The sequence below is a fragment of the Xenopus laevis genome, chromosome 1L (genome assembly GCF_017654675.1).
Source record: "Xenopus laevis strain J_2021 chromosome 1L, Xenopus_laevis_v10.1, whole genome shotgun sequence".
Taxonomy (NCBI): Eukaryota; Metazoa; Chordata; class Amphibia; order Anura; family Pipidae; genus Xenopus; species Xenopus laevis.
The window spans coordinates 638535-708595 of NC_054371.1; the positions used below are offsets into that span (position 1 = coordinate 638535).

A 70061-nucleotide genomic window follows, 5' to 3' on the forward strand; every position below is an offset into this window, starting at 1 on the left:
GAGTATGAGGCAGTGGAATGGGAACAATATTATAATGAGTAAAATATAAACTCACCACATACAGTATAGGAAGTGGCCCAGGTGCACCGCCGTGAACCCTCAGCTTGGGGAGCGGACAACCGTGAATAAATCTGATGGCAGGAACTCAAATAAATGAAATCTTCCAACGAATTGTAGAAATCAAGTAGAAAAGATTTATTGTGTCCTCCGCCTTACGCGTTTTGTGTTACAAAATGATTAAGTGTTTGTAACATGAAACGCGTAAGGCGGAGGACACAATAAATCTTTTCTACTTGATTTCTACAATTCGTTGGAAGATTGCCTTTATTTGAGTTCCTGCCATCAGATTTATTCGCAGTGGAATGGGAAGCTTGTCTAGACCTGGGGTGGTTGGTCTATAGAGTCGGACAAGGAGCACAGGGGTGTGACATTGGTGTTTTTATGCAGGTCAGTGGAAACAGTGCTGTGACGACCTGATGAAGATTGAAACTCCCATCCCCAAGCGCACCCCACTTGCACTCACAAAGCAGCGCTCTCTCTACCATGAGATGGGTGAGTGTTACATTGCAGAAGAAACATTGTCTTCTTACAATAATCAAAGGCTTTGAGAGACTGGATCTAGAATATTCCAGCTCACACAACTACAATATTCCAAGGCAAAGTGGTAGAACATGGCAGTTGGCAGAGAGATAACTCATTGGGTAATGCAGTTAAACCAGAACACGAGCAATAGGGCGCCAAGTAGTATTTGTAACAAAGTAGGGTGGGGCACAAGAATGGAACAGCAGTGGAAGCTGGAATGCAGTGCAGTTGATGAGCTAGAACATATCAGAGTTGAAAGCAAGAATAAAATAGGATGTACTAGAACAGATCATGACTAGAATGCAGTTGCAGCTAGAACATGTCACAGTTGGAGGCCGGGATATAATAGGAGAGCTAGAACATGTCACAGTTGGATGCCGGGATGTAATAGGAGAGCTAGAACATGTCACAGTTGGAGGCCGGGATATAATAGGAGAGCTAGAACATGTCACAGTTGGATGCCGGGATGTAATAGGAGAGCTAGAACATGTCACAGTTGGAGGCCGGGATATAATAGGAGAGCTAGAACATGTCACAGTTGGAGGCCGGGATATAATAGGAGAGCTAGAACATGTCAGGTTTGAAAGATTGGATAGAGACGGGTGCCTATACCAGTCCATAACTCGGGGTTCTTTTCCTGGTGCAGCTATTGAAGGCCTTGGTCCAATCCCTGATCTTCTGTCCCAAAGAATGAAAGAGTTTGAGCTGCAGAGGGGCCTGGACCCCCCACCCTGGACGTCCCTGTTCCCCAGCCCAAGTTGTGCCCTTCCCTCCAGCTCCTCATCCTCAGATTGTGACAGCCCCCCAAGCAGACCCCCCAGGACTCGCCCCCGGACACACTCTCTGGATGCCAAACTGACTTCTCTGAAGGGCCGGCCATTGAGGAGCTGTGAGGAGCAGAAGACCCCAGTCAGGAGTTCAGAGGCCCCCACAGCAGTCAGTCCAGGGCCACGGGGCTCTAACAGCAGTGGCAGCAGCACCCCAGAATCTGAGTGGGGGGCCCAGAGCCGCAAGAGTGCCAGGAATCTAAAAAGCAGGCTGGACCCTCGCAACTGGCTACAGAGTCAAGTGTAACTGTTCCTCTGGGGCGGAGACTCATTCAGACTCCTCCCATTAGCCTGTCTGACTTGCCATGGATTAATGTTACATAACCCAACTTGCTGTGCGGGGCCACAAGCTTCTACTAATACGTTTAATATGTCTTTATATGAGCACAAACCCCTCCCACTGCAGGGTGACAAAGATCAAAGTGGGAAGTCCCAAGTTTGGACCCTCCCATTGCAGGGTGTGGGGAACAAGTTAATTGGCTGACTGTTGAACTGCAAATATGGGACTAAGAGCCAGCCCCTCCCACTGGAGGGTGACACAAAGGGGAACTATAGAACATGGGGTCTGCCCCTCCCACTGCAGGGTGACAGACAAAACTAGAGGCACCCCCCCCGTAACAGAAATGAGAGGCCCATGCCCCTCCTTCTTTATGTTGTTTCCCTCCCACTAATTACCATTTCTGCCCATGTGACCTGATATTAATCCTCTCCTTGTCCTTTGCCAAAGCCAAGTTGGGACAAAGCAATGAATGAGCCTGTACCAAAAATCTACTAATGACTCTAATTGCAATAAAATATCTCTGTGTCTATCTCATTCCTTCTCTCTGTCTGACCCCTCCCCCCTCAACTGGGAGCACAAGAGATGCTGGGAGCTATGGGGATGATGGGATCTAGTGGAACAGAGAGGTTGCTGGGAGCTGAGGGGATGATGGGATCTAGTGGAACAGAGAGGTTGCTGGGAGCTGAGGGGATGATGGGATCTAGTGGAACAGAGAGGTTGCTGGGAGCTGAGGGGATGATGGGATCTAGTGGAACAGAGAGGTTGCTGGGAGCTGAGGGGATGATGGGATCCAGTGGAACAGAGAGGTTGCTGGGAGCCGATGGGATGATGGGATCTAGTGGAATAGAGACGTTGCTGGGAACTGAGAGGATGATGGGATCTAGTGGAACAGAGAGGTTGCTGGGAGCTGAGGGGATGATGGGATCTAGTGGAACAGAGAGGTTGCTGGGAGCTGAGGGGATGATGGGATCTAATGGAACAGAGAGGTTGCTGGGAGCTGAGGGGATGATGGTATCTAGTGGAACAGAGAGGTTGGTGGGAGCTGAGGGGATGATGGGATCTAGTGGAACAGAGAGGTTGGTGGGAGCTGAGGGGATGATGGGATCTAGTGGAACAGAGAGGTTGCTGGGAGCTGAGGGGATGATGGGATCCAGTGGAACAGAGAGGTTGCTGGGAGCCGATGGGATGATGAGATCTAGAGGAATAGAGACGTTGCTGGGAGCTGAGAGGATGATGGGATCTAGTGGAACAGAGAGGTTGGTGGGAGCTGAGGGGATGATGGGATCTAGTGGAACAGAGAGGTTGCTGGGAGCTGAGGGGATGATGGGATCTAGTGGAACAGAGAGGTTGGTGGGAGCTGAGAGGATGATGGGATCTAGTGGAACAGAGAGGTTGCTGGGAGCTGAGGGGATGATGGGATCTAGTGGAACAGAGAGGTTGCTGGGAGCTGAGGGGATGATGGGATCTAGTGGAACAGAGAGGTTGGTGGGAGCTGAGGGGATGATGGGATCTAGTGGAACAGAGAGGTTGCTGGGAGCTGAGGGGATGATAAGATCTAGTGGAACAGAGAGGTTGCTGGGAGCTGAGGGGATGATGAGATCTAGTGGAACAGAGAGGTTGCTGGGAGCTGAGGGGATGATGGGATCTAGTGGAACAGAGAGGTTGCTGGGAGCTGAGGGGATGATGGGATTTAGTGGAACAGAGAGGTTGCTGGGAGCTGAGGGGATGATAAGATCTAGTGGAACAGAGAGGTTGCTGGGAGCTGAGGGGATGATGGGATCTAATGGAACAGAGAGGTTGGTGAGAGCTAAGGGGATGATGGGATCTAGTGGAACAGAGAGGTTGCTGGGAGCTGAGGAGACAAGAGATGTCATATACACAAATGGAACACAGGAACCCCTGGGACTGAGATTGGGGTACAGAGGAACTGCCAGTTTCACCCCAAGCCAAGCAGAGAAGTGTGAGCTGTGGCATCTCCAGGTAATGGAGGACTTGTCCGTCTATATTTTCCCCTTGTACGTAGGAGGCCAGGAGCTCATCCACTGCATGTTCCTCTAATGAGGGGAGAGCACAGTGTTAGATTTGTACTGAAATGTACCGTGGGGCAGATATTGCTCAATGTTGGACACTTTGTTATTGTATAAACCACATTGCTGGATGAGCCGTGTATATAGTGTTCCTCTATTGTGCCACAAATTGTGTTGTGTCTGAGGAGAAGATGTGTGGCCATGTCTTACATCTCTTTCTTCCATTGTTTGTTGGCCCTGAAAGTGAACTTCTTATAATGAGAATGCTTAGGTTTGGGGGTTGTCTAAATGGCAGAAGAGGGGGATCAGGAAATATAGTCTTGTGTCTTTTTGTAATGTGTCTTGTAACTCTCTGGCTCTCTAGGGTCTTTAGTGTGGGTTGTGAGTTGTTACAACATCTGTTTCTCTTTTTTCTATTTCACAAGCAATGGGAGCCCCCCATGTGGAAGAAAGAGATGTAAGACATGGCCACACATCTTCTCCTCAGACACAACACAATTTGTGGCACAATAGAGGAACACTATATACACTGCTCATCCAGCAATGTGGTTTATACAATAACAAAGTGTCCAACAAGAGGCATTTCCATTGGAGAAACTGGACAAAGCCTCAGAAAAAGGACCAATCACCATCGGTTCACAATAAACAATAAATAAGAAAACATTGGACCCACCAGTAGGGAAACATTTTAATAGTCCCAACCACAGTCTGGGTGACTTTCAAATTTGTGTTATCAAAGGCAATTTCTAAACAGAAAATGAACACAAAGTGTGGGAATACAAACGTATAGAAACCTTTAGGAGTCTGGAGACAGGACTAAATTTAGGCCATGGATTTATGACTAATTACCAAGACTAGAAACAGATCCATTTTTTCTTTGGAGACAACAAACTACTACAGGAATCTGTTCTGTGCTTGACACCTTGGGGCAAATTCACTAAGATTCGTAGTTGCGCCAGGCGTAACTTCACCGCACTTCGCCAGGCGTAGTTTCGCCAGCGCTTCGCAAATTCACTAAAATCCGAAGTTGTGCTCAGGGGTAGCGTAAGGTTGCGAAGTTGCGCTAGCATTGATTCGCTATGTAAAGCGAAGTTACGCTAGCGAAGGCTATTTTGCATACGGCGCCAAATTCAAATTTCAATGGAGGAATACATATCAGCACTACAAATGCCTAGAAAACCTTCAAATCATCAAATAAAAATGTTTATTTTGCCCTACACATGTGCCCACTGTCTAGGTAAGTTGCCATGAGTCAGGAAATGTAGGGGGGAGGAAGGGGAGCCCCAAAAAAATGTTCGATCTTTTTCAGCCTATCACCCATAATGTAGAAAACACGCCAGCGTTTTTTGGGACTTAGAAAAAATGTTGACTTTTTTTGAAGCAATCCCTATCTACTCTATTGCGCTTCGCCAGGTCTGAGGTGGCGAAGGAAGTCTAGCGTAAAAGGTAGCGTTCAGTACACTGCGCAAGTTAGTGAATTTGTGTAGTTACGTCCATAGCGAAAATTCGCCTGGCGTAAGGGTGCGAAGTAACACTAGCGAATCTATGCCAGCGTTCGTTAGTGAATTTGCGCAGTAACGAAAATGCCAAACGCTAGCGAAGTAACGCCCCCTTGGGTCTAATTTGTGGCTGGTCTGGACTACTTTATATAACCCACCTCTCTAGAAGTCTGTCCCTGCTTGTAACACAAATTGTGCTTTTGTCTTGTTTCTCCCTTTGTCCCTCACAGTTTTGTGTACACAATGTGTATTCAGGGTTATTATCCAGTAAGCCTCACTAGGAAAGCATTGAAGTCAATGGCCGACAAATGGTTTTTTGATGCACAATAATTTTCTTCATCCATTGGAGTCTATGGGCGTCATTTTTGCAGGACAAATATTTTGCTCATCACTAATTCTGGCGACTACATTAGAAGAACAATGTGTTTATTCTGCTCGGGTGAATGTGCTGCAGTTTGACTATAACACAAATAGTAGAAGCCTTTAATTAACCTCCCTAAACAACTACATTTTGTCTAAAACGTAGAAATTCACTTAATTGAACGCTCATTTTTATATGTCGAGGATGACAGTTGTTGGTTCTCTAAATAGTATTAGCAGCCGTTGGTTTAATCTTTATTTTGCTTTCAATCTTGTCTGTGGATGTTGTGCCCATAAGTGTGGTGTCCAAAAATGGAGTATTGCCAAATTTCTGGTTAAATACTCCAATCTATTTCAGTATGGAGTACAGCTCTGTATATCATGATATTTGTAAAATAATACAAAAAGATCTTCCAATTCTTTTTAATGATTCTATACTTAAAGACATTCTATCTAATAATCCTTAGAGATTTATATCAAGAAGATCTTCTACATTGGGTCCAATATTGTCCCCAGTTTGGTATCCAGTCCCCTTCACACAATTGTTTATGTAGTAAATACGGCCGGTAAATGTGGGAAACATCTCTGGAAGACTTGTAAAGGGATCCCAGTTAGTTCAGATGGAATATTACAGGTAAAACATATAAATATCACATGTATAATAAATGTTGCAGCAGTTGTGTCGTCTATTTGCTGGAATGTAATTTATGCCTCAAACAATATGTTGGACGGAGTGTCCCATTAAAGAGAGAATTAGGGAGCGTTTAAATGCTGTAGAGAAATGTGATATTGGCAGACAATTCAGTACAAGTAGTAATCGGGGTTCCTTAGATCTAGGGGTTAAAGTCAATGAAAGGGTAAGTAGTCCTTTGAGAGGGGGGATATGTTACATACATGAAACACTCATGAGACTTACTGGATCCTAACCCAGAATACACGTAATCCTCAAGGCTTCAATACTACATTTGATATCTCTTATTTTGTATAAATTGACATATTTGCTGAACATGTTTCTGGCAGTTCTCTTTTTCTTCCTTTTTTATGATTGTTTTTGGATTCTATAATGTTTATAGGTTTTCACAAATAACCTTTTTAACATACACCGACTCTTGTGGGTAACGGCATCTATTTCATTTCTGTCTTTAATTAGAACTTGTCGATATATAACGTTACGTTCCCAATGTTCCTCTATGCTTAGGATTAAGGGCGTCTGAGCCCGAAATGCGTCAAGCAATACTATGCAGCGTCTCCTTTTAAACATGGACGAATAAACATTTTGGATTTTAAAATAATTCGGTGTGTGGAACTCCGTCTTCTGTTCTCCATTTTGTGCGGTGTGGGACGTAGAAGGAATCCAGCACCCGGTCTCATACTCATAAGCTGCCCGGCCTTTATATCGGCACATGAGTCGGAGCGGTTATGATTATCTATTAAATGTGTAAGGCCATAGACCAAGGCGCAGTGTATAGATTAACACAGAGTGAAGTACAGGCTGAGTAGCACCTCATGCCCCCCCCATGTCTTGTGTATGAGATCTCATGGTATCTCACACCTTTGTCAGATTTTGTGTTTAAAGTAGATGATGGGACAGTCCATGCCCACAAGCCCTTACTGGTCACAAACTGTAACTGGATGGTTGCTCTTTTCTGTTCTTCCTTCAGGGAGAGCTTTGCTCAGGAGGTAAATTCCAATTATTTGGCAAATTTCTATGTGTTATCTGTAGACCAACATGATGTTTTCTTTATGATAATCTCTTACCACCCTCTGCCCACTATCTTCTTCTTTCTCCTATTATCTCCAATGGACCTCTACCCACTATCTGCTCCTCCAGTCCATCATCTCTTCCCTCATCCTATTATCTCCAATGGACCTCTACCCACTATCTGCTCCTCCAGTCCATCATCTCTTCCCTCATCCTATTATCTCCAATGGACCTCTACCCACTATCTGCTCCTCCAGTCCATCATCTCTTCCCTCATCCTATTATCTCCAATGGACCTCTACCCACTATCTGCTCCATCTGTCCACAATATTCTTCCTCTTACTGTTATCTCCAAATAATCTCTGTTCCTTCTGCCTGCTATCTCCTCTTATCTTCCCATTATCTCCAGTCCACATCTGCCCTCATCTTCACTTTCTGGCCATTATCTCAGACACATATCTGACCACTATGTGCTTCGTCTGTCTGCTACCTTTTCCATCTGTCCATGATCTTCTATGGCTTTTAACCTCAGCACAGGGAAAATCCTCTGCCTGCCTCTTTCCACTGTCTCCTCCATTCGTCAGTCTTCTCCTACTCTATTTATTATCTCATTGCATTGTTCATTATCGCATACTTCTGTCCACTATGTGCTCCATCCAACATCTGCTCTGTTAATTATCTTCTTCCTTTGCTCTCTATATTGTCCATTTGTCCACCTTCTGCCAAAAACCAGACAAACAGGGCAGGATGGTGATGTCTGTGTAAAGTGGGCAAGGCTGTGACTTCAGAGATGGCCTTTGGGTGGGTTATAGTTAAGGTTTCTGAATCCCAGAAGGACAATGTTGTAACTGGGCTGTTTGTTTCAGGGTTGGTGACTTCTGCAGTATTTGGGAGCTGGCCTGTCTTCCCTGTGGTAGGGCACAATCCTGACTGGCTCCTTACAAAGTGACAGTGGGAACTTAGCACTTACATGTATAGGGCAAAGAGGGCTCTGTACAAATAGTGGTAGTAGTGCCAGTGCAAGGCTTAGAGACTGGCCAGCTACAACCACTGAACCCACATACTTCTTTAGCTGTGGCCCTAATCAGCTGGAGGGGCCACACATATTCATTGTCTACATGTCTCATCCAGGTCTCCCTTCCTGGCACCTCATGTATCTGCCTTCATACCATCCTGTACTTGTACCTTGAGTACTTGTACCCTGACAATTTCTGCCTGGCACCTGCTTTGGATTCTGTGGAGCTTCTGGTACTTTCCAACCGTCTGTGCCTCCCCCACCTGCAAGCCCTGACTGGTAAGGAATAATCCACATATTTGTATGCCCACCACTGCACCCACCTGCTAAGGAACTAGCAATGCCCATTGGCGTTACCCTTACTCCTACCTCCAGGCCCGTTGCAGGTGCTGTATGACCTACCCACAGCAGTTAGGGAGTAGGGCTACTCAGTGGCAGCCATGCATGGACCTCCTTTCCTCCAGCCTTACTGTGCAACATTGAGATGGACAGTCCCTGCCATATATCATATACCTGTTCTAATAGCCCATTGATATAAGCCCCACAGTGGAAGAATATCTGCCCCTGTACATTACAGTACAAATCTAACACTGTGCTCTCCCCTCATTAGAGGAACATGCGGTGGATGAGCTCCTGGCCTCCTATGTACAAGGAGAGGATATAGACGGACAAGTCCTCCATTACCTGGAGATGCCACAGGTCACACTTCTCTGCTTGGCTTGGGGTGAAACTGGAAGTACCTCTGTACCCCAATCTCAGTCCCAGGGGTTCCTGTGTTTCCTTTGTGTATATAACATCTCCTGCAGTGACGGACACTTCTCTTGTCTCCTCAGCTCCACAAGCAGCTGGCAGACTGGTGCCTTCACAACATCTGCACCAACTACAACTCAGGAGATGAAGTACATGAGCCCAGGTAACAGTCTGTGCCAGGGAACAGCTGCCATTTTGCCTGTGGGTGGGAGTTAAGAGTATGCCCTCCTCCTTGTGTCCCAGTTCTCTATCACTTCCAGTGCCAGATCTGCCCCCATATTCCCGCAAGTGACATGTTGTCCATAGCAGTGTCTGACCCATCGGCTCATTTCTGTTTGCAGAGAACAAGAGTCGCTTTGAGTGGCACCGCTGCCCCCCCCCCCCGTTTGGTACCTTAAGGAGGAAGACTACTATCTGCGATGTAAGCGAGAACACGAGAAAGAAGAGGAACTTTTTAGTAAGCAAAACTGCAAATGGTGCTTCTGGGTCTCCTCTGCCTCCTCTTCATCAGTGCCCTGAACCTACACTTTTGTGCCTTCAGATAGGGGCAAGAGGACCAGTACTTACCTCGAGTCCAACCATCTACCCCATGGAGGGGTTCGTTTATGTCAGCTTCAACTTTAAAGGAGAACTGAACTCTAACAATAAATGTGCCTAAAAATGTCCTATTTTCTATAGTGAACTTATTGCACGAGGCTAAAGTTTGAGCTTGTCAAAAGCAGCAATGATCCAGGGGGTCACCATCTTGGAAAGTGTCTGTGAGTGGGGCAGGGTGATGATAGAGAATGTAGGTGAGTGGGACAGGGTGATGATAGAGAATGCAGGTGAGTGGGACAGGGTGATGATAATGTAGGTGAGTGGGACAGGGTGATGATAGAGAATGTAGGCGAGTGGGACAGGGTGATGATAGAGAATGTAGGCGAGTGGGACAGGGGTGATGATAGAGAATGTAGGCGAGTGGGCAGGGTGATGATAGAGAATGTAGGCGAGTGGGACAGGGTGATGATAGAGAATGTAGGCGGTGGGACAGGGTGATGATAGAGAATGTAGGCGAGTGGGGACAGGGTGATGATAGAGAATGTAGGCGAGTGGGACAGGGTGATGATAGAGAATGTAGGCGAGTGGGACAGGGTGATGATAGAGAATGTAGGCGAGTGGGACAGGGTGATGACAGAGAATGTAGGCGAGTGGGACAGGGTGATGATAGAGAATGTAGGCGAGTGGGACAGGGTGATGATAGAGAATGTAGGCGAGTGGGACAGGGTGATGATAAAGAATGTAGGCGAGTGGGACAGGGTGATGATAGAGAATGTAGGCGAGTGGGACAGGGTGATGATAATGCAGGTGAGTGGGACAGGGTGATGATAGAGAATGTAGGCGAGTGGGACAGGGTGAATGATTATGCCAGGTGAGTGGGACAGGGTGATGATAGAGAATGCAGGTGAGTGGGACAGGGTGATGATTAGAGAATGCAGGTGAGTGGGACAGGGTGATGATAGAGAATGTAGGCGAGTGGGACAGGGGTGATGATAGAGAATGTAGGCGAGTGGGACAGGGTGATGATAGAGAATGTAGGCGAGTGGGACAGGGTGATGATAGAGAATGTAGGCGAGTGGGACAGGGTGATGATAGAGAATGTAGGTGAGTGGGACAGGGTGATGATAGAGAATGTAGGCGAGTGGGACAGGGTGATGATAGAGAATGTAGGTGAGTGGGACAGGGTGATGATAGAGAATGTAGGCGAGTGGGACAGGGTGATGATAGAGAATGTAGGCGAGTGGGACAGGGTGATGATAGAGAATGTAGGCGAGTGGGACAGGGTGATGATAATGCAGGTGAGTGGGACAGGGTGATGATAGAGAATGTAGGCGAGTGGGACAGGGTGATGATAGAGAATGCAGGTGAGTGGGACAGGGTGATGATAGAGAATGCAGGTGAGTGGGACAGGGTGATGATAGAGAATGTAGGCGAGTGGGACAGGGTGATGATAGAGAATGTAGGCGAGTGGGACAGGGTGATGATAGAGAATGTAGGCGAGTGGGACAGGGTGATGATAGAGAATGTAGGCGAGTGGACAGGGTGATGATAGAGAATGTAGGTGAGTGGGACAGGGTGATGATAGAGAATGTAGGCGAGTGGGACAGGGTGATGATAGAGAATGTAGGCGAGTGGGACAGGGTGATGATAGAGAATGTAGGCGAGTGGGACAGGGTGATGATAGAGAATGTAGGCGAGTGGGACAGGGTGATGATAGAGAATGCAGGTGAGTGGGACAGGGTGATGATAGAGAATGCAGGTGAGTGGGACAGGGTGATGATAGAGAATGTAGGCGAGTGGGACAGGGTGATGATAGAGAATGTAGGCGAGTGGGACAGGGTGATGATAGAGAAATGTAGGCGAGTGGGACAGGGTGATGATAGAGAATGTAGGCGAGTGGGACAGGGTGATGATAGAGAATGTAGGCGAGTGGGACAGGGTGATGATAGAGAATGTAGGCGAGTGGGACAGGGTGATGATAGAGAATGTAGGCGAGTGGGACAGGGTGATGATAGAGAATGTAGGCGAGTGGGACAGGGTGATGATAGAGAATGTAGGCGAGTGGGACAGGGGTGATGTAGAGAATGTAGGCGAGTGGGACAGGGTGATAGAGAATGTAGGCTGAGTGGCGACAGGGTGATGATAATGCTAGGTGGTGGGACAGGGTGATGATAGAGAATGTAGGCTGAGTGGGACAGGGTGATGATTAGAGAATGCAGGTGAGTGGGACAGGGTGATGATAGAGAATGCAGGTGAGTGGACAGGGTGATGATAGAGAATGTAGGCGAGTGGGACAGGGTGATGATAGAGAATGTAGGCGAGTGGGACAGGGTGATGATAGAGAATGTAGGCGAGTGGGACAGGGTGATGATAGAGAATGTAGGTGAGTGGGACAGGGTGATGATAGAGAATGTAGGCGAGTGGGACAGGGTGATGATAGAGAATGTAAGCGAGTGGGACAGGGTGATGATAGAGAATGTAGGCGAGTGGGACAGGGTGATGATAGAGAATGTAGGTGAGTGGGACAGGGTGATGATAGAGAATGTAAGCGAGTGGGACAGGGTGATGATAGAGAATGTAGGCGAGTGGGACAGGGTGATGATTGAGAATGCAGGTGAGTGGGACAGGATGATGATGATTAGAGAGACTATTGGTGGGGTGAGAGTTGCACGGGATGACATTGTAGGTTTGGTGACAGAATTGGACGGTTCTATCTGCACCACTTTCCCCATACTGGGCTTTTTACCGTAATGTTTACAGGAGTGAAAGTGACTGACATTATAAAGCGAGGGACACTTACCTTACCTACTCCCATAGTGAAACACACTCAGGGATAATTGGCCCCTCTAGAGATGGACTTGTTTTGTCCGCAAGATACAGAGCTGGGCCATGATGAGCGGTACCCTGCAGATTTCTAGGCCATGATGAGCGGTACCACCAAGTGAAGGTTTGTCCGTATGATACAGAGCTGGGCCATGATGAGCGGTACCCTGCAGATTTCTAGGCCATGATGAGCGGTACCACCAAGTGAAGGTTTGTCCGTATGATACAGAGCTGGGCCATGATGAGCGGTACCATGCAGATTTCTAGGCCATGATGAGCGGTACCACCAAGTGAAGGTTTGTCCGTATGATACAGAGCTGGGCCATGATGAGCGGTACCCTGCAGATTTCTAGGCCATGATGAGCGGTACCACCAAGTGAAGGTTTGTCCGTATGATACAGAGCTGGGCCATGATGAGCGGTACCATGCAGATTTCTAGGCCATGATGAGCGGTACCACCAAGTGAAGGTTTGTCCGTATGATACAGAGCTGGGCCATGATGAGCGGTACCATGCAGTGACGCTTGCTCCATATGATACAGATGTTGGCCAGTGCACGGGCAGATGAGGAAGTGGAGTCTCCGTTCCGCTTCACTTCCTGCTCTTTGGATTGGGGTCAGGGGAGCTTCGCCAATGAGGCAAGTTGAGGCTGTCGCCTCAGGCGGCAGCGCCCCACTAGGTACCAGGGGCAGCAAAAATGCTACTCCTTGTACTTTAAGAGTGAATTTCCGGGGGAGGGGGGGCAGCAGCCAGGCGGCGGAGGGGCCAGGATCGCCCCTGATTGGGGTATGTGTTGCCCCTCACACATCCTCTGTGGGCTGAGTAGGAGCTAGAGTAGCACATTCCTAGCAGTATTTCCAGCTTTATCATTATCTATGTAGGGAAGCATCATACTCATCAGTACTATATACTCACAGTACTACAGTATATATCAAGCAGTATTATAGGGAGAATCCTGGCTCGGGTATATACATAAAAGCAGCAGAAGTGTTCTATATGGCAGGATGTTCATTACAGACTGGGCAAGTTCTATCTCACTGAGGATGATGGGAGGGAAAAGGTCAAATATTGGTAGCTCTAACCATAAGCATGTAGACTATTCCTTTCCTACTGCGCTGCCTGTGTACATTAGTCTAATGGCCTCCCTAGTGCCACCTATAGGAACCTTAAGACTTCCCGTACATGACTTCTGGGCCCCCAACTCAGGTTCTGTCTTGTACCCACATTTAGTGATGCAATCAGTCCCTAGGAGCTGCCTTTGCTCATGATATTGTTGAGTCAACTCTTCTCCCTGGAGATGACATTGACATGTGACACAACAGAGCATCACACAACAGCCAAGCTTGTCTTTGGATTCAGCACCAGAACACAAGAACTCATAGCTTATGTACCAGTGTAGTCCCCATTAATACATTTCCTGAAAAGACTTTCAAATATAAACAATACTATTATGGACTGGAAGACTCCAAGCTGGTGTATTGGTGGAGTCAACATTTTGCTGAAATAACCTCCACATCTCCAATCAGTTCTTGTACAGACTAGGGAACTGTACAGATTGAGTCTCCGCCAGCTAATGCATTTCTTCAAATGGACCTCCATGCACACCCATTTCCATTATATACCAGAGAAGTCATGTTTGTTTACTTGTTGAGTTGCTATTGAACGATTTCATGAAATGGACATCTATGCAGAGAATGTCATGACACTTGAGTGAGAACTCGGTTTGGTTAGTGGTGGAGTGGTGAATATAAATAAAAGAAAAACTGCAGAAAATTGGTGTGTGCGGATCCATAATTGAAACTGCTGCTAGTGGTGGAGTCACCACTAAGACATGTACTGGAGTGGACCTCCATACACATTCAAAGCCAGTATGGACCAGAGAACTCATGTCTTGTGTACTGGAGGAATCACCACTAAGACATGTACTGGAGTGGACCTCCATGCACATTCAAAGCCAGTATGGACCAGAGAACTCATGGCTTGTGTACTGGAGGAATCACCACTAAGACATGTACTGGAGTGGACCTCCATACACATTCAAAGCCAGTATGGACCAGAGAACTCATGTCTTGTGTACTGGAGGAATCACCACTAAGACATGTACTGGAGTGGACCTCCATGCACATTCAAAGCCAGTATGGACCAGAGAACTCATGGCTTGTGTACTGGAGGAATCACCACTAAGACATGTACTGGAGTGGACCTCCATACACATTCAAAGCCAGTATGGACCAGAGAACTCATGTCTTGTGTACTGGAGGAATCACCACTAAGACATGTACTGGAGTGGACCTCCATGCACATTCAAAGCCAGTATGGACCAGAGAACTCATGGCTTGTGTACTGGAGGAATCACCACTAAGACATGTACTGGAGAAGACCTTCATGCACATTCAAAGCCAGTATGGACTAGAGAACTCGTGGCTTGTGTACTGGAGGAATCACCACTAAGACTTTTCCTGAGAAGAGCCCCATGCACATTCAAAGCCAGTATGGACCAGAGAACTCATGGCTTGTGTACTGGAGGAATCACCACTAAGACATGTACTGGAGTGGACCTCCATGCACATTCAAAGCCAGTATGGACTAGAGAACTCGTGGCTTGTGTACTGGAGGAATCACCACTAAGACTTTTCCTGGAGAAGACCTCCATGCACATTCAAAGCCAGTATGGACCAGAGAACTCGTGTCTTGTGTACTGGAGGAGTCACCACTAAGACATGTACTGGAGAAGACCTTCATGCACATTCAAAGCCAGTATGGACCAGAGAACTCGTGGCTTGTGTACTGGAGGAATCACCACTAAGACTTTTCCTGGAGAAGACCCCCATGCACATTCAAAGCCAGTATGGACCAGAGAACTCATGTCTTGTGTACTGGAGGAGTCACCACTAAGACATGTACTGGAGAAGACCTCCATGCACATTCAAAGCCAGTATGGACCAGAGAACTCATGGCTTGTGTACTGGAGGAATCACCACTAAGACATGTACTGGAGAAGACCTTCATGCACATTCAAAGCCAGTATGGACCAGAGAACTCGTGGCTTGTGTACTGGAGGAATCACCACTAAGACTTTTCCTGGAGAAGACCTTCATGCACATTCAAAGCCAGTATGGACCAGAGAACTCATGGCTCGTGTACTGGAGGATTGACCACTAAGACGTACTGGAGAAGACCTCCATGCACATTCAAAGCCAGTATGGACTAGAGAACTCGTGGCTTGTGTACTGGAGGAATCACCACTAAGACTTTTCCTGAGAAGAGCCCCATGCACATTCAAAGCCAGTATAGACCAGAGAACTCATGTCTTGTGCACTGGAGGAGTCACCACTAAGACTTTTCCTGACCCACCTACCTCTGCATGCCCCTCTATAAAGGAGATTGCTATAAGGAAGGTTTTCCAGTTACAGAACCTTCATATAACCTATCACCATTTTCTAGGATGGGTGAGAATATGTGTTCAAAGGCTGTGTATGTGGAGCAGGATTGCAGTGTGGGGGGTTACATTGCCCTGGGATTGCATTGTGGGGGGTTACATCACCCTGGGATTGCATTGTGGGGGGTTACATCACCCTGGGATTGCATTGTGGGGGGGTTACATCACCCTGGGATTGCATTGTGGGGGGTTACATCGCCCTGGGATTGCAGTGTGGGGGGTTACATCACCCTGGGATTGCATTGTGGGGGGTTACATCGCGCTGGGATTGCAGTGTGGGGGTTACATCACCCTGGATTTGCATTGTGGGGGGTTACATCGCCCTGGGATTGCATTGTGGGGGGTTACATCACCCTGGGATTGCATTGTGGGGGGTTACATCGCTCTGGGATTGCAGTGTGGGGGTTACATCACCCTGGGATTGCATTGTGGGGGGTTACATCGCCCTGGGATTGCATTGTGGGGGGTTACATCACCCTGGGATTACATTGTGGGGGGTTAAATCGCCCTGGGATTGCAGTGTGGGGGGTTACATCGGCCTGGGATTGCATGGTGGGGGGTTACATCGCCCTGGGATTGCAGTGTGGGAGGTTACATCGGCCTGGGATTGCATGGTGGGGGGTTACATCGCCCTGGGATTGCAGTGTGGGGGGCTATACTCATAGTACTGCAGTGAGTTGGTGACTTTCCCTATAGTGTTGCAGTGTGGAGGGTAGATTATACACTTTGGGGTACATACAGTGTCCCTTCTAGACAGCGAAGGAAGTGGGGTTGAGTGGAAGCAGTGGAGCAATATGTAGTGAAGGAAGCACTATGGTGGGTAGTTCTCTTCCCTCTGGTCTCGCACGTCAGTCTCCATGTGCAGTAAGTGTTCCCTTTGGGGGGGGCAAGATATTTTTTACACACAGGGGCTGTTTCTATGTATTATGCAATAATGCAACATGTCAATAAGACGGATAATGTCCCGACATGTCCATGTACCACTGCTTTCATTAAATGTTTTGCAAGAAGCGCGAGTGTGTGGCCCCTGCTTGGCCCTTTTTTATTTGGGGCTATAGTGTTAGTACATACATAATAACCAAGTTAAATAAAACCCACACACAGTCATCAAGTGCAACCTCCAGGTCCTATTACTGGCACATGTTGGGGTTCTACATGTTTCTGTAGAGAGGTAGGTATGAATGGGTGGCCACCTACAGGGTTTCATCCCACTTCTTCCACACAGGTAAGTGGCTAATGGTGCAAATAATAATGGTGCAAATAAGGAGCAGTTGTTGTGATGAGGATGGGTTTATTCAGGGTACTAGATACACATGGAAGTCTCATCTCCAGCAAGACAACCTGCTGTAAGAAATATGTTCTTCTTGTCCATCCTCATTGGCTAAGCTTGGCCACCTACATCATCTGGTTTCTTTGGGGCAGAGAAAGTGAGGGATACAAGGTGGCCAGGCAGATGTAGAGTGGGTGGGGCACCAGGAGGCCAATAAGTGATGTTCTAAAGGCAGAAGCTAAGTAGCAACATCTCTGCAGGTTTCTGAGGGAACGTATTTAGTATCTCACATCAGAGACTTGATCCAGTTAACCACAAGGGAACTCTGGGACATGGACTTAGTCACACTCATTGTGGGGTGACACAGGGGCCCAATGGGAGATACAGTATCTACAGGACACACTATGGGAGGGGATTGATAACGTTGCTAAACCCTAAATACGGGGTCACAAGTTCCACAGAATTTGTTCAAAAATAAAAGTTGAAATGTAATAACTAAAAACTCTCCTGTTCCAATGTCTTTGTTTCTGCCCCCCCCCCCAAATCTTGAAGGAAACATGGGAGCCACAGTGCAGAACTCACTAGTCGAGTTGTACGAGGGTAGAACGGCGCCATGTTCTCTGCTCCGGCATCAGCAAGGCGGAGTTACATCTGTACATATCTAATGATCTCACCAAGGTCGTAGCCAGTCACAGCAAAGCTCCCCCCCTGGGGGTCACAGAATCGGGCCCCGCAGATCTGTGTGTCGGTCACACACTCGGAATGACAGTGCTCCACCTACAGGAGACACATGTAATTACACTCGGGTCAATCCATATCCACTGCTGTGTAAGAGAAACCATGTTCCCCAAGCAGACTGAACTCCCACCCTTGGGGCTGTTGGACAGATCTGATCAAACCCCATGAGTAGAACCCCTTAGTTCCTCTGCTCTATCACTCACAATGCATAGAATTTCTTGGACAACACCCCAAATATTGCTGTGAGCAGCATGGGCTTCTTTAGTATTCAGCAGAGCAGATAGACATTGTCCCCAAACTTGTCCCTCGCTGAACCCCACAAACTACTGTCTTCAGGCTCCTGAACTGCACAATCAGCTTTCCTCACAGGGATCCCCCCAGTATTCCTCAAATCCCAGGGTTCCCTTCTCATATCATCTCAAGGGTGAACTGTGCTGTGGCCCTCACTATTATCAGCACCATGTCTTTAGGGCCCCACAATACCAACCTCAATTGTCCCACAGTCTGAGCGGCTCAACTGCCAGATCTGTATGAAGGAATCTTCTGCTCCAGAGAGAAGCTACGAGGAAGGAGAATATCAGCACTTTATGATAATATACACTCTTTCATATCACTCCTCCTCCTATTGCTCCATAGAACACTTCCTATAACTTTGTACCCCGAGTGTGTATGGCTGCCCCGCCTGTACCCCGAGTGTCTATGCCCGCTTGTACCTCGAGTGTCTATGGCCGCCCCGCCTGTACCCTGAGTGTCTATGGCCGCCCCGCTTGTACCCCGAGTGTCTATGGCCGCCCCGCTTGTACCCCGAGTGTCTATGGCCGCCCGCCTGTACCCCGAGTGTCTATGGCCGCCCGCCTGTACCCCGAGTGTCTATGCCTGCCCCTCCTGTGCCCTTTATCAGTCCGTATCCATATGAAACATCTGAGATAAAGATCCTCTCACCTTCCCTGACTCGGGTGCAATATCGAGGGTGTAAATCCAGCGGGCGTGTGCATCCACCTCCACATTTAGGGCCCCTGTTGCCGCATCAAACACCCGAATCTGCCCCGTTCCATAAGCAGCAGCAATGACTCCATTCCACAACTTCACTGAGGAGCAGGAAACCCTGGGGAACAAACCTGATTAGTCAGTTCTCTGTTCTCCAATAAGAGCAGCTCACCCCACGCGTCTCCCCACTTACCCGTAAGCAGAGATCTTGTTCAGTAGTTTGAATTCCTCGCCCCCCCCACACTTCCAAACACACAGGGCCCCGGAGTCATCAGCAGTCACCAGATCCGCAGCGCTGTCCTGTGAAAAACACTCTAATATCATCATGTGTCCCTGCCCCTCATATACATACTGCCCTTATATACATAAACATACTGCCCCTTATATACATACTGCCCCTTATATACATACTGCCCCTCATATACATACTGCCCCTTATATACATACTGCCCCTTATATACATACTGCCCCTTATATACATACTGCCCCTTATATACATACTGCCCCTCATATACATACTGCCCCTTATATACATACTGTCCCTTATATACATACTGCCCCTTATATACATACTGCCCCTCATACACATACTGCCCCTTATATACATACTGCCCCTCATACACATACTGCCCCTTATATACATACTGCCCCTCATATACACACTGCCCCTCATATACATACTGCCCCTCATATACATACTGCCCCTTATATACATACTGCCCCTCATATACACACTGCCCCTCATATACACACTGCCCCTCATATACACACTGCCCCTCATACACATACTGCCCCTCATATACATACTGCCCCTTATATACATACTGCCCCTCATACACATACTGCCCCTTATATAAATACTGCCCCTTATATACATACTGCCCCTTATATACATACTGCCCCTTATATACATACTGTCCCTTATATAAATACTGCCCCTCATACACATACTGCCCCTCATATACATACTGCCCCTTATATAAATACTGCCCCTCATACACATACTGCCCCTTATATACATACTGCCCCTTATATACATACTGCCCCTCATATACATACACATTCTGCCCCTTATAAACATACTGCCTCTCATATACATACTGCCCCTCATATACATACATACACATACTACCCCTCATATACATACTGCCCCTTATATACATACACATACTGCCCCTTATATACATACACATACTGCCCCTTATATACATACTGCCCCTTATATACATACTGCCCCTTATATACATACTGCCCCTTATATACATACTGCCGCTTATATACACACTGCCCCTCATATACACACTGCCCCTTATATACACACTGCCCCTCATATACACACTGCCCCTCATATACACACTGCCCCTCATATACACACTGCCCCTCATATACACACTGCCCCTTATATACATACTGCCCCTTATATACATACTGCCCCTCATATACACACTGCCCCTCATATACACACTGCCCCTCATATACACACTGCCCCTTATATACATATACATACTGCCCCTTATATACATATACATACTGCCCCTTATATACATACATACTGCCCCTTATATACATACTGCCCCTTATATACATACATACACATACTGCCCCTTATATACATACTGCCCCTTATATACATATACATACTGCCCCTCATATATATACATACTGCCCCTTACTAGCTGTACCCCAAACAACATCTGCCATATGTGGTGCACTAGAGCCGACTGTCATCCCATACAGCCACACATGAGGGGGCAAGGCTGGGGCTAAAGAGTTCATACAGGACTATAGACCCAAAGCCGCTAAGAAAGGAGCCGAAGAAGCTAAAGAAGAACCAAAGGTAAGTTACACTGAACACTGTTTTTTTATTGCACCTCTGGCCACCAATAATTTTTTTTTAAATATTCTATGGGGCCCCTGACCACCAATGTTTTTGAAAACTTTTATGGGGGGGGGCTGGCAATTTTTTTTTATTTATGGGGGGAGGGCTGGTCACCAATGATTTTTTTAGGGGGTGTGACCACCAATGTTTTTTTTAAAAACTTTTATGTGGGACCCTGGCCGCCAATTTTTTTCTTTCTAAATTATAAGGGGGCCCTGAGCAGCAATGGCTGTAATAACTTGTGAGTGAGGGGGGTGGGCCCAGAAAATGTTGCTGTATGGGGCCCCCGTGATTTCTCTCATTCACCTGCCTCATCAGATGCTAAACAGCCAGAGCCCCCCCTATACTTACCTAACTTCTATACACGACATCACTGATTGGCTCCCTGTGACACTGTAAATGGAATGTCCCTCCCCCTGTGCTCAGGCTCCTCAGTACATGATTGGCTCTCCCCTTGTGACCCAGTTACTGGGGTGTCCCGGGCCCCTGTACCTTGTCTGTAGCAGAGTCACTGGCAATGTCGGTGATGGGTTCCCTGTGCTCAGCCAGAACCTCTGCCAGGGTGATGTTGGTGCCTTTGGCCGGGATGTCAAAGACGAGGACCAATCCAGAGGAAGTCCCTGCAGAAACACAGCGGGTCACGTCCAATCAAATTGTTTCTCGCTACAGAAATGTATTGATGAGTGGATTAAACAGCAACAGGTAAGTAATTCCCCAACATGTCTTTGCTGTGTGATGTGTACATGATATTGTATGTGATAGTGTAAGTGATAGTGTAAGTCATAGTGTAAGTCATAGTGTATGTGATAGTGTATGTGATAGTGTATGTGATAGTGTATGTGATAGTGGTATGTGATAGTGTAAGTCATAGTGTAAGTCATAGTGTAAGTCATAGTGTAAGTCATAGTGTAAGTCATAGTGTAAGTGATAGTGTAAGTGATAGTGTAAGTCATAGTGTAAGTCATAGTGTAAGTCATAGTGTAAGTCATAGTGTAAGTCATAGTGTAAGTCATAGTGTAAGTCATAGTGTAAGTCATAGTGTAAGTCATAGTGTAAGTCATAGTGTAAGTCATAGTGTAAGTCATAGTGTATGTGATAGTGTAAGTCATAGTGTAAGTCATAGTGTAAGTCATTGTGTAAGTCATAGTGTATGTGATAGTGTAAGTCATAGTGTAAGTCATAGTGTAAGTCATAGTGTAAGTCATAGTGTAAGTCATAGTGTAAGTCATAGTGTAAGTCATAGAGTAAGTCATATTTACAACATTCTGTACGTCAAGTGATAGTGTAAGTCATAGTGTAAGTGATAGTGTAAGTGATAATGTATATGATAGTGTAAGTGATAATGTATATGATAGTGTAAGTGATAATGTATATGATAGTGTAAGTGATAATGTATATGATAGTGTAAGTCATAGTGTAAGTGATAGTGTATGTGATAGTGTAAGTGATAGTGTATGTGATAGTGTATGTGATAGTGTATGTGATAGTGTAAGTGATAGTGTAAGTGATAGTGTAAGTGATAGTGTAAGTCATAGTGTAAGTCATAGTGTAAGTCAGTGTATGTGATAGTGTAAGTCATAGTGTAAGTCATAGTGTAAGTCATAGTGTAAGTCATAGAGTAAGTCATACTTTACAACATTCTGTACGTCAAGTGATAGTGTAAGTCATAGTGTGATAGTGTAAGTGATAATGTATATGATAGTGTAAGTCATAATGTAAGTCATAGTGTAAGTCATAGTGTAAGTCATAGTGTAATAGTGTAAGTGATAGTGTAATAGTGTAAGTGATAGTGTAAGTGATAGTGTAAGTCATAGTGTAAGTCATAGTGTAAGTCATAGTGTATGTCATAGTGTAAGTCATAGTGGTAAGTCATAGTGTAAGTCATAGCGTAAGTCATAGCGTAAGTCATAGCGTAAGTCATAGCGTAAGTCATAGTGTAAGTGATAGTGTAAGTGATAGCGTAAGTCATAGCGTAAGTCATAGTGTAAGTGATAGTGTAAGTGATAGCGTAAGTGATAGCATAAGTGATAATGTATATGATAGTGTAAGTGATAGTGTAAGTGATAGTGTAAGTGATAGTGTAAGTGATAGTGTAAGTGATAGTGTATGTGATAGTGTAAGTGATAGTGTATGTGATAGTGTAAGTGATAGTGTAAGTCATAGTGTAAGTCATAGTGTAAGTCATAATGTAAGTCATAGTGTAAGTCATAGTGTAAGTCATAGTGTAAGTCATCGTGTAAGTCATAGTGTAAGTCATCGTGTAAGTCATCGTGTAAGTCATCGTGTAAGTGAACCCCAATATTTAATGGCAATGAGTACAAAGACAATAAATCAAATGCAGGAATTAACCAATTTCATTCATTTCTCAAAAATCTCTGTTTATTTTACATTTGATGGCAGCAACATGTTTCAATAGGGTTAGGGTTGGTGTAATGCTGAAAGGGTGTTTCTCAGAAGTAAAGATGGGGGGTACCTAACTCTGTGACACACTCAATGTGGTGCAAATATTTGGGGGGGGGGGGCCTGCATTAATACACATGGTATAGGCAGCTGGCACATCTGTGATGGTATGGGGGTACATTAGAGCACATGGGGGTGCTTATTTGAGAAAGACAATGCTTCATGTATAACACCAACATGGCTCCCTGCGTTACATGATACAAACAAGATGGAAGCTGTGGCTGGGAATAGAGGGGGGAGAGGGAGGTGGGTATGGGAGAGATACAAGTAAGGGGACACAGACAGTGGCTGAGCACTTACCTACACAGATGTACTGACCCCTGGCAGGAGCGATACCCCGGGCAAACACTGCCTGAGCTGCCACAGAAACAGATGCAAAAAACAGTTATAAGAAGGTTCCAGTATGGCACCCCAAGAGCTTGCAATTCCTTGGCACTAGAACAGTAGGTGGACCCCCCTCCTACAGGAGCTGACACAGGCAGGTATGGGGTACAATACAGCCCCAAGATCTTGCCATTCCTTGGCACTAGAAGAGTAGAAAAAAACCCATCCTACAGGCAGTTATGGGGTACAGTGTTACCCACCCATGGCAAGGTGAGAATGGAGCAATCCATTACCTGGGGGGGTTTCCAGGGCATCGAGTGCGTGCCAGTAGACCATAATGGAGCCGTCTGATTCGTACATCTAGAGACAATAAGACAATGTGCAATCCTGGGCATTAACAAACAGTTTAGGGAGTAGATCTGCTGGGACCTTAGTTGTCCTTTAATTTAATTTGTAAAGACCCCAGCCCACTAGAAGCATTGGGAGACACTGGGTGCCAGTCTGGGTACATTTACTAGCTATGTGTTCAGATATGAGTCCAATAGTAAAGCCAATGAACAAGTCCCATCATGGAGCCCAGACACTACTCCCCCACAAACACCTGCTTAATGTGGGTCCATCCAATCAGAGGAGCATTAATAAGTGACGCTCAGTAGCACCCAGTGCTGAATGGGTGTATGAGAACAGGGTGCTGGAGGGAAAGCATGAGATGCACAAGAGCTCACACTCACGGGACCAGCGACACCATCCAAGGCAAAACTTTTGTACCTGAATTCCCTTCTGTGAGGTCAGAACCAGCAGTACTCTCGTTGGCAGAACACACCATGATGCCTGAAAAATACAGTGCCCATCACCAACTGTGAATATACACAGGTAGTCATATAACAGTGTCAGTAGAGGAGGGTACAGGTGAGTATATAACAGTGTCAGTAGAGGAGGGTACAGGTGAGTATATAACAGTGTCAGTAGAGGAGGGTACAGGTGAGTATATAACAGTGTCAGTAGGGGAGGGTACAGGTGAGTACATAACAGTGTCAGTAGGGGAGGGTACAGGTGAGTATATAACAGTGTCAGTAGAGGAGGGTACAGGTGAGTATATAACAGTGTCAGTAGGGGAGGGTACAGGTGAGTATATAACAGTGTCAGTAGAGGAGGGTACAGGTGAGTATATAACAGTGTCAGTAGGGGAGGGTACAGGTGAGTATATAACAGTGTCAGTAGAGGAGGGTACAGGTGAGTATATTAACAGTGTCAGTAGAGGAGGGTACAGGTGAGTATATAACAGTGTCAGTAGGGGAGGGTACAGGTGAGTATATAACAGTGTCAGTAGAGGAGGGTACAGGTGAGTATATAACAGTGTCAGTAGGGGAGGGTACAGGTGAGTATATAACAGTGTCAGTAGAGGAGGGTACAGGTGAGTATATAACAGTGTCAGTAGAGGAGGGTACAGGTGAGTATATAAAAGTGTCAGTAGGGGAGGGTACAGGTGAGTACATAACAGTGTCAGTAGAGGAGGGTACAGGTGAGTATATAACAGTGTCAGTAGAGGAGGGTACAGGTGAGTATATAATAATGTCAGTAGAGGAGGGTACAGGTGAGTATATAACAGTGTCAGTAGAGGAGGGTACAGGTGAGTATATAACAGTGTCAGTAGGGGAGGGTACAGGTGAGTATATAACAGTGTCAGTAGAGGAGGGTACAGGTGAGTATATAACAGTGTCAGTAGAGGAGGGTACAGGTGAGTATATAACAGTGTCAGTAGGGGAGGGTACAGGTGAGTATATAACAGTGTCAGTAGAGGAGGGTACAGGTGAGTATATAACAGTGTCAGTAGAGGAGGGTACAGGTGAGTATATAACAGTGTCAGTAGGGGAGGGTACAGGTTGAGTATATAACAGTGTCAGTAGAGGAGGGTACAGGTGAGTATATAACAGTGTCAGTAGGGGAGGGTACAGGTGAGTATATAACAGTGTCAGTAGAGGAGGGTACAGGTGAGTATATAACAGTGTCAGTAGAGGAGGGTACAGGTGAGTATATAAAAGTGTCAGTAGGGGAGGGTACAGGTGAGTACATAACAGTGTCAGTAGGGGAGGGTACAGGTGAGTATATAACAGTGTCAGTAGAGGAGGGTACAGGTGAGTATATAATAATGTCAGTAGAGGAGGGTACAGGTGAGTATATAACAGTGTCAGTAGGAGAGGGTACAGGTGAGTATATAACAGTGTCAGTAGAGGAGGGTACAGGTGAGTACATAACAGTGTCAGTAGGGGAGGGTACAGGTGAGTACATAACAGTGTCAGTAGAGGAGGGTACAGGTGAGTATATAACAGTGTCAGTAGAGGAGGGTACAGGTGAGTATATAACAGTGTCAGTAGAGGAGGGTACAGGTGAGTACATAACAGTGTCAGTAGGGGAGGGTACAGGTGAGTACATAACAGTGTCAGTAGAGGAGGGTACAGGTGAGTATATAACAGTGTCAGTAGAGGAGGGTACAGGTGAGTACATAACAGTGTCAGTAGGGGAGGGTACAGGTGAGTACAAAACAGTGTCAGTAGAGGAGGGTACAGGTGAGTACATAACAGTGTCAGTAGAGGAGGGTACAGGTGAGTACATAACAGTGTCAGTAGAGGAGGGTACAGGTGAGTATATAACAGTGTCAGTAGGAGAGGGTACAGGTGAGTATATAACAGTGTCAGTAGAGGAGGGTACAGGTGAGTATATAACAGTGTCAGTAGAGGAGGGTACAGGTGAGTATATAACAGTGTCAGTAGAGGAGGGTACAGGTGAGTATATAACAGTGTCAGTAGAGGAGGGTACAGGTGAGTATATAACAGTGTCAGTAGAGGAGGGTACAGGTGAGTATATAACAGTGTCAGTGGAGGAGGGTACAGGTGAGTATATAACAAGTGTCAGTGGAGGAGGGTACAGGTGAGTATATAACAGTGTCAGTGAGGAGTGTACAGGTGAAGTATATAACAGTGTCAGTGGAGGAGGGTACAGGTGAGTATATAACAGTGTCAGTAGAGGAGGGTACAGGTGAGTATATAACAGTGTCAGTGGAGGAGGGTACAGGTGAGTATATAACAGTGTCAGTGGAGGAGGGTACAGGTGAGTATATAACAGTGTCAGTGGAGGAGGGTACAGGTGAGTATATAACAGTGTCAGTAGAGGAGGGTACAGGTGAGTATATAACAGTGTCAGTAGAGGAGGGTACAGGTGAGTATATAACAGTGTCAGTAGAGGAGGGTACAGGTGGGTATATAACAGTGTCAGTAGAGGAGGGTACAGGTGAGTATATAACAGTGTCAGTAGAGGAGGGTACAGGTGGGTATATAACAGTGTCAGTAGAGGAGGGTACAGGTGGGTATATAACAGTGTCAGTAGAGCAGGGTACAGGTGAGTATATAAAAGTGTCAGTAGAGGAGGGTACAGGTGAGTATATAACAGTGTCAGTAGGAGAGGGTACAGGTGAGTATATAACAGTGTCAGTAGGAGAGGGTACAGGTGAGTATATAACAGTGTCAGTAGAGGAGGGTACAGGTGAGTATATAACAGTGTCAGTAGAGGAGGGTACAGGTGAGTACATAACAGTGTCAGTAGAGGAGGGTACAGGTGAGTATATAACAGTGTCAGTAGAGGAGGGTACAGGTGAGTATATAACAGTGTCAGTAGAGGAGGGTACAGGTGAGTACATAACAGTGTCAGTAGAGGAGGGTACAGGTGAGTATATAAAAGTGTCAGTAGAGGAGGGTACAGGTGGGTATATAACAGTGTCAGTAGAGGAGGGTACAGGTGAGTATATAACAGTGTCAGTAGAGGAGGGTACAGGTGAGTATATAACAGTGTCAGTAGAGGAGTGTACAGGTGAGTATATAACAGTGTCAGTAGAGGAGGGTACAGGTGAGTATATAACAGTGTCAGTAGAGGAGGGTACAGGTGGGTATATAACAGTGTCAGTAGAGCAGGGTACAGGTGAGTATATAACAGTGTCAGTAGGAGAGGGTACAGGTGAGTATATAACAGTGTCAGTAGGAGAGGGTACAGGTGAGTATACAACAGTGTCAGTAGAGGAGGGTACAGGTGAGTATACAACAGTGTCAGTAGAGGAGGGTACAGGTGAGTATATAACAGTGTCAGTAGAGGAGGGTACAGGTGAGTATATAACAGTGTCAGTAGGGGAGGGTACAGGTGAGTATATAACAGTGTCAGTAGGAGAGGGTACAGGTGAGTATATAACAGTGTCAGTAGGGGAGGGTACAGGTGAGTATATAACAGTGTCAGTAGGGGAGGGTACAGGTGAGTATATAACAGTGTCAGTAGGAGAGGGTACAGGTGAGTATATAACAGTGTCAGTAGGGGAGGGTACAGGTGAGTATATAACAGTGTCAGTAGGGGAGGGTACAGGTGAGTATATAACAGTGTCAGTAGGGGAGGGTACAGGTGAGTATATAACAGTGTCAGTAGGAGAGGGTACAGGTGAGTATATAACAGTGTCAGTAGGGGAGGGTACAGGTGAGTATATAACAGTGTCAGTAGGAGAGGGTACAGGTGAGTATATAACAGTGTCAGTAGAGGAGGGTACAGGTGAGTATATAACAGTGTCAGTAGAGGAGGGTACAGGTGAGTATATAACAGTGTCAGTAGGGGAGGGTACAGGTGAGTATATAACAGTGTCAGTAGAGGAGGGTACAGGTGAGTATATAACAGTGTCAGTAGAGGAGGGTACAGGTGAGTATATAACAGTGTCAGTAGAGGAGGGTACAGGTGAGTACATAACAGTGTCAGTAGAGGAGGGTACAGGTGAGTATATAACAGTGTCAGTAGAGGAGGGTACAGGTGAGTATATAACAGTGTCAGTAGGGGAGGGTACAGGTGAGTATATAACAGTGTCAGTAGAGGAGGGTACAGGTGAGTATATAACAGTGTCAGTAGAGGAGTGTACAGGTGAGTATATAAAAGTGTCAGTAGAGGAGGGTACAGGTGAGTATATAAAAGTGTCAGTAGAGGAGGGTACAGGTGAGTATATAACAGTGTCAGTAGGAGAGGGTACAGGTGAGTATATAACAGTGTCAGTAGAGGAGGGTACAGGTGAGTATATAACAGTGTCAGTAGAGGAGGGTACAGGTGAGTACATAACAGTGTCAGTAGAGGAGGGTACAGGTGAGTATATAACAGTGTCAGTAGAGGAGGGTACAGGTGAGTATATAACAGTGTCAGTAGAGGAGGGTACAGGTGAGTATATAACAGTGTCAGTAGAGGAGTGTACAGGTGAGTATATAACAGTGTCAGTAGAGGAGGGTACAGGTGAGTATATAACAGTGTCAGTAGAGGAGGGTACAGGTGAGTACAGGTGAGTACAGGTGAGTACAGGTGAGTACAGGTGAGTACAGGTGAGAACAGGTGAGTACAGGTGTATAACAGGTGTGTACAGGTGAGTACAGGTGAGAACAGGTGAGTACAGGTGTATAACAGGTGTATAACAGGTGAGTACAGGTGAGTACAGGTGAGTACAGGTGAGTACAGGTGAGTACAGGTGAGTACAGGTGTATAACAGGTGTATAACAGGTGAGTACAGGTGAGTACAGGTGAGTACAGGTGAGTACAGGTGAGTGTATAACAACAGGTGAGTACAGGTGTATAACAGGTGAATAGTGAGAGTAGTGAGAGTAGTGGTAGAAGGTGGGTGGGTACCTGCATGATGAGGGAGGAGCTAACAGTGACACTCCCCTCCTTGGACTGCAGTTGTCGATGAGAGAAGTTGAGTCCGTCGGCGGAAGCGCTGACCATATTGACCGTGTTGCCATGGACAACGGAGAAGTAGGTGAGACTCTTGTCAGTGATTGGCAGGACACTGAGGTTATTGTATAGAGCCGAGGCACTGCTCTTCATCTGTATACTCTTGTCCTTCCGGTACATCCTACTCCTCTCTCTCTATAGCTCTGTATATCTACTCGCCGACCCCTCTCTGTAGCTATCTACTCGCCGACCCCTCTCCGTCACTCACCTCTTCTTATCTCTGGGCCTTTCTCTCTCTCTGACCAGTAAATGTAAGAAATCGCTGTGGAAGTAGCGGGGTCTCTGTGGGTGAGTCGAGGGGTCGGTGAATGTCCGCAGGTCAATAAGGAGCGGATCCGGTCGGGGCGTCTCACATCCCGTTGCTATAGCAGCAGTAAGACTTCCTGTCATTTCTACTCGTCCGTGTCGTCATCTGTGTGCGCCGGCCGCTCTCTAGTTGCTAGGCAACGACATACACAGCGAATCAGCGACTGGCACATCTGAGCTCCCCGCTGATACAGACTGTGAGTGTGAGTCACTGAGGCAATACAAGTGTGAGTGTGAGTACAGACACTCCTGTAACATCTTCTCTGTCCCCACAGGTCTCGCCCTGTCCTCAATCCTGAGCCGCTACTTTATCCAATGAGTAAAACTTCCGCCATTGTACGTGGCGTGCGTGAGGCCACAGCCCAGGTAATTACCGACCCCTCCGACCCTCTCACTCACTCCCACTCACTCCCACTGTCTCCCACTCACTCCCACTGTCTCCCACTCACTCCCACTCACTCCCACTGTCTCCCACTCACTCCCACTGTCTCCCACTCACTCCCACTCACTCCCACTGTCTCCCACTCACTCCCACTCACTCACTCTCACTGTCTCCCACTCACTCCCACTGTCTCCCACTCACTCCCACTCACTCCCACTGTCTCCCACTCACTCCCACTGTCTCCCACTCACTCCCACTGTCTCCCACTCACTCTCACTGTCTCCCACTCACTCCCACTGTCTCCCACTCACTCCCACTGTCTCACTCTCACTCACTCCCACTGTCTCCCACTCACTCCCACTGTCTCACTCTCACTCACTCCCACTGTCTCCCACTCACTCCCACTCACTCCCACTGTCTCCCACTCACTCCCACTGTCTCACTCTCACTCCCACTGTCTCCCACTCACTCCCACTGTCTCACTCTCACTCCCACTGTCTCCCACTCACTCCCACTGTCTCACTCTCACTCCCACTGTCTCCCACTCACTCCCACTCACTCCCACTGTCTCACTCCCACTCACTCCCACTCACTCCCACTGTCTCACTCACTCCCACTGTCTCCCACTCACTCCCACTCACTCCCACTGTCTCCCACTCACTCCCACTCACTCCCACTGTCTCACTCCCACTCACTCCCACTGTCTCCCACTCACTCCCACTGTCTCACTCTCACTCCCACTGTCTCCCACTCACTCCCACTGTCTCACTCCCACTCACTCCCACTGTCTCACTCTCACTCACTCCCACTGTCTCCCACTCACTCCCACTCACTCCCACTCACTCCCACTGTCTCCCACTCACTCCCACTCACTCCCACTGTCTCACTCTCACTCCCACTGTCTCCCACTCACTCCCACTGTCTCCCACTGTCTCCCACTCACTCCCACTGTCTCACTCTCACTCCCACTGTCTCCCACTCACTCCCACTCACTCCCACTGTCTCACTCTCACTCACTCCCACTGTCTCCCACTCACTCCCACTCACTCCCACTCACTCCCACTGTCTCACTCTCACTCACTCCCACTGTCTCCCACTCACTCCCACTCACTCCCACTGTCTCCCACTCACTCCCACTCACTCCCACTGTCTCACTCCCACTCACTCCCACTGTCTCACTCCCACTCACTCCCACTGTCTCCCACTCACTCCCACTGTCTCCCACTGTCTCCCACTGTCTCACTCTCACTCACTCCCACTGTCTCCCACTCACTCCCACTGTCTCCCACTCACTCCCACTGTCTCCCACTCACTCCCACTGTCTCCCACTCACTCCCACTGTCTCCCACTGTCTCCCACTCACTCCCACTGTCTCACTCTCACTCCCACTGTCTCCCACTCACTCCCACTCACTCCCACTGTCTCACTCTCACTCACTCCCACTGTCTCCCACTCACTCCCACTCACTCCCACTCACTCCCACTGTCTCACTCTCACTCACTCCCACTGTCTCACTCTCACTCACTCCCACTGTCTCCCACTCACTCCCACTCACTCCCACTGTCTCCCACTCACTCCCACTCACTCCCACTGTCTCACTCCCACTCACTCCCACTGTCTCCCACTCACTCCCACTGTCTCCCACTCACTCCCACTGTCTCACTCTCACTCACTCCCACTGTCTCACTCTCACTCACTCCCACTGTCTCCCACTCACTCCCACTGTCTCCCACTCACTCCCACTGTCTCCCACTCACTCCCACTGTCTCCCACTCACTCCCCCTGTCTCCCACTCACTCCCACTGTCTCACTCTCACTCACTCCCACTGTCTCCCACTCACTCCCACTCACTCCCACTGTCTCCCACTCACTCCCACTGTCTCACTCTCACTCCCACTGTCTCCCACTCACTCCCACTGTCTCACTCTCACTCACTCCCACTGTCTCCCACTCACTCCCACTCACTCCCACTCACTCCCACTCACTCCCACTTTCTCCCACTCACTCCCACTCACTCCCACTGTCTCACTCTCACTCACTCCCACTGTCTCCCACTCACTCCCACTCACTCCCACTGTCTCCCACTGTCTCCCACTCACTCCCACTGTCTCCCACTCACTCTCACTGTCTCCCACTCACTCCCACTTACTCCCACTGTCTCCCACTCACTCCCACTGTCTCCCACTCACTCCCACTGTCTCACTCTCACTCACTCCCACTGTCTCCCACTCACTCTCACTCAATCCCACTGTCTCCTACTCACTCCCACTGTCTCCCACTCACTCCCACTGTCTCACTCTCACTCACTCCCACTGTCTCCCACTCACTCCCACTGTCTCCCACTCACTCCCACTGTCTCCCACTCACTCCCACTGTCTCACTCTCACTCACTCCCACTGTCTCCCACTCACTCCCACTGTCTCCCACTCACTCCCACTGTCTCCCACTCACTCCCACTGTCTCCCACTCACTCCCACTCACTCCCACTGTCTCCCACTCACTCCCACTGTCTCCCACTCACTCCCACTGTCTCACTCTCACTCACTCCCACTGTCTCCCACTCACTCCCACTGTTTCCCACTCACTCCCACTGTCTCCCACTCACTCCCACTCACTCCCACTGTCTCCCACTCACTTCCACTGTCTCACTCTCACTCACTCCCACTGTCTCCCACTCACTCTCACTCACTCCCACTGTCTCCCACTGTCTCCCACTGTCTCCCACTGTCTCCCACTGTCTCCCACTCTCACTCACTCTCACTGTCTCCCACTCACTCTCACTCCCACTCACTCCCACTGTCTCCCACTCACTCTCACTCATTCCCACTCACTCCCACTGTCTCCCACTCACTCTCACTCACTCCCACTGTCTCCCACTCACTCCCACTGTCTCCCACTCACTCTCACTCACTCCCACTGTCTCCCACTCACTCTCACTCCCACTCACTCACTCCCACTGTCTCCCACTCACTCTCACTCCCACTCACTCCCACTGTCTCCCACTCACTCTCACTCACTCCCACTGTCTCCCACTGTCTCCCACTCACTCTCACTCACTCCCACTGTCTCCCACTCACTCTCACTCCGACTGTCTCCCACTGTCTCCCACTCACTCTCACTCACTCCCACTGTCTCCCACTCACTCCCACTGTCTCACTCTCACTCCCACTCACTCCCACTGTCTCACTCTCACTGTCTCCCACTCACTCCCTCTGTCTCCCACTCACTCCCACTGTCTCCCACTCACTCCCACTGTCTCCCACTCACTCCCACTGTCTCCCACTCACTCTCACTCACTCCCACTGTCTCCCACTGTCTCCCACTGTCTCCCACTCACTCTCACTCACTCTCACTCACTCCCACTGTCTCCCACTCACTCTCACTCCCACTCACTCCCACTGTCTCCCACTCACTCTCACTCACTCCCACTGTCTCCCACTGTCTCCCACTCACTCTCACTCACTCCCACTGTCTCCCACTCACTCTCACTCCGACTGTCTCCCACTGTCTCCCACTCACTCTCACTCACTCCCACTGGCTCCCACTCACTCCCACTGTCTCACTCTCACTCCCACTCACTCCCACTGTCTCACTCTCACTGTCTCCCACTCACTCCCTCTGTCTCCCACTCACTCCCACTGTCTCCCACTTACTCCCACTGTCTCCCACTCACTCTCGCTCCCACTGTCTCCCACTCACTCTCACTCACTCTCACTCACTCCCACTGTCTCCCACTGTCTTCCACTCACTCTCACTCACTCCCACTGTCTCCCAATCACTCCCACTCACTCCCACTCACTCCCACTGTCTCCCACTGTCTCCCACTCACTCCCACTCACTCACTCCCACTCACTCTCACTCACTCCCACTGTCTCCCACTCACTCTCACTCCCACTGTCTCACTCTCACTGTCTCCTACTGTCTCCCACTCACTCCCACTGTCTCCCACTCACTCCCTCTGTCTCACACTCACTCCCTCTGTCTCCCACTCACTCCCTCTGTCTCCTACTCACTCCCACTGTCTCCCACTCACTCTCACTCACTCCCACTGTCTCCCACTGTCTCCCACTGTCTCCCACTCACTCTCACTCTCACTCACTCCCACTGTCTCCCACTCACTCTCACTCCCACTCACTCCCACTGTCTCCCACTGTCTCCCACTCACTCCCACTGTCTCCCACTCACTCTCACTCCCACTCACTCCCACTGTCTCCCACTGTCTCCCACTCACTCCCACTGTCTCACTCTCACTGTCTCCCACTCACTCCCTCTGTCTCCCACTCACTCCCACTGTCTCCCACTTACTCCAACTGTCTCCCACTCACTCTCACTCCCACTCACTCCCACTGTCTCCCACTGTCTCCCACTCACTCTCACTCACTCCCACTGTCTCCCACTCACTCTCACTCACTCTCACTCACTCCCACTGTCTCCCACTCACTCTCACTCCGACTGTCTCCCACTGTCTCCCACTCACTCTCACTCACTCCCACTGTCTCCCACTGTCTCCCACTCACTCCCACTGTCTCACTCTCACTCCCACTCACTCCCACTGTCTCCCACTCACTCCCTCTGTCTCCCACTCACTCCCACTGTCTCCCACTTACTCCAACTGTCTCCCACTCACTCTCGCTCCCACTGTCTCCCACTCACTCTCACTCACTCTCACTCACTCCCACTGTCTCCCACTGTCTTCCTCTCACTCACTCCCACTGTCTCCCAATCACTCCCACTCACTCCCACTGTCTCCCACTGTCTCCCACTCACTCCCACTCACTCACTCCCACTCACTCCCACTCACTCTCACTCACTCCCACTCACTCCCACTGTCTCCCACTCACTCTCACTCCCACTGTCTCACTCTCACTGTCTCCTACTGTCTCCCACTCACTCCCACTGTCTCCCACTCACTCCCTCTGTCTCCCACTCACTCCCTCTGTCTCCCACTCACTCCCTCTGTCTCCTACTCACTCCCACTGTCTCCCACTCACTCCCACTGTCTCCCACTCACTCCCACTGTCTCCCTCTCACTCACTCCCACTGTCTCCCACTTACTCCCACTCACTCCCACTGTCTCCCACTGTCTCCCACTCACTCTCACTCACTCCCACTCACTCTCACTCACTCCCACTGTCTCCCACTCACTCTCACTTACTCCCACTGTCTCCTACTGTCTCCCACTCACTCTCACTGTCTCCCTCTCACTCACTCTCACTCACTCACTCACTCCCACTCACTCTCGCTCACTCCCACTCACTCTCACTGTCTCCTACTGTCTCCCACTCACTCACTCCCACTGTCTCCCACTTACTCCCACTCACTCTCACTCACTCCCACTGTCTCCTACTCACTCTCACTTACTCCCACTGTCTCCCACTTACTCCCACTGTCTCCTACTCACTCTCACTTACTCCCACTGTCTCCCACTTACTCCCACTGTCTCCCACTCACTCTCACTCACTCCCACTGTCTCCCACTCACTCACTCCCACTGTCTCCCACTTACCACCCACTTACTCCCACTCACTCCCACTCACTCCCACTGTCTCCCACTCACTCCCTCTGTCTCCCACTCACTCCCTCTGTCTCCCACTCACTCCCTCTGTCTCCTACTCACTCCCACTGTCTCCCACTCACTCCCACTCACTCCCACTGTCTCCCACTCACTCCCACTGTCTCCCTCTCACTCACTCCCACTGTCTCCCACTTACTCCCACTCACTCCCACTGTCTCCCACTGTCTCCCACTCACTCTCACTCACTCCCACTCACTCTCACTCACTCCCACTGTCTCCCACTCACTCTCACTTACTCCCACTGTCTCCTACTGTCTCCCACTCACTCTCACTGTCTCCCTCTCACTCACTCTCACTCACTCACTCACTCCCACTCACTCTCGCTCACTCCCACTCACTCTCACTGTCTCCTACTGTCTCCCACTCACTCACTCCCACTGTCTCCCACTTACTCCCACTCACTCTCACTCACTCCCACTGTCTCCTACTCACTCTCACTTACTCCCACTGTCTCCCACTTACTCCCACTGTCTCCTACTCACTCTCACTTACTCCCACTGTCTCCCACTTACTCCCACTGTCTCCCACTCACTCTCACTCACTCCCACTGTCTCCCACTCACTCACTCCCACTGTCTCCCACTTACCACCCACTTACTCCCACTCACTCCCACTCACTCCCACTGTCTCCCACTCACTCCCTCTGTCTCCCACTCACTCCCTCTGTCTCCCACTCACTCCCTCTGTCTCCTACTCACTCCCACTGTCTCCCACTCACTCCCACTCACTCCCACTGTCTCCCACTCACTCCCACTGTCTCCCTCTCACTCACTCCCACTGTCTCCCACTTACTCCCACTCACTCCCACTGTCTCCCACTGTCTCCCACTCACTCTCACTCACTCCCACTCACTCTCACTCACTCCCACTCACTCTCACTCACTCCCACTGTCTCCCACTCACTCTCACTTACTCCCACTGTCTCCTACTGTCTCCCACTCACTCTCACTCCCACTGTCTCCCTCTCACTCACTCACTCACTCTCACTCACTCCCACTCACTCTCACTGTCTCCTACTGTCTCCCACTCACTCACTCCCACTGTCTCCCACTTACTCCCACTCACTCTCACTCACTCCCACTGTCTCCTACTCACTCTCACTTACTCCCACTGTCTCCCACTTACTCCCACTGTCTCCCACTCACTCTCACTCACTCCCACTGTCTCCCACTCACTCACTCCCACTGTCTCCCACTTACCACCCACTTACTCCCACTCACTCCCACTGTCTCCCACTCACTCTCACTCACTCCCACTGTCTCCCACTCACTCCCACTCACTCCAACCCAGTCCATCTTAGTCCATTTCAGTTCATCTCAGTCCAAGAGGGGAGTGACATACCTTCCAACTGTGTCTCTCAAGTTTTTCTCCCTCCTTCCATTTTTAAATAAATAAAAGTACAATAAATATAAAAGTACAATAAATATAAAAGTACAATAAATATAAAAGTACAATAAATATAAAAGTACGATATAAATAAAAGTACAATATAAATAAACATATGATATAAATAAAATCATGGCCCATATTACACAACTTTCTTTTATTATTATTATTATTATTATTATTATTATTATTATTATTATGGTACAGTGATATATTATTGTCTATGGGGAAACGCAGAGCACGTCACGGACTGGCCAATCCAAGTCTCGTACAGAAAAGTCTCGCGCAGTGGCTGTGGCCCCTCTCCCTCCGGTGGCAGTGGAAATTGTGGCAGGTCGATTCACTGAGGATGATTGGGCATCTCTGGTGGCACAGGAAGATGGAGAGGAAGTGGTGGGAGACATTGTGGAGTCTTTGCTTGCCCTTGTAATGGAGAAATGTTTTAACATCTACCTAACCCGACAGGTAAGTTATATGGTACATCAGGTACTATCTACTCCGGCAGGTAAGTTATATGATAATCAGTCCCAGTTTGTACTTAGTCCAGCAGTGCATTAGCTACTAGCCCAACAGGTAAGTGACATAGTACATCAGGTGCTATCTAGTCTGGTGAGTAAGTGACATAGTACATTAGGTGCTATCTAGTCTGGTGAGTAAGTGACATAGTACATTAGGTGCTATCTAGTCTGGTGAGTAAGTGACATAGTACATTAGGTGCTATCTAGTCTGGTGAGTAAGTGACATAGTACATCAGGTGCTATCTAGTCTGGTGAGTAAGTGACATAGTACATCAGGTGCTATCTAGTCTGGTGAGTAAGTGACATAGTACATTAGGTGCTATCTAGTCTGGTGAGTAAGTGACATAGTACATTAGGTGCTATCTAGTCTGGTGAGTAAGTGACATAGTACATCAGGTGCTATCTAGTCTGGTGAGTAAGTGACATAGTACATTAGGTGCTATCTAGTCTGGTGAGTAAGTGACATAGTACATTAGGTGCTATCTAGTCTGGTGAGTAAGTGACATAGTACATCAGGTGCTATCTAGTCTGGTGAGTAAGTGACATAGTACATTAGGTGCTATCTAGTCTGGTGAGTAAGTGACATAGTACATCAGGTGCTATCTAGTCTGGTGAGTAAGTGACATAGTACATTAGGTGCTATCTAGTCTGGTGAGTAAGTGACATAGTACATTAGGTGCTATCTAGTCTGGTGAGTAAGTGACATAGTACATTAGGTGCTATCTAGTCTGGTGAGTAAGTGACATAGTACATTAGGTGCTATCTAGTCTGGTGAGTAAGTGACATAGTACATTAGGTGCTATCTAGTCTGGTGAGTAAGTGACATAGTACATCAGGTGCTATCTAGTCTGGTGAGTAAGTGACATAGTACATTAGGTGCTATCTAGTCTGGTGAGTAAGTGACATAGTACATCAGGTGCTATCTAGTCTGGTGAGTAAGTGACATGGCAATTAGTCCCAGTCAGTGCTTAGTCCTGAGGTGCCTTACTTACCCATCATGCCCTGTAGCAGCAGCACCGGATTCGTATCTACTCACATATGTTTGCGTGTTCTTGTCTAGATCATTCCTTACACTATTGGCCAAGCCCAGGATGCAATTCTTCAGATCACTGAGTGGGCTTTTGTGCCCAGAGATGAGGGGGAGACCATTCTGGAGAAGACATGGCAGAATATGAAAGAGCCCCTACCCTGCACCACCGACTCCTGGGCACAGGGCTGTGTCCCCATCATCCAGGCAGCCCCAAGCCCATGTCCTGGAGATACACAGGTAGCACATGTGTCAGTGTTGTGTGTCGTAGTGTTACATATCTTTATATATTGTGATATATATATATATTGATATTCCCATGATATCCCTTTCCATTACACAGGTGGCTTTGTTTGAATCCATCTCTGAGACTCCAGAACAAAGGTCTGACCATGCTCCGTCACAGCTTGATACAGACTGCATCTCAGGGCCATCAAACTCAACTGCACACCATGATCAGCCCAACGAGACAAGCAATGAAATGAAAAACATGGCCTCTACAGCCAAGGAACCTCCGCTTCTTCTACAGCCAGTGCCACCTGCCCATGAACCCAAGAGGAAGAAGACTTATCGTCCGTACCGTGGACCTCTCCGCTCGGCTGGCTTAAGAAACATCACTAAGTCTCTTGAAGATACGGAGAAGGAGATGTTGATGGAACAGCTGTTCAAAATGAGGGAGGAGGATGAGAATGATAGAAACTTCCAGCTTCTTCCCACCTCCCTGCACAATATCCTGAAGATCCAGCTGGGAAGGCCTCCACAGAAGAAAGGTGTCATCTATGATGATACTGGCAATGTTCTCTGTGTGCCAAAACTTGACCCTTCCAGGCTTCCTAGGCACAGCATATGCCCTCAGGTGGAGCTGATGGACCATACAAAAGAGACGGAGCACAGGGAGAAGAGACGCAGGCATGTAGGACGGCCTGTAGTTACTCGGCTTCCTAAGGCAGACATGAGGCTCAGAGAAAAAGAGACCCCTAGACTGGATCAAACTTATAGTGTCGGGATCACCCCAACAACCACTGACTCGCCCCAACTCATGCAGGATAGAGAAACATGTCATCCATATACCACCAGCAGCTCTGCCCTGACACAGGATTCCAAAAGTCCCTTCCCACTCTCAGCTGGTCTCCTATTGAATACCATGCGCCTGTCCCATGGAGTCACACTGCGGGAGGGTAACAGCACCGAGAGAGGGTCCTTGTACAGCCTACAGCTGGGGGACCCCATAGAGAAAAGGAGGGAACTAAAGCCAATACAAGCTTCTGTCACCCTTCCCAGAATCCCTGTGGAGCAGCTCATCAAGAACCACACCCCTCATGTGCGCCCCCCACCTACCTTCATTTCTTACTAGTGCCTCAAATGCCACACCCCTCATGCACCCCAACACCCACTTCTATATCTTATTAGTGCCTCAGAAGCCACACCCCTCATTCCATTCTAATTGCCTTTTACAGGAAGTGCTATGTGCAAAGGAAAGGTATTTCTCATTACTTACCTTTATTCTCTGTAATGAACTGAATGCTAATTATTTCCTGTTATGCAAATGAATGATCTTCAGCCACAACACTGTGAGTTATTCCTTGTTTTATCCCCTAGGTGCAGGTATGAATACTGTCATGTGATCACTAGGTTCATTTTAATATCATGTGGTCATGTGTGATGTCACCTATCAGTGATGTCATAATTCTTCCGTACAATGATTCCTGATAACCTTGAACATATTCGCTTTATGATGAGAGAAAGGAGAGCACAGTAATGCAGATTTACTGCTTGTGCTTTTCATCTATTGCAGACTGCTATACATACAAGCAGTTAATCTTTGTCTCATGGTAAAGCTGATATTTGGGATGACGGTGCATCCATAGGTAAACTGGATTGAAGCATTCGCTACGTGTGGCTACAGCCTGTGCGCTGAATCATTCATATTGTCTACAACCTTGAACATATTCATTGGGCACAATGTACTCATGGATGGAACTGGGATTGGGGTGCTGGTCATGTGATTTGACCTTGGGGGGGGATTAATGCTGCATGTGGCGTTAATGATTTCATATGTATTTAATTTGATGCCTGATGTCATTACAAGAAGGGGGGCAGTATTTAGTACATTTAATATCATGTAGATAATAATACTGCATATAGATATGGAGCTCCTGGAATTTGCCAACTTCACAATTCCCCAATAACATAGGAACTTGTAGGGTATTAATGGCAGAACTAGTACTCATAGTACTGGCCCCTCAGTGCTGCTCCTGGTATCTCCCTGGGCCCATCCACTTCATTCCTCCAACTGCTCTACTACATCTCATTTCTTAGCGCCGCTCACTCCTACATTACTATTTCATTACTATTACAGGAGGAGCTCTCAATGTGCTGGGGCTACAGTTTCCCATTGATCTCATTGTAAAGGTAAAGGGGAGACACGTGGTGGGGCAGTTAAAGATAAAAAGAGATAGGCGGCACTCCAGATAATGGGAATTTATTCCAACAGTGGATGGATGAAGCCAGAGGAGGGGGCAGAAGGAGCAGGAAGGAGGAATAGAGGAGGGGGCAGAAGGAGCGGGGTAGCTGGATAAAAGGAGGGAGCAGAAGGAGCAGGGAAGGAGTAAAGGAGGGAGTAATAGGAGAGGAGGGAGCAGAAGGAGTGGGGAAGCTGGAGGAGAGGAGGGAGCAAAAGAAGCGGGGAAGCTGGAGGAGGGAGTAGAAGGAGCTGGGAAGCTGGAGGAGAGGAGGGAGTAGAAGGAGCTGGGAAGCTGGAGGAGGGAGTAGAAGGAGCTGGGAAGCTGGAGGAGGGAGTAGAAGGAGCTGGGAAGCTGGATAAAAGGAGGGAGGAGAAGGGGCAGGGAAGCCGGAGGAGAGGAGGGAGAATTTTCAAAAAGCTGTACTTAGAAAACAGTTTAGGAAAAAATGGCCAACATGACCTGTAGGTAATTTTTCATGTAGATTCTTATTTTCAGAAGTAGAATTCTGGTTGTCAGTATCACTCTAAAGGGCAATTCACCTCCATTAACAAAACTGTAATAACACATAAAAACCATTAGCTGAACCGCAACCTCATTAGACGTTTGTGTTGATTGTTTATAGGCTAATTAGAATGATCAGTTTTCTATATACATGATCTAATCTCCTGTACTATATGGTGACTGGGGGTTACAGGTGATGCACTCAGTATAATCTCCTGTACTATATGGTGACTGGGGGTTGAATATATACATCATGGGGGAGCTGTGGGGACAGAAGCAGGGACAGTTGGAGGGCCGAGGAGGAACCAAGCAGCAGACAATCAAGCAGAGGCCCAGGGAGAGAAGGACAGTCCCACAGGTTGGCTAGGGGTCGCTCTAGGGAAGAAGCAGAGACAGAGGCCACAGAGCTAGGGATTGTGTATGAACTAGAGCTGCAGGAGAATCTGCTGAAAAGGAGCCTTTATTCAATACACGACATGTTTCAATCTCTTGCTCTTTATCAAGTGTATGTCAGCCAAACAGCATGCAACAAGTTAAATACAATAAGTCCCTCCCACCATTCATCTGATTGGTTACACCAGCCACTGCTGACTGGCTCAAGTAACACAAGTCCATAAGATCATGTGATAAATACTTTATCCAAATCTTCATTTGTTGCCATAATCTGCTCAGCAACAAAGAAGATCAAATAACACAACCACCATCTTTGTCAGTGTGTTTTTCTTTCTTTTTGTACAAGTTGTAAAATTGTAACCAAACTCATTACTTAGATTAGTCCCAGTTTAAGGGTAGGACTCCACGAGCGATTTTGTTGCGATCCAATGCGCTGTGACAAAACGCGACAAAACTGCGTCGGATTAGCGCTGTGACACCATGCGACAAATCTCTTAACTTATTTTTGTTGCATGTGAGAATTCGCATGCGTTTTGTCACAGCACGTCGGATCGCGACAAAATCGCTCATGGAGTCCTACCCTAAAGGTAACAAAATATGTTACTTAAATGATCTTAGCATCCAGGGGAATGAATGTACCTTCAAGGCCGTGTTATCTGTTAGGGGAAGGAGATTAGTATTGATTACTACAAAAAGCACAACATACTCCATTGCTCACTCAAGTCTAATGGCTCGAAAACATTCAGGTTTTTTATCCACAAAGTTTCTTTTTGTAAAAGTGACCTCTTTTTGTCACCTCCTCTTTGTAGCTCCTCAACCACCTGCAAAACCACTTCAACTGGGGGTATCAGTGTATTTATTAGGCTTGTAGTTCTTTATATCACCTCTGTGTTCTTTAATTCTACCTTTTATTTCTCTTATTGTTTGTCCTACATAGACATTCCCAGCATTTGAGCCTATACACTGGCCCAGCTGTGTTGTATGTAGTGTGGTGTGTACGTTGGATTGGACTGTTGCCTTTAATAATGGATAAGCCACAGACACAACGAAGAGACGGGAAGGTGCCAGTACTTGGTTGGCTACTAAATATTCTTTCCATCCTTTTTGGTGCCCTACTTTCAGCTGGGCAGAGTATGTCTCGTAGTGTAGAGCCTCTAGTATAGCTGAAGTAGTTGTGAACAGGTTTTACCCAAATCTTTATCATTATGCAAAATTGGCCAAAATCTCTTAATGATTTTTTCAATTGGTTTACTGTGTTTGCCATAATTGCTTACAAAAGGGATTCTCTTCAAATGAGTTCTCACATTTTTCTCTGTTTTTTTAGTTAGTAAAACATTACGTGGGACTTGTCCTACTTGCTGCGGTAATGAGGGGTTTTTCTTTAAATCCCTTTTCTTTAAATCTGTCTGTCAATGTAGAAGCTTCTCTCCAGTAACTCTGATCATTTCAGGTTATACCTCGTAGCTCTTAAAGTCTGCCCTTTGGGGTTGCCTCTAATGTAGCCTTACAGTACAAGTCAGTAGTAACTAGTAAGTATACCTTTATTTAGTGGTTTCCATAGTAAATTTGATAGTAGAATGTTTACTATTTGCATCATTGACCATCATTGAGAAGGAGGCTATTAAGCAGTGGCACAACTAGACCCCTAAGGGCCCTGCTACAGAAATTTACAACTGGGCCCCCCTAAAAGGGTTGTTCACCTCTCAGTTAACTTTTAGTATTATGTAGAGTGATATTAGTGATATTCTGAGGCAATTTGCAATTGTTTTTCATTTTCAACTATTCCGTTTCTCTAGTTTGGAATTTCAGCAGTCTGGTTGCTAGGGTCCAAATTCCCCTAGCAACCATGCACTAATTTGAAGAAGAGACTGGAATATGAATAGAAGAGGACTGAATAGATAAATTAGTCATTAAAAAGTAGCAATAACAGTAAATTTGTAGCCTTACAGAGCATTTGTTTTTAGATGGGGTCAGTGACCCTGATTTGAAAGCTGGAAAGATGTAGACGAGGAAGGAAAATAATTCAAAAACAATAACAAGAAATAATGAAAACCAATTGAAAAGTTGCTAAGAATTGCCTATTATATAACATACTAAAAGTTAACTTAAAAGTTACATTCAAAAAGGACATGTAAAATTGAGATTTCACTGTATTGTAATGATATAAGGGATAATGTACCCCCTACTGTGAATGATAAGGATATTAGAAGTCACTGAGGGGTTCTGTGACCATATAAAGGCACAAGCCTGCAGGCTGAGTTATACAGGGAACTCTGAGTATCACTCATGTATTATAAGGGATAATGTACCCCCTACTGTAAATGATAAGGATATTAGAAGTCACTGAGGGGTTGTTCTGTGACCATATAAAGACACAAGGCTGCAGGCTGAGTTATACAGGGGAACTCTGAGTATCACTCATGTATTATAAGGGATACTGTACCCCCTACTGTAAATGATAAGGATATTAGAAGTCACTGAGGGGTTGTTCTGTGACCATATAAAGGCACAAGGCTGCAGGCTGAGTTATACAGGGAACTCTGAGTATCACTCATGTATTATAAGGGATACTGTACCCCCTACTGTAAATGATAAGGATATTAGAAGTCACTGAGGGGTTGTTCTGTGACCATATAAAGGCACAAGGCTGCAGGCTGAGTTATACAGGGAACTCTGAGTATCACTCATGTATTATAAGGGATAATGTACCCCCTACTGTAAATGATAAGGATATTAGAAGTCACTGAGGGGTTGTTCTGTGACCATATAAAGACACAAGGCTGCAGGCTGAGTTATACAGGGAACTCTGAGTATCACTCATGTATTATAAGGGATAATGTACCCCCTACTGTAAATGATAAGGATATTAGAGTCACTGAGGGGTTGTTCTGTGACCATATAAAGACACAAGGCTGCAGGCTGAGTTATACAGGGAACTCTGAGTATCACTCATGTATTATAAGGGATACTGTACCCCCTACTGTAAATGATAAGGATATTAGAAGTCACTGAGGGGTTGTTCTGTGACCATATAAAGGCACAAGGCTGCAGGCTGAGTTATACAGGGAACTCTGAGTATCACTCATGTATTATAAGGGATAATGTACCCCCTACTGTAAATGATAAGGATATTAGAAGTCACTGAGGGGTTGTTCTGTGACCATATAAAGGCACAAGGCTGCAGGCTGAGTTATACAGGGAACTCTGAGTATCACTCATGTATTATAAGGGATACTGTACCCCCTACTGTAAATGATAAGGATATTAGAAGTCACTGAGGGGTTGTTCTGTGACCATATAAAGGCACAAGGCTGCAGGCTGAGTTATACAGGGAACTCTGAGTATCACTCATGTATTATAAGGGATAATGTACCCCCTACTGTAAATGATAAGGATATTAGAAGTCACTGAGGGGTTGTTCTGTGACCATATAAAGACACAAGGCTGCAGGCTGAGTTATACAGGGAACTCTGAGTATCACTCATGTATTATAAGGGATAATGTACCCCCTACTGTAAATGATAAGGATATTAGAAGTCACTGAGGGGTTGTTCTGTGACCATATAAAGGCACAAGGCTGCAGGCTGAGTTATACAGGGAACTCTGAGTATCACTCATGTATTATAAGGGATACTGTACCCCCTACTGTAAATGATAAGGATATTAGAAGTCACTGAGGGGTTGTTCTGTGACCATATAAAGGCACAAGGCTGCAGGCTGAGTTATACAGGGAACTGTTAGTATGTATTATAATATTATTTATAAGGATATATATAAATAATTAAAGAGACAAGGCTTCAGGCTGAGTACCACTCATGTAATCTAAAATGTACTATTCAGGTCTGGTCAAGCACTAGAGGGGGAAAAAATCCTTCCTGACTCCAAAATGGGACCAGTCCCTGGATGTGGCAATTTGTTGTGGCAGTAAATAATAGTAGTGGTTCTGTGGGGTGTGGCCCCTAGGAAAGTGTGTATCAGTAAATAATAGTAGTGGTTCTGCAGGGGTGTGGCAATAAATAATAGTAGTGGTGATGCAGGGGTGTGGCCCCTAGGAAAGTGTGTATCAGTAAATAATAGTAGTGGTTCTGCAGGGGTGTGGCAATAAATAATAGTAGTGGTGATGCAGGGGTGTGGCCCCTAGGAAAGTGTGTATCAGTAAATAATAGTAGTGGTTCTGCAGGGGTGTGGCAATAAATAATAGTAGTGGTGATGCAGGGGTGTGGCCCCTAGGAAAGTGTGTATCAGTAAATAATAGTAGTGGTTCTGCAGGGGTGTGGCCCCTAGGAAAGTGTGTATCAGTAAATAATAGTAGTGGTTCTGTGGGGTGTGGCTCGTAGGAAGGTGACACAAAATAACACTAGTGGTTCTGCAGGGGTGTGGCAGTAAATAATAGTACTGGTTCTGCAGGGGTGTGGCAGTAAATAATAGTACTGGTTCTGCAAGGGTGTGGCTTCTAGGAAAGTGACAATAAATAACCACTAGTGGTTAGTGGTTCTGCAGGGGTGTGGCTTCCCTCACATGATGACTTTTCCTCTAACATTGGAGAACACATTTGCTACCAATAATCTGGGTCCCTTCCTGCTCACCAACCTGCTCATAGGTAAGTACTCCCCCAGTCTGGGTGCCAGTACCTCGTGGGCCGGCTCTACTGTATATAATATTATAATGTGTCTCTGTAGGTTTCATGAGCAAATCTGCCCAAGTCGCATTGTCTTTGTTTCCTCTTTTAACCACAAGAGTGGGGAGATCCACCTGGGGCACCTGAGGGGGCAGAATATTGGGGGGTGCACCCAAACTACCGCCCTGCTCTGGGTTGTTCTCCTGTACTCTGCCCTGTGGGACTGTATAGTTTGGCACCCCCTGGTGGGGCTCAAACACTCACACACAGAACATTTGTTTCCTGCACTTATTTCTATCACACAACTCATCCATAAACACTTCATGTGCTGTGCCCACCAGGGGGTGCCAAACTATACAGTCCCACAGGGCAGAGTACAGGAGAACAGCCCCACAGGGCAGAGTACAGGAGAACAGCCCAGAGCAGGGCGGAGTACAGGAGAACAGCCCAGAGCAGGGTAGAATACAGGAGAACAGCCCCACAGGGCAGAGTACAGGAGAACAGCCCAGAGCAGGGCGGAGTACAGGAGAACAGCCCAGAGCAGGGCGGAGTACAGGAGAACAGCCCCACAGGGCAGAGTACAGGAGAACAGCCCAGAGCAGGGTGGAGTACAGGAGAACAGCCCCACAGGGCAGAGTACAGGAGAACAGCCCAGAGCAGGGCGGAGTACAGGAGAACAGCCCAGAGCAGGGCGGAGTACAGGAGAACAGCCCAGAGCAGGGCGGAGAACAGCCCAGAGCAGGGCGGAGTACAGGAGAACAGCCTAGAGCAGGGTAGAGTACAGGAGAACAGCCCCACAGGGCAGAGTACAGGAGAACAGCCCAGAGCAGGGCGGAGTACAGGAGAACAGCCCAGAGCAGGGTGGAGAACAGCCCAGAGCAGGGTGGAGTACAGGAGAACAGCCCCACAGGGCAGAGTACAGGAGAACAGCCCAGAGCAGGGCGGAGTACAGGAGAACAGCCCAGAGCAGGGCGGAGTACAGGAGAACAGCCCAGAACAGGGCGGAGTACAGGAGAACAGCCCAGAGCAGGGTAGAGTACAGGAGAACAGCCAAGAGAGAGAACATTACTGACTCCCTCATCCCAAAGAGTTTTCCCCCATAGTAACAATTATCCTGTCATTTCCCATCATCTTTTGCCATGGGCAAAAAAGAAAAACTTACACTCGCACACCCTGGCCGTCCAACATCAAACGAATCCCAGGTGCTCGATGATAGAGGAATTGGGCAACCTCAAAAACAGCGTAGACACAGAACACACTGGCACAACATGGGTAATTCTAGCAGGTACGAGCAAGGATAAACCTGCTACAATTACCCATGTTGTGCCGGTGTGTTCTGGGCACCTATTCTAGGACTTGTTTTCATACAGTAACACAGCTCCTGCACTCAAGCACCAGCCAGACATACAGACAGACAGACAGACTGATGAGACAGTGCAGGAGATTTATATAAAGTGCTACCCCCTAGCCCAGGGCACTGCCAGTTAATGATCCCTGCCATGTGCCCAGTGCTGTGTGACAGGAAGGTCCATCTGGAAAGACAGTCCTCAACAAGAAGGTCCATCTGGAAAGAGAGTCCTCAACAGGAAGGTCCATCTGGAAAGAGAGTCCTCAACAAGAAGGTCCATCTGGAAAGACAGTCCTCAACAGGAAGGTCCATCTGGAAAGAGAGTCCTCAGCAGGAAGGTCCATCTGGAAAGAGAGTCCTCAGCAGGAAGGTCCATCTGGAAAGAGAGTCCTCAGCAGGAAGGTCCATCTGGAAAGACAGTCCTCAACAGGAAAGTCCTTCTTTAAAGGGGGTCCTCAACAGGAAGGTGCATGTGAAAATGGGTCCCCCATACTCAGGGCATGAGGTCAGCGCCAGCTAATGGAGAGGCGGAGCTTGTGGGTGCGGGCAGAGTCCTGGAGCTTGTGGAAGTCCCTGCGGGTGACATGGGGGCAGTCAGACAGGTCAAGGGAGGTCAGATGATTGTTTGACCTCAGCAGCAGGAGGGCCCCCCACTGGGTGACTTGACTCCGACACAGGGACACCCCCCGCAAGCTGCAGAGAGGCACTGGGGGCCCCAGAGAGAGGACCGTCTCAAACACCATGTCCAGCTCTACAGGGACCCCCCATAATGATAGAGTCTCCAGTTTGGGGCTCCCACAAAAGAGCGACACTAAGGTGCCCCCCAGCGTGTGTTGGAAGCCAGTGGATATGGGGTCCCCCCCTTCCAGGAGCAGGGAGAAGCTGTGCAGGTGGGGGAGGGGTATAGGGCGCAGATTGTCAGCCCAGGGGGCAAGCTGAATATTATACATGGGGTGGGCAGACGAGGTGAGGTGGCAGTGGAAGGAGCGCAGATTTGGGCAGAGTCTCAGCAGGGAATCCAGTGACTGCCCCTCCCCCCACACAACATTCTGGATAGAGAGGAAAAGTAGTTCCTTGCCCACCCCCTCCAGGGTCGGAATCAGCTCCTCCAGCCTCCTCAGTGCTTGTCCCGGGCAGTGCAGTGTCAGGTGAGTGATGTGATTCCAGGGTACAGTGTTCCCACTCCTGCCCCCCAGACTGCCAAGTGAAATTGCCACTTCCTTCACCTGGGGGCACAGGGACCCCACTATCTCCAAATCTTCTTCCTCAATATCATCCAACTTCTTCAACTGCAGAAAAGGCTCCGCCCCCGAGGGGCACAGAATCCCATTACAGCCCTTGTGTGCCAATGTCCTGGCACGTACCACCTCCCCCAGTGAGGGGAATCCATCCACGGTGATTGTGCTGAACTGATTGGCTCGGAGCAACTTCAGGGCTTGGGACAAGGCGGGGTTAGAGACTTGCTCTAGGGAGGGCACTGCCAACAGCAGGAAGCACAGGGCATTTACCCACTGCTCGGGCACGTGATGTTGCTTCATACCCTGCATGAGCAGCACCCGCAGACCCCCGCACTGGAACGTACCATGTTTAGTGCTGTACACCAGGTGGGGCAGGGACGTGGCACTCAGTTTCTTACAGTGAGAGACATCCAGTTCCCTCAGCCTCTGGCAGCCAGTCCCAACTGCCAACAGCACATTGGTGTCACTCTGAGTATCGGCCAAGCAAAGCTTCGTCAGGCGGGGCAACCCCTCAATGAGCTGAACCAACGAAGCAGCGGGAACCCGACTACAGGAGTGCAGATCCAGAGACGTGAGAATCTAAATGAAATGGCAATAGCAGAGATGCAGAGTCAGTGCAGAGTCAGAGGACAGTACAGAGTCACAGAGACATAGGACAGTACAGAGTCACAGACAGACAGACAGACAGTACAGAGTCACAGACAGAGGACAGTACAGAGTCACAGACAGACAGAGGACAGTACAGAGTCACAGACAGACAGACAGTACAGAGTCACAGACAGAGGACAGTACAGAGTCACAGACAGACAGAGGACAGTACAGAGTCACAGACAGACAGAGGACAGTACAGAGTCACAGACAGAGGACAGTTCAGAGTCACAGACAGACAGACAGACAGTACACGAGTCACAGACAGATAGAGGACAGTACAGAGTCACAGAGAGACAGACAGACAGAGGACAGTACAGAGTCACAGACAGAGGGAAATACAGAGTCACAGACAGAGGACAGTACAGAGACACAGACAGACAGACAGTACAGAGTCACAGACAGACAGTACAGAGTCACAGACAGACAGAGGACAGTACAGAGTCACAGACAGAGGACAGTACAGAGTCACAGACAGAGGACAGTACAGAGTCACAGACAGAGGACAGTACAGAGTCACAGACAGACAGACAGACAGTACAGAGTCACAGACAGACAGACAGACAGAACAGAGTCACAGACAGACAGACAGTACAGAGTCACAGACAGACAGACAGACAGACAGACAGAGGACAGTACAGAGTCACAGACAGACAGAGGACAGTACAGAGTCACAGACAGACAGAGGACAGTACAGAGTCACAGATAGACAGAGGACAGTACAGCGTCACAGACAGACAGACAGACAGAGGACAGTTCAGAGTCACAGACAGACAGACAGTACAGAGTCACAGACAGATAGAGGACAGTACAGAGTCACAGACAGACAGACAGACAGAGGACAGTACAGAGTCACAGACAGAGGGAAATACAGAGTCACAGACAGAGGACAGTACAGAGTCACAGACAGACAGACAGACAGTACAGAGTCACAGACAGATAGAGGACAGTACAGAGTCACAGACAGAGGACAGTACAGAGTCACAGACAGAGGACAGTACAGAGTCACAGACAGACAGACAGACAGTACAGAGTCACAGACAGATAGAGGACAGTACAGAGTCACAGACAGAGGACAGTACAGAGTCACAGACAGAGGACAGTACAGAGTCACAGACAGACAGAGGACAGTACAGAGTCACAGACAGACAGACAGACAGTACAGAGTCACAGACAGAGGACAGTACAGAGTCACAGACAGAGGACAGTACAGAGTCACAGACAGACAGACAGACAGACAGTACAGAGTCACAGACAGACAGAACAGAGTCACAGACAGACAGACAGAGGACAGTACAGAGTCACAGACAGACAGACAGACAGTACAGAGTCACAGACAGACAGACAGAGGACAGTACAGAGTCACAGACAGACAGAGGGAAATACAGAGTCACAGACAGAGGACAGTTCAGAGTCACAGACAGACAGACAGACAGTACAGAGTCACAGACAGATAGAGGACAGTACAGAGTCACAGAGAGACAGACAGTACAGAGTCACAGACAGACAGACAGACAGTACAGAGTCACAGACAGACAGACAGACAGACAGTACAGAGTCACAGACAGACAGACAGACAGTACAGAGTCACAGACAGACAGACAGTACAGAGTCACAGACAGACAGAGGACAGTACAGAGTCACAGACAGACAGACAGTACAGAGTCACAGACAGACAGACAGTACAGAGTCACAGACAGACAGAGGACAGTACAGAGTCACAGACAGACAGACAGTACAGAGTCACAGACAGACAGAGGACAGTACAGAGTCACAGACAGACAGAGGACAGTACAGAGTCACAGACAGACAGAGGACAGTACAGAGTCAGTACAGGAGTAGGTAAGTCTGTCTGTCAGACAAATGGGCGGTACCTTGCAGCGTCTGGTAATCAGGTGGGTTATGGCATTACTGACCAATCCTGCACAGGGGCGGAGACTCAGTTCAGTCAGGTGAGGCTGCAGTAAAAGGTGGAGGCCGGCCTTATTCAACTTGTGAGATTCTCCCAGAATCCTCAGCAGCTCCTGCACCATCACACCGGCTGTAGGAATAATGAGAGACTGGTCTATATATATATATATATGTGTGTGATGCACAGACTCTTGGGGTCCCACTAATGTGGGGTGAGTATTGAGTGATAGGGGCAGTCTTACTGTTCTGTATTACCTCTGGGAGGCGCTGTTGTGTCAGGGCATCAGAAGGGTTAACCTGGGAAATATCTGGTCTCACAAAGAGACACTTGTTTGGCTTCTGAGACAATTGGGGGTCAGACATTTGGGCAGGGAAGCTGGGCCAGTCCATTCAGCAGGGGGGATAGTTAGTAGTAAAATATGGATTATAGGAAAGGATCAATATCTTCCCATCACTTACATATTGGTTCCTAATGATACCAAACAGGACCAGTCTATACCCACCAGTTAGGAGGGAGGGTTCCTGGGGGACTGGGGACCCCATTAGTGTTTGGTATCAATCTGATCAGCCACATATGGATCACAGTCTCCCAGGTTTTTATTATAATATTGGCTACTGGCAAGTACTCATATAATATTGGGGAATGTGGCCTGAAAATAGTAACCCCCCTGTAAGTCCCTGGTCTCTCCCACCTCATGTATAAGCCAATGAGAGGAATGTCCCAGCAGGCAATAAAAAGGGGACACATCTAATCCCCAATGTTATACAAAGAGGCTCCATATCCGGGGATTTTATGTCCAGTGTTTCCCAACTCTTGTCTCACAGACACAACAGCAAATTCTCAATCTTTGTGTTTTATTCCCTTTTATTTTATTTACTGTACTTGCAATTTTATCTCTTCTTTATTATATACGTTTTATATACACTCTTACTTTTACTATATTTACTGGATGAAGGCTTGTGTCTAATGTATTAACTGTGTGTGTGTGAGGGAAGGGTTAACTCTGTGTGTGTGAGGGAAGGGTTAACTCTGTGTGTGAGGGAAGGGTTAACTGTGTGTGTGAGGGAAGGGTTAACTCTGTGTATGTGAGGGAAGGGTTAACTCTGTGTGTGAGGGAAGGGTTAACTCTGTGTGTGTGAGGGAAGGGTTAACTCTGTGTGTGTGAGGGAAGGGTTAACTCTGTGTATGTGAGGGAAGGGTTAACTCTGTGTGTGTGAGGGAAGGGTTAACTGTGTGTGTGTGAGGGAAGGGTTAACTCTGTGTGTGAGGGAAGGGTTAACTCTGTGTGTGAGGGAAGGGTTAACTGTGTGTGTGAGGGAAGGGTTAACTCTGTGTATGTGAGGGAAGGGTTAACTCTGTGTGTGAGGGAAGGGTTAACTCTGTGTGTGTGAGGGAAGGGTTAACTCTGTGTGTGTGAGGGAAGGGTTAACTCTGTGTATGTGAGGGAAGGGTTAACTCTGTGTGTGTGTGTGAGGGAAGGGTTAACTGTGTGTGTGTGTGTGAGGGAAGGGTTATAGGTTTAATAACTATACGACTAGCTGTAGATTAACCCTTTAAGAAATAGGCACAGTGAGGAGCTCCTCCCACACTACTGCTCCCAGTGCCCCGCCCCTCAGAGAAATGACTCACAGAGTTGGTTGAAGGGCCCCTCTATGTACATAAAGTGATATTCCTCCAGGTATTTCTCTGTATAATCCTTCAGCCACAGGCTCTGCATGTTCTCTGCAATGTTCTGCAAGCACAGCTCTGATAGGCTGAGTAAGTCCCGCCCCTGCGCCATCCTCTGCACTAAGATTCCACCTATAACATAAACACAATCTACATTATAACAGATAAACCCCGCCCCCGAGCAACCATTGGTTCCTCTTCATTAAATACAAACTGGGCTCTGGTTGAGCCTGTCCCTGATACTGAGCAGCCATTGGTTCCCCTACATTATATATAAACTGGGTCCTGACTGAGCCTGTCCCTGATACTGAGCCTGTCCCTGATACTGAGCAGCCATTGGTTCCCCTACATTATATATAAACTGGGTCCTGTCTGAGCCTGTCCCTGATACTGAGCAGCCATTGGTTCCCCTACATTAAATACAAACTGGGCCCTGGCTGAGCCTGTCCCTGATACTGAGCAGCCATTGGTTCCCCTACATTATATATAAACTGGGTCCTGTCTGAGCCTGTCCCTGATACTGAGCAGCCATTGGTTCCCCTACATTAAATACAAACTGGGCCCTGGCTGAGCCTGTCCCTGATACTGAGCAGCCATTGGTTCCCCTACATTATATATAAACTGGCCCTGGCTGAGCCTGTCCCTGATACTGAGCAGCCATTGGTTCCCCTACATTATATATAAAGTGGGTCCTGGCTGAGCCTGTTCCTGATACTGAGCAGCCATTGGTTTCCCTACATTATATATAAAGTGGGTCCTGTCTGAGCCTGTCCCTGATACTGAGCAGCCATTGGTTCCCCTACATTATATATAAACTGGCCTTGTCTGAGCCTGTCCCTGATACTGAGCAGCCATTGGTTCCCCTACATTATATATAAAGTGGGTCCTGACTGAGCCTGTCCCTGATACTGAGCAGCCATTGGTTCCCCTACATTATATATAAACTGGGTCCTGTCTGAGCCTGTCCCTGATACTGAGCAGCCATTGGTTCCCCTACATTATATATAAAGTGGGTCCTGACTGAGCCTGTCCCTGATACTGAGCAGCCATTGGTTCCCCTACATTAATATATAAACTGGGTTCCTGTCTGAGCCTGTCCCTGATACTGAGCAGCCATTGGTTCCCCTACATTATATATAAACTGGGTCCTGACTGAGCCTGTCCCTGATACTGAGCAGCCATTGGTTCCCCTACATTATATATAAAGTGGGTCCTGACTGAGCCTGTCCCTGAACTGAGCAGCCATTGGTTCCCTACATTATATATAAACTGGGTCCTGTCTGAGCCTGTCCCTGATACTGAGCCAGCCATTGGTTCCCCTACATTATATATAAACTGGGTCCTGACTGAGCTGTCCCTGATACTGAGCAGCCATTGGTTCCCCTACATTATATATAAACTGGGTCCTGTCTGAGCCTGTCCCTGATACTGAGCAGCCATTGGTTCCCCTACATTATATATAAAGTGGGTCCTGTCTGAGCCTGTCCCTGATACTGAGCAGCCATTGGTTCCCCTACATTATATATAAAGTGGGTCCTGTCTGAGCCTGTCCGATACTGAGCAGCCATTGGTTCCAGTAGATGAGACAGAAGTCGGGCCCTGGCTGAAGAGAAGAGGCTGCTGTATACAGGGGGATAAATAGAGTCGGGAATACTCACTCACTCACAGTCCGGGCGATTGTTTCCTGGTTTTTATTCCTTTGGGAATTTCAGCAGCAGAGTCTCAGTGAGTCTCCCAGTGAGCCAATGAACTGTCTGTCAGGGTGGGGGTTATAGTGGGTGGGGTTTATAGTGGGTGGGGTTTATACAGGGTGGGGATGATACAGGGTGGGGGTTATACAGGGTGGGTGCTGGACCCTGTCCCTCACAATCTCTGTTTCTCCCAATCCCTCCAGTAAAGACTTCCTGACAGTCAGTAGCTCCGCCCTCCCTGACTGTCAGCTTCTACTACCCCGCCCTCTCCTGTTCCAGCCCAGACTCCTCATTGTCTGGTTACTACACTGATATCAGTTACACCCGGGCCCCATTGGCTTCTGGGGAATTAGGGGCCCTAGTGTCCTGCATTTCATTAGCCGAGGGCAAACTAAATGAAAAGCTCAGTGAGACCCAGTGTGAAATAAAAGACTGTACGTGAGACTGTGCACTTACTGGGTGTGGCCCTCTGTGCCCAGTGCATGCTGGGTATTGTAGTCTCACATTAACCTTGGCAGTGGGCAATCAGATAACAAAAACTACATTACCCAACATGCAGTGGTACATTAGGGGAAGCAGTAGAAAGCAGCCTTAGCTATGTATATAGTGTTGAGCCCTATCTTATCTACTGTGTACTCTCAATATCCGCCAGTTAGTAGCTCAGAAACTGCCAACCCTGCCCACTGCTCATTGGTCACCAACGTTTAACAATGAAAAGCAGCCAATGCCCTAGAGACACCCCAGTGACTATGTCACCCCCTACATGCGTGTGCACACGGACCAGCACATGTACTGAAGATACACACATACATGCACGGGGGAGGGGCCACACTACTGCAATTACTGCCACAGGTGGGGGCACAAGGACAGAAGAGGTAACTGCCTGGAACCCCTCAAACTTTACACCCCAGGCACCTACCCCTCCTCCAACCCCTAGTTCCACCCGAGCTCCCCCCTTCCCAGGCCCAGATTTATGATTTAGGAACCCCTAATCCAGAGGGTCCTGCCCCCCATCTGTAATCAGAAAGCTGTGCATGCTGGGAATGAGGTGTCATCTACTGCACGTGCCCAGTGTTTCATAGAGAATGAGGTGCAGCTGAGCCCCCCTGAACCTTGTCACCCCTAAATCTTGCTGCCCTGGGCCTTTGTGACCCCCCCTGGTGAATGTGCAGTTGACCTGGGCCCCATTAAGCCCTTAATGCCTTATATGGAATGTAGTGGTAGGGGCACAATAATAACTCAGTGACAATAACTGAATGTTTCCACTATCATTAATAACTCGTTAACTGAATGATGTTTCCACTACTAATTAACGACTTGTTAACTGAAAGATGTTTCCACTACTAATCAATGACTCATTAACTGAAAGATGTTTCCACTACTAATTAATAATTAGCTAATTAAATGAATGACGTTTCCACTACTAATTAATAATTAGCTAATTAACTGAATGATGTTTCCAATACTAATTAATAATTAGCTAATTAACTGATGTTTCCACTACTAATTAATAATTAGCTAATAAACTGAATGATGTTTCCACTTGCAGGGGTCTGGTAAATGAGCCACCCTTAATAATATTGGCAGGCAAATCCCCTGTGTTATAGACTCCTAAATGAGGGATTTATTTTCTTATTCTGCCTTAAGATAAGCCCCTGAAGTTCTCATGTGTCCAGTAGATGGCGCTGTGCTATAGTATAAAGGTAAGTATAAATTTAACCATGTGCTCTGGGTCCATTGATTTAGCCTTTACCAAGCAGGCAGGAGGGGAATGGGTAGTGGAACCTAGGTACATTAGGTCTAGTCAAGGAGAAGCTATACTCTGTTATTGTGAAACTAACAGTGGAACCAAGATCATATACAGAAATGACTCCAGGTGGAGCTTGATTCCACAGAAACAGATGTCATTTGAGAAGTGACACTACTATTCCAACAACTGAAGATGAGGTGCATCTATAGGCAGATAGGAACAATACTTCTGCTGTAAATCCAATGGACTCTCCAGTAGCACCAACTGTGACTGATGAACAATTAGTGAGCCAATCCCAGCAGGTCATCAGCCAACAGGAGAACAAAGAAGCACTCGCTGGGGGAGGAGTGTAATAGTGGGTGGAGACTAAGCCATCATTTTGCAGAGTGCTGTTATATATGGAGCCTCCTTGTATGACAATGTGATATTGGGAATGTCATCTTTTTATTTCCTGCTGGAACACTCCCCTCATTACCTTATGCATGAGGATATTGCTGTATTAAACGTCAGTATAAGTTATTGTGCACAAGATCAGTCTATGTCTGTGCTCTGGTCTTGTCTTTACTGCAAGTATCCAGTGTTTACTGCCTGAACTGATTTTATGAGGGACAAGACAGACTGAGGCTTTGAGTCTGTAATGGACTGAAATAGTGTGTAAAATGCAGTATATTTACCTTCTCTTGTGGATATACCTGGGACATAGGCAAGAAGTGCTTATACAAAGTGATGAATGTGATGGTATTACACTGATGAGATGTGAAGCCACGAGAGGCAAAGTGACTGAAACTGGTTTCTATGATGTTATTACACACACGTGTCATTGTATCTGGGTACAGTCAGGAGACCCCAAAGTGGTTATAAGGTAATGCTGAGGGGTCACTTGTGCAGCTAAAGTGTTTGCTATGAGTTACTAAGCCCTCAGGTAATAAAAAGGAATAATATAAGTTGATACCAATTACACCGTTACTTGCCTGCGCCACTGCTTCTGTCCCACTTAGAAGCCAATAGACTTCAATTTGTGTAAAGGTTGTGGACAAAACAGGCTCAAGACCACAGAAGCTTTGCTGCCAGGTTTATTCAACACAACATGTTTCAGGCTCTTTATCAAGTGTTCACAGGTGCACATCATACAAAAGACTTGAAATACATTTGACTCCTCCCCTCCACCGTCATTGGTAGATCAATTTGTTTAAAAAAATTAGCTTAAAAAACCCAAGGTCATCAAAGGTTACTGCAAAGGGGGTTTGTTGGCCTAACCTCCATCTTGATCCAATCTTATATACATCAATTAGTATTCCCTCCATTAGTGTCCATTGTTATAAGTCCATACAAAGTGTCCATTAAATTCCATTTGTTACACTTTACCCCCTTGTACTGCAATGAAGCCTACAAGAAAGAGTCCAGAATTGCTTCTAGTATTCACTTACATGTGATCAATCTTGTGTATAATGTATAATACTCACACCAATACATAATATTTATTTATCTGCCTCTATAGTGATACTGGCCAATTTCTCTTACCTCTCTCTAGTGCTCTAACTGTATATTCTTCTTTCTAATCTCTACCTAACGGGCAGCCCCATTTCACTGGAACATAGTCTGCAACATAAATATAAAAAACTTATCTTGACTTACCAAAGATACAGTATGTGGATGATATCCTAGTAGTCTGGGAAGGAGACATAGAAATTCCACACCATAGTGAAAGAAGCAAATCAAAGCCACCCCACAATTACGTTCACTACAGAGGTGGCAACAAAATCCCTGAATTTCTTAGATGTTCAATTAACATTAAAGAATGATAAAATTTGCACAGATTGTAATAACCTCTTGAATGCATCAAGTTTCCACAACCCAAAATGCATGAATTCCACACGAAAGGGCCAATTCATGGGAGCCAGGAGAATTGCTTCAGAGCAAGGTGGGTATCAGACAGTCGCAGGAGAATTGCTTCAGAGCAAGGCGGGTATCAGACAGTCGCAGGAGAATTGCTTCAGAGGAAGGCGGGTATCAGACAGTCGCAGGAGAATTGCTTGAGAGGAAGGCGGGTATCAGACAGTCGCAGGAGAATTGCTTCAGAGGAAGGCGGGTATCAGACAGTCGCAGGAGAATTGCTTCAGAGGAAGGCGGGTATCAGACAGTCGCAGGAGAATTGCTTCAGAGGAAGGTGGGTATCAGACAGTCGCAGGAGAATTGCTTCAGAGGAAGGTGGGTATCAGACAGTCGCAGGAGAATTGCCTCAGAGCAAGGTGGGTATCAGACAGACGCAGGAGAATTGCTTCAGAGGAAGGCGGGTATCAGACAGTCGCAGGAGAATTGCTTCAGAGCAAGGCGGGTATCAGACAGTCGCAGGAGAATTGCTTCAGAGCAAGGTGGGTATCAGACAGTTGCAGGAGAATTGCTTCAGAGCAAGGTGGGTATCAGACAGACGCAGGAGAATTGCTTCAGAGGAAGGCGGGTATCAGACAGTCGCAGGAGAATTGCTTCAGAGCAAGGCGGGTATCAGACAGTCGCAGGAGAATTGCTTCAGAGCAAGGCGGGTATCAGACAGTTGCAGGAGAATTGCTTCAGAGCAAGGTGGGTATCAGACAGTCGCAGGAGAATTGCTTCAGAGCAAGGTGGGTATCAGACAGTCGCAGGAGAATTGCCTCAGAGCAAGGCGGGTATCAGACAGTCGCAGGAGAATTGCTTCAGAGCAAGGTGGGTATCAGACAGTCGCAGGAGAATTGCTTCAGAGGAAGGCGGGTATCAGACAGTCGCAGGAGAATTGCTTCAGAGCAAGGCGGGTATCAGACAGTCGCAGGAGAATTGCTTCAGAGCAAGGTGGGTATCAGACAGTTGCAAGAGAATTGCTTCAGAGCAAGGTGGGTATCAGACAGTCGCAGGAGAATTGCTTCAGAGCAAGGTGGGTATCAGACAGTCGCAGGAGAATTGCTTCAGAGGAAGGCGGGTATCAGACAGTCGCAGGAGAATTGCTTCAGAGCAAGGCGGGTATCAGACAGTCGCAGGAGAATTGCTTCAGAGGAAGGCGGGTATCAGACAGTCGCAGGAGAATTGCTTCAGAGGAAGGTGGGTATCAGACAGTCGCAGGAGAATTGCTTCAGAGGAAGGCGGGTATCAGACAGTCGCAGGAGAATTGCTTCAGAGGAAGGTGGGTATCAGACAGTCGCAGGAGAATTGCTTCAGAGCAAGGTGGGTATCAGACAGTCGCAGGAGAATTGCTTCAGAGGAAGGCGGGTATCAGACAGTCGCAGGAGAATTGCTTCAGAGCAAGGTGGGTATCAGACAGTCGCAGGAGAATTGCTTCAGAGCAAGGTGGGTATCAGACAGTCGCAGGAGAATTGCTTCAGAGCAAGGTGGGTATCAGACAGTCGCAGGAGAATTGCTTCAGAGGAAGGTGGGTATCAGACAGTCGCAGGAGAATTGCTTCAGAAGGCAAGGGGGTATCAGACAGTCGCAGGAGAATTGCTTCAGAGCAAGGTGGGTATCAGACAGTCGCAGGAGAATTGCTTCAGAGCAAGGTGGGTATCAGACAGTCGCAGGAGAATTGCTTCAGAGCAAGGTGGGTATCAGACAGTCGCAGGAGAATTGCTTCAGAGGAAGGCGGGTATCAGACAGTCGCAGGAGAATTGCTTCAGAGGAAGGCGGGTATCAGACAGTCGCAGGAGAATTGCTTCAGAGGAAGGCGGGTATCAGACAGTCGCAGGAGAATTGCTTCAGAGGAAGGTGGGTATCAGACAGTCGCAGGAGAATTGCTTCAGAGGAAGGCGGGTATCAGACAGTCGCAGGAGAATTGCTTCAGAGCAAGGCGGGTATCAGACAGTCGCAGGAGAATTGCTTCAGAGGAAGGGGGTATCAGACAGTCGCAGGAGAATTGCTTCAGAGGAAGGTGGGTATCAGACAGTCGCAGGAAATTGCTTCAGAGGAAGGGGTATCAGACAGCGCAGGGATTGCTTCAGAGGAAGGCGGTTCAGACAGTCGAGGAGAATTGCTTCAGAGAGCGGTATCAGACAGTGCAGAGAATTGCTTAAGGAAGGCGGTATCAGAAGTCGAGGAGAATTGCTTCAGAGGAAGGCGGTATCAGAAGTCGCAGGAGAATTGCTTCAGAGAAGGCGGGTATCAGACAGTCGAGGAGAATTGCTTCAGAGAAGGCGGGTATCAGACAGTCGCAGGAGAATTGCTTCAGAGAAGGGGGTATCAGACAGTCGCAGGAGAATTGCTTCAGAGCAAGGTGGTATCAGACAGTCGCAGGAGAATTGCTTCAGAGAAGGGGGTATCAGACAGTCGCAGGAGAATTGCTTCAGAGAAGGCGGGTATCAGACAGTGCAGGAGAATTGCTTCAGAGGAAGGCGGGTATCAGACAGTCGCAGGAGAATTGCTTCAGAGGAAGGTGGGTATCAGCAGTCGCAGGAGAATTGCTTCAGAGCAGGTGGGTATCAGACAGTCGCAGGAGAATTGCTTCAGAGGAAGGTGGTATCAGACAGACGCAGAGAATTGCTTCAGAGGAAGGCGGGTATCAGACAGTCGCAGGAGAATTGCTTCAGAGCAAGGCGGGTATAGACAGTCGCAGGAGATTGCTTCAGAGCAAGGTGGGTATCAGACAGTCGAGGAGAATTGCTTCAGAGCAAGGTGGGTATCAGACAGTCGCAGGAGATTGCTTCAGAGCAAGGTGGGTATCAGACAGTCGAGGAAATTGCTTCAGAGAAGGCGGGTATCAGACAGTCGCAGGAGAATTGCTTCAGAGGAAGGCGGGTATCAGACAGTCGCAGGAGAATTGCTTCAGAGGAAGGTGGGTATCAGACAGTCGCAGGAGAATTGCTTCAGAGCAAGGTGGTATCAGACAGTCGCAGGAGAATTGCTTCAGAGAAGGTGGGTATCAGACAGTGCAGGAGAATTGCTTCAGAGCAAGGGGGTATCAGACAGCGCAGGAGAATGCTTCAGAGGAAGGTGGGTATCAGACAGTCGCAGGAGAATTGCTTCAGAGGAAGGCGGGTATCAGACAGTCGCAGGAGAATTGCTTCAGAGGAAGGGGTATCAGACAGTCGCAGGAGAATTGCTTCAGAGCAAGGGGGTATCAGACAGTCGCAGGAGAATTGCTTCAGAGGAAGGCGGGTATCAGACAGTCGCAGGAGAATTGCTTCAGAGCAAGGCGGGTATCAGACAGTCGCAGGAGAATTGCTTCAGAGGAAGGCGGTATCAGACAGTCGCAGGAGATTGCTTCAGAGGAAGGCGGGTATCAGACAGTCGCAGGAGAATTGCTTCAGAGGAAGGCGGGTATCAGACAGTCGCAGGAGAATTGCTTCAGAGGAAGGCGGTATCAGACAGTCGCAGGAGAATTGCTTCAGAGCAAGGTGGGTATCAGACAGTTGCAGGAGAATTGCTTCAGAGCAAGGTGGGTATCAGACAGTCGCAGGAGAATTGCTTCAGAGCAAGGTGGGTATCAGACAGTTGCAGGAGAATTGCTTCAGAAAAAAAGGGAATGCCAAGGTGGGTATCAGACAGTCGCAGGAGAATTGCTTCAGAGAAAGGGTGGGTATCAGACAGTCGCAGGAGAATTGCTTCAGAGGAAAGGGCGGGTATCAGACAGTCGCAGGAGAATTGGCTTCGAGCAAGGCGGGTATCAGACAGTCGCAGGAGAATTGCTTCAGAGGAAGGCGGGTATCAGACAGTCGCAGGAGAATTGCTTCAGAGGAAGGTGGGTATCAGACAGTCGCAGGAGAATTGCTTCAGAGGAAGGTGGGTATCAGACAGTCGCAGGAGAATTGCTTCAGAGGAAGGCGGGTATCAGACAGTCGCAGGAGAATTGCTTCAGAGCAAGGTGGGTATCAGACAGTCGCAGGAGAATTGCTTCAGAGCAAGGTGGGTATCAGACAGTCGCAGGAGAATTGCTTCAGAGGAAGGCGGGTATCAGACAGTCGCAGGAGAATTGCTTCAGAGCAAGGTGGGTATCAGACAGTCGCAGGAGAATTGCTTCAGAGCAAGGTGGGTATCAGACAGTCGCAGGAGAATTGCTTCAGAGGAAGGCGGTATCAGACAGTCGCAGGAGAATTGCTTCAGAGCAAGGGGTATCAGACAGTTGCAGGAGAATTGCTTCAGAGCAAGGTGGGTATCAGACAGTCGCAGGAGAATTGCTTCAGAGCAAGGTGGGTATCAGACAGTCGCAGGAGAATTGCTTCAGAGGAAGGCGGGTATCAGACAGTCGCAGGAGAATTGCTTCAGAGCAAGGCGGGTATCAGACAGTCGCAGGAGAATTGCTTCAGAGGAAGGCGGGTATCAGACAGTCGCCCCCCCCCCCCCCCCCCCCCCCCCCCCCCCCCCCCCCCCCCCCCCCCCCCCCCCCCCCCCCCCCCCCCCCCCCCCCCCCCCCCCCCCCCCCCCCCCCCCCCCCCCCCCCCCCCCCCCCCCCCCAACAGTCGCAGGAGAATTGTTCAGAGGAAGGCGGGTATCAGACAGTCGCAGGAGAATTGCTTCAGAGAAGGGGGTATCAGACAGTCGCAGGAGAATTGCTTCAGAGCAAGGCGGGTATCAGACAGTCGCAGGAGAATTGCTTCAGAGGAAGGCGGGTATCAGACAGTCGCAGGAGAATTGCTTCAGAGGAAGGCGGGTATCAGACAGTCGCAGGAGAATTGCTTCAGAGGCAAGGGGGTATCAGACAGTCGCAGGAGAATTGCTTCAGAGGAAGGCGGGTATCAGACAGTCGCAGGAGAATTGCTTCAGAGAAGGGGGTATCAGACAGTCGCAGGAGAATTGCTTCAGAGCAAGGGGGTATCAGACAGTCGCAGGAGAATTGCTTCAGAGGAAGGCGGGTATCAGACAGTCGCAGGAGAATTGCTTCAGAGCAAGGTGGGTATCAGACAGTCGCAGGAGAATTGCTTCAGAGAAGGTGGGTATCAGACAGTCGCAGGAGAATTGCTTCAGAGCAAGGTGGGTATCAGACAGTCGCAGGAGAATTGCTTCAGAGCAAGGTGGGTATCAGACAGTCGCAGGAGAATTGCTTCAGAGGAAGGCGGGTATCAGACAGTCGCAGGAGAATTGCTTCAGAGCAAGGCGGGTATCAGACAGTCGCAGGAGAATTGCTTCAGAGGAAGGGGTATCAGACAGTCGCAGGAGAATTGCTTCAGAGGAAGGGGGTATCAGACAGTCGCAGGAGAATTGCTTCAGAGGAAGGCGGGTATCAGACAGTCGCAGGAGAATTGCTTCAGAGAAGGTGGTATCAGACAGTCGCAGGAGAATTGCTTCAGAGGAAGGCGGGTATCAGACAGTCGCAGGAGAATTGCTTCAGAAAGTGGTTCAAGCGAGAATGCAGAAAGGGGTAAGACAGAGGAGAATTGACTTCAGAGCAAGGAGGTGGAAAGAATATCGAGGAGAATTCTTAATGAGGAAGGCGGTATCAGAATGCAGAAATTGCTCAAAGGGGGGGGGGGGGGGGGGGGGGGGGGGGGGGGGGGGGGGGGGGGCAAGGTGGGTATCAGACAGTTGCAGGAGAATTGCTTCAGAGCAAGGTGGGTATCAGACAGACGCAGGAGAATTGCTTCAGAGGAAGGGGGTATCAGACAGTCGCAGGAGAATTGCTTCAGAGCAAGCGGGTATCAGACAGTCGCAGGAGAATTGCTTCAGAGCAAGGTGGGTATCAGACAGTCGCAGGAGAATTGCTTCAGAGGAAGGCGGGTATCAGACAGTCGCAGGAGAATTGCTTCAGAGGAGTGGGTATCAGACAGTCGCAGGAGAATTGCTTCAGAGGAAGGCGGTATCAGACAGTCGCAGGAGAATTGCTTCAGAGCAAGGCGGGTATCAGACAGTCGCAGGAGAATTGCTTCAGAGGAAGGGGGTATCAACAGTCGCAGGAGAATTGCTTCAGAGAAGGTGGGTATCAGACAGTCGCAGGAGAATTGCTTCAGAGGAAGGTGGGTATCAGACAGTCGCAGGAGAATTGCTTCAGAGGAAGGCGGGTATCAGACAGTCGCAGGAGAATTGCTTCAGAGCAAGGCGGTATCAGACAGTCGCAGGAGAATTGCTTCAGAGGAAGGGGGTATCAGACAGTCGCAGGAGAATTGCTTCAGGGGAAGGCGGTATCAGAAAGTCGCAGGAGAATTGCTTCAGAGGAAGGCGAGGTATCAGACAGTCGCAGGAGAATTGCTTCAGAGCAAGGCGGGTATCAGACAGACGCAGGAGAATTGCTTCAGAGGAAGGGGGTATCAGACAGTCGCAGGAGAATTGCTTCAGAGCAAGGTGGGTATCAGACAGTCGCAGGAGAATTGCTTCAGAGCAAGGTGGGTATCAGACAGTCGCAGGAGAATTGCTTCAGAAGGCAAGGCGGGTATCAGACAGTCGCAGGAGATTGCTTCAGAGGAAGGCGGGTTATCAGACAGTCGCAGGAGAATTGCTTCAGAGGAAGGGTGGGTATCAGACAGTCGCAGGAGAATTGCTTCAGAGCAAGTGGGTATCAGATCAGTCGCAGGAGAATTGCTTCAGAGCAAGGTGGGTATCAGACAGTCGCAGGAGAATTGCTTCAGAGAAGGGGGTATCAGACAGTCGCAGGAGAATTGCTTCAGAGGAAGGCGGGTATCAGACAGTCGCAGGAGAATTGCTTCAGAGCAAGTGGGTATCAGACAGTTGCAGGAGAATTGCTTCAGAGCAAGGTGGGTATCAGACAGTCGCAGGAGAATTGCTTCAGAGCAAGGTGGGTATCAGACAGTCGCAGGAGAATTGCTTCAGAGCAAGGTGGGTATCAGACAGTCGCAGGAGAATTGCTTCAGAGGAAGGCGGGTATCAGACAGTCGCAGGAGAATTGCTTCAGAGCAAGGTGGGTATCAGACAGTCGCAGGAGAATTGCTTCAGAGGAAGGCGGGTATCAGACAGTCGCAGGAGAATTGCTTCAGAGGAAGGCGGGTATCAGACAGTCGCAGGAGAATTGCTTCAGAGGAAGGCGGGTATCAGACAGTCGCAGGAGAATTGCTTCAGAGGAAGGTGGGTATCAGACAGTCGCAGGAGAATTGCTTCAGAGGAAGGCGGGTATCAGACAGTCGCAGGAGAATTGATTGAATGTTTCACAGAGAAAGGGGATAAGAAAGAGAGACTCACCTCAGTGGCAAAGGAGGTGGAAAAAATAACTAGAGAAACATTATTAATGAAAAACAAAGAAAAATGGAAAATAATAGAATCCCTTTGGTAAGTCTCTATGGCAGATATAGCAAAAATGTGGAAAAATTGTTAAGAAATGTTGGCCTATTTTACCGAATGACAAAGCCCTAAGTAAAACCACCACAGATATACCACTGTTCTGTTATAAACGGGCTATACAGTCACAGATATACTTTGTCCTGCGGAATAAGCAGAATGTGGAAAATGTTTAAAGGTAAAGCAATTAAGGGCACATTCCCTTGTCTAAACTGTGTCTGTTGCTCGTCTATTATAAAAGGGGATAAAGTACAAGACCCGGGGAAGTAACATTGAGCTACACGGCTTTGCAACCTGTCAATCAGAACATGTGCTTTACATGGTACAATGCCCGTGTGGCTCAGTATACGTGGGACAAACAATACGCAACGTTAAAGAGACGATTAAGGAGCATAAAGGGGACATTCGTCATTTCAAAAATGGCACAGCTAATGACACCCCGGTTTCACGTCATTTTAACCTAAACAAACAGCATGTGTCCCAGCTAAAATGGTTGGAGTTAGAGGTGGTGGAACCAACACAAAGAGGAGGTGATGTTAAAAAACTGTTATTACAGACGGAAGCAATTTGGATCAAGAAACTGAATAGTTTGGCCCCAGCAGGTACGAATGACCAATGGAGTGTTGTAAGTTTTCTGTAACATTTAGTTACAGACCTAAAATAAGTGTGTATAATATATACTATGTTACTATATCTGTGTTCTAATTTAACTTTGTATCTTTTCCAGTGAAATGGGGCTGCCCGTTAGGTAGAGATTAGAAAGAAGAATATACAGTTAGAGCACTAGAGAGAGGTAAGAGAAATTGGCCAGTATCACTATAGAGGCAGATAAATAAATATTATGTATTGGTGCGAGTATTATACATTATACACAAGATTGATCACATGTAATGTGAATAATAGAAGCAATTCTGGACTCTTTCTTGTAGGCTTCATTGCAATACAAGGGGGTAAAGTGTAACAAATGGAATTTAATGGACACTTTGTATGGACTTATAACAATGGACACTAATGGAGGGAATACTAATTGATATATATAAGATTGGATCAAGATGGAGGTTAGGCCAACAAACCCCCTTTGCAGTAACCTTTGATGACCTTGGGTTTTTTAAGCTAATTTTTTTAAACAAATTGATCTACCAATGACGGTGGAGGGGAGGAGTCAAATGTATTTCAAGTCTTTTGTATGATGTGCACCTGTGAACACCTGATAAAGAGCCTGAAACATGTTGTGTTGAATAAACCTGGCAGCAAAGCTTCTGTGGTCTTGAGCCTGTTTTGTCCACAACCTTTACACAAATTGCAGGTAATAAAAAGGCTTAGAGCAATGTTCTATGGTATAGACATAAATTCTCCTGTAGGAGTAATAAAAGGTTTCTCACACGATGTGCCTTAAAGGGATACTGTCATTGGAAAACATGTTTTTATCAAAATGAATCAGTTAATAGTGCTGCTCCAGCAGAATTCTGCACTGAAATCCATTTCTCAAAAGAGCAAACAGATTTTTTTATATTCAATTTTGAAATCTGACATGGGGCTAGACATATTGTCAATTTCCCAGCTGCCCCCAGTCATGTGACTTGTGCCTGCACTTTAGGAGAGAAATGCTTTCTGGCAGGCTGTTGTTTTTCCTTCTCAATGTAACTGAATGTGTCTCAGTGGGACCTGGATTGTTGTTCTTAGATCTACCAGGCAGCTGTTATCTTGTGTTAGGGAGCTGCTATGTGGTTACCTTCCCATTGTTCTGTTGTTAGGCTGCTGGGGGGGAGGGGTGATATCAGTCTGACTTGCAGTACAGCAGTAAAGAGTGACTGAAGTTTATCAGAGCACAAGTAGGGTTGCCACCTGGCCAGTATTTTATTGGCCTGGCCGGTAAAAATGATGGCTGACCCCAATGTTATTAATAGGGAAAAAAGATAGATTTTTCCCCATGACAGTATCCCTTTAAGTGCTTGAATTTCAGCTTAAGCATTGTTCCCCGGGAGGCCTCTGGAGAGGACGTTAAGTGTCCAGTGAATACTTTGCTTGTGTCTTATTCACTATTTCATATGTTCCTTGCTGGGACACAATTCATTCACCAGGGGGAGAATGTAGGGAACTGCTAAATGAGCCACCCTAAGTAATATTATACACTCCTATATGGGGCCTAATGGGGGACCTATTGCATTAACTGCTGTATAAATAGATGGAACAGGGCCTGACCCACGTAACAAAGTCAATACTAGTGTCTCACTCACACTAAACTGCCTGTTGAAGCGTCGGCTGTTCCTCTCTGCAAAGGACATTTCCCTCAGTATAACATCAAATCCAGCAGCATTCCCATAAGTCATTCAGATATTTATTTGTGCCACTAGCCAAGCCACGTTTTAGGCTATTCCAGCCCTTTATCTTGCCGAGTGAACAGTGTAAGAACCAAACTGAAATATGTGGTTTTAGGGGGGAGGGGTCACAACACACTCCCCTCCCCCAATTGGGACACAATTCCCAGCATTCTGTGTAACATTCATTCTAGGGAAAATGTACTGAAGTGAATAATTCAAATGTCTTTAAAACATGTTGAAACCATTTGTGTAAAGTTCTACATAATTCCTTGGGTTTGTGATTGTGTTACACAGGGTACAAACATCATGTTTCTATTATTATGAATCCCTCACTAAAGTCTGGGATAGTAGAAGAATTGTGTTGTATGTGTAACAATTCCTGTTTCAATCTCAATCTTTTACTATTCCTACTGATATATTTGCAATAATATTTATATTTACCTTGTAGAATTCGACGACTTCTATCCTGGGATTTGCTGGTGTCCAGACAACTCTAGATATTTACTATCCCAGACTTTAGTGAGGGATTCATAATAATAATAGAAACATGATGGTTGTTACTATTACACAATATTTGTACCCTGTGTAACACAATGACAAAACCCAAGGAATTATGTAGAACTTTACACAAATGGTTTCAACATGTTTTAAAGACATTTGAATTATTCACTTCAGTACATTTTCCCTAGAATGAATGTTACACAGAATGCTGGGAATTGTGTCCCAATTGGGGGAGGGGAGTGTGTTGTGACCCCTCCCCCCCTAAAACCACATATTTCAGTTTGGTTCTTACACTGTTCACTCGGCAAGATAAAGGGCTGGAATAGCCCAACATATTTGACTAAATATTTGAATCACTTATCGGAGTGCTGCTGGATTTGATGTTATACTGAGGGCCTGACCCACGTGTTACTCACTGACACACACAACATGGCGGACACAACTGACTATAACCACGTGCAAAGCCCACACGGCCCTCCAGGCTACCATAGAGCGTGAACATGGAGGCTAGAAGGAACGCGGACTGTTTCCTTTATTTGTTAGCGTTGTGATTGGCTGTGCCTTGGGGCGTGTCTTCCTACCCTCGTGGGATCTCGTAAGGGCTTCTCGTAAGGGCTTCCGGCCTACAATAAAGGCAACGCCGCAAGGCTAAAAGGAAGCAGGAAGCCGGAAGTCGTTTGTGTGGAGTCGAATTTGTTGCATTGTGATTGGCTGAGGTGGTGGGAGGAGCTGTAGGTTGGGAGTGGGGCTGGAGGCGTAGAGCGTAGCTGCTCATTCTGTTTCACCGCGTTGGAGGGTTCGGAGCTCGGGTTCAGCCATGGTAAGTGTGAGAGGCCGCGCCACGTGTATGTTCTGCGCCGAGTCCGTGTGTTATCGGGGAAGAGTCTGTGCGGGGTCTGATCTAGTGGAGAGACTGGAACTGCTCCTGCATTATATATGTATATAAATGTATATCTCTATACACAGCCCTATATATGTATATAAATGTATATAAATGTATCTATACGGATCAGTCCTGGTTTGGCGCAGTCTCTAGTAAAACTCACCGGCCGGTGCAGATAAAACATATAATAGAAAGAGCTGGTGCAGCCTCAATAGATTCTACATAACAATGTGAATAGTGAGACCAAGTGTCCCAATCAGTCGCTGCTCAGGAATATTTCGGGGTCACTTGTTTACACGTTTCTATAGGACATGATCAGATGTATGAGAGGTAACACTACAGGGAATATAAAATGCTTTTCCCCATCCCACCTCTAATTTGGATATGCAAATGAGCTAGGGATGCACCAAATTCACTATTTTGGATTCGGCTGAACCCCCGAATCCTTTGCGAAAGATTTGG

General features: G+C 47.6%; 6 protein-coding genes and 1 long non-coding RNA gene across 12 annotated transcripts in view; 5 read left to right on the forward strand and 2 right to left on the reverse strand.

Annotated features, from left to right (window-relative positions):
* LOC108704872 (rhotekin-like) overlaps positions 1-2223 on the forward strand; it is a 20156-nt gene extending 17933 nt beyond the window's left edge. The window contains exons 8-10 of the mRNA XM_041586221.1: positions 1-2; positions 448-552; positions 1229-2223. The exon at positions 1-2 is cut by the window's left edge and continues 164 nt beyond it. Of these exons, the coding sequence (XP_041442155.1) occupies positions 1-2; positions 448-552; positions 1229-1656 (535 nt within the window). The 3' untranslated portion in view covers positions 1657-2223. The remainder of the gene's footprint in view (positions 3-447; positions 553-1228) is intronic.
* Positions 2224-7205: 4982 nt separating this feature from the next.
* On the forward strand, positions 7206-9705 carry LOC108704855 (rho-related BTB domain-containing protein 2-like). Its single transcript, XM_041586477.1, has 5 exons — positions 7206-7255; positions 8409-8571; positions 8903-8991; positions 9126-9205; positions 9384-9705. The coding sequence occupies exons 1-5, from the start codon at positions 7208-7210 to the stop codon at positions 9400-9402; spliced, it is 399 nt and encodes a 132-aa protein (XP_041442411.1). The 5' UTR covers positions 7206-7207; the 3' UTR covers positions 9403-9705.
* Positions 9706-17114: 7409 nt separating this feature from the next.
* Positions 17115-29592, reverse strand: wdr54.L (WD repeat domain 54 L homeolog). 2 transcript variants are annotated; one of them, NM_001096867.1, is given in 9 exon segments: positions 17115-17887; positions 18336-18407; positions 18791-18953; positions 19029-19135; positions 21207-21334; positions 23475-23531; positions 23792-23858; positions 24267-24329; positions 29190-29592. In NM_001096867.1, coding segments are annotated over 9 exon segments (1014 nt in total). In that variant the 5' UTR covers positions 29415-29592; the 3' UTR covers positions 17115-17755.
* Positions 29545-40052, forward strand: LOC108704854. 3 transcript variants are annotated; one of them, XM_018241555.2, is made up of 5 exons: positions 29545-29667; positions 29876-29966; positions 37178-37405; positions 38519-38725; positions 38829-40052. In XM_018241555.2, exons 2-5 carry the CDS (start codon positions 29916-29918, stop codon positions 39837-39839), a joined length of 1497 nt encoding a protein of 498 aa, XP_018097044.1. In that variant the 5' UTR covers positions 29545-29667; positions 29876-29915; the 3' UTR covers positions 39840-40052. The 3 variants fall into 3 exon arrangements, with proteins under 3 accessions (XP_018097044.1, XP_018097042.1, XP_018097043.1); XM_018241553.2 differs by having other exon boundaries at positions 29656-29797; XM_018241554.2 differs by lacking the exon at positions 29545-29667 and adding an exon at positions 29699-29803.
* A 7440-nt stretch (positions 40053-47492) lies between these two features.
* On the forward strand, positions 47493-48157 carry LOC121401513. The gene is made up of 2 exons (XR_005966301.1): positions 47493-48020; positions 48117-48157. It is a non-coding gene; the product is annotated as an uncharacterized LOC121401513 (long non-coding RNA).
* Positions 47893-55066, reverse strand: LOC108704853. Of its 3 annotated transcripts, none has more exons than XM_041586526.1 (4): positions 54939-55066; positions 53238-53408; positions 51571-51737; positions 47893-49627 (listed from the first exon to the last, which is right to left on the reverse strand). In XM_041586526.1, exons 2-4 carry the CDS (start codon positions 53386-53388, stop codon positions 48317-48319), a joined length of 1629 nt encoding a protein of 542 aa, XP_041442460.1. In that variant the 5' UTR covers positions 53389-53408; positions 54939-55066; the 3' UTR covers positions 47893-48316. The 3 variants fall into 3 exon arrangements, with proteins under 3 accessions (XP_041442460.1, XP_018097040.1, XP_018097039.1); XM_018241551.2 differs by having other exon boundaries at positions 54943-55054; XM_018241550.2 differs by having other exon boundaries at positions 54935-55054.
* A 14424-nt stretch (positions 55067-69490) lies between these two features.
* Positions 69491-70061, forward strand: part of nop56.L (NOP56 ribonucleoprotein L homeolog) — a 5933-nt gene continuing 5362 nt past the window's right edge. Inside the window, 1 exon segment of the mRNA NM_001088682.1 lies at positions 69491-69536. Coding sequence (NP_001082151.1) covers positions 69534-69536 — 3 coding nt within the window. The 5' untranslated portion in view covers positions 69491-69533.

Excerpts from the sequence above, each read along its gene's own strand:
- wdr54.L (XM_018241545.2), bottom strand. The coding sequence starts at position 29,414 with ATGTACCGGAAGGACAAGAGTATACAGATGAAGAGCAGTGCCTCGGCT. Across the intron at positions 18,954-19,028 it reads AACAAGATCTCTGCTTACGG|GGTTTCCTGCTCCTCAGTGA; the intron begins GTAAGTGGGGAG and ends TTTGTTCCCCAG. Across the intron at positions 18,408-18,790 it reads TTGCACCCGAGTCAGGGAAG|CTTCTCTCTGGAGCAGAAGA; the intron begins GTGAGAGGATCT and ends CCTTCCTCGTAG.
- LOC108704855 (XM_041586477.1), top strand. The coding sequence starts at position 7,208 with ATGGTTGCTCTTTTCTGTTCTTCCTTCAGGGAGAGCTTTGCTCAGGAG. Across the intron at positions 8,572-8,902 it reads CCACCTGCAAGCCCTGACTG|AGGAACATGCGGTGGATGAG; the intron begins GTAAGGAATAAT and ends TCCCCTCATTAG. Across the intron at positions 8,992-9,125 it reads ATTACCTGGAGATGCCACAG|CTCCACAAGCAGCTGGCAGA; the intron begins GTCACACTTCTC and ends TTGTCTCCTCAG.
- LOC108704854 (XM_018241555.2), top strand. The coding sequence starts at position 29,916 with ATGAGTAAAACTTCCGCCATTGTACGTGGCGTGCGTGAGGCCACAGCC. Across the intron at positions 29,967-37,177 it reads TGCGTGAGGCCACAGCCCAG|AGCACGTCACGGACTGGCCA; the intron begins GTAATTACCGAC and ends GGGGAAACGCAG. Across the intron at positions 37,406-38,518 it reads ACATCTACCTAACCCGACAG|ATCATTCCTTACACTATTGG; the intron begins GTAAGTTATATG and ends GTTCTTGTCTAG.
- LOC108704853 (XM_041586526.1), bottom strand. The coding sequence starts at position 53,388 with ATGGCGCAGGGGCGGGACTTACTCAGCCTATCAGAGCTGTGCTTGCAG. Across the intron at positions 51,738-53,237 it reads GGGGCCCTTCAACCAACTCT|CCGGTGTGATGGTGCAGGAG; the intron begins GTGAGTCATTTC and ends TTATTCCTACAG. Across the intron at positions 49,628-51,570 it reads TGATTACCAGACGCTGCAAG|ATTCTCACGTCTCTGGATCT; the intron begins GTACCGCCCATT and ends CATTTCATTTAG.